Raw genomic sequence first — 69,434 nt, 5'->3', positions numbered from 1 at the left:
CCTCGTTCTGTTCCACCTTCTCCGTAGCCATATTTCCCGTAAACATACCCATCATATGTGCTTTCATGGTTCATTGTTTTGAGTCCCGAAAAATGCAGCCTTCGTCAATCAAAGGACTACTCACGGGTGTTCAATTTCACTTGCGCTGTGCGGACCCTTCAACCAACATCCTGCTGGGAAACTCTTCAGTCCAACTCCTGCTAAACGGATTCAAAAGATCAAGACCTCAAGGCAAAGATATTCGTCTCCCTTTCACTATTCCTCTTCTGCACAAATTGGTTTCTCATTTAAGGGAAGGGTATTTTGAGCCATATACCGATTTACTTTTCGAAACAGTCTTTCTCACTGCCTTTCTCACTGCCTCTCTGTACGCTACTTTGGCCACATTGTCTCCGCCGATGGTGTTGAAACTGATCCTGACAATATCCAAGCTTTGAAGACCTGGACAAGACCCCAAACTCTCAAAGAATTGAAATCATTTCTAGGGTTCTCTGGTTTGTTGCGTGTACGTGTCTTGTAAAAGTGATGGTGGGCTGAGTTGTCAGAGTGTGCTGTGTGTGAGTGGGTGTGTCCATGTGTCTGTGTGGAGTGTGCTGCGTGTGTGCTGTCTGTGCTGTGCCTAATTGCAGGATCAACATCACCTGGAGAGAGCTTGGAGTATAAAAGGAGGCAGGATCTGCAACTCACTCTCTGTCTCCAACAGTCTCCAACTCTGACTTTCTGTCAGCAACAGCCACAGCTTGATCAGCCAGCAGTGGTTTTTGCTTAGTGTGCTCTGTTTTGGTGTTTAGCATTTAGTTTGTCTTATGAATGCCCAGTGGTGAGCTGTTTAGTTTACTTTTGGACTTGTATTTGTTAATAGTAGTCGTCCTTGCAGGTGAAGGATTGTTTTGCTTTCATTCAGGTATTTACCTCGTTCTTGGTTTTTGCCAGAATAACCTTGTGTTGTTTTAGCCTTATTAAAAATCTACTTCATTTGTATATACCTGCCAAGCTCTATTATTTCTATAACCCGTTCTTAATTTACTAGGTCAGTCCTAGTTACCCCTAGTCAGTCCAGGACGTAACATGGGTTTTTATCAGAGATTTATTAAAAACTACTCTCAATTGGTCAAGCCCTGAATGATCTCACAGCAGGATATCCACCCTTCCAAAATCAGGGAAGAAGAACGCGTCAGAATTTCATATATCACAACCCCAAGGAGCCTTTTGGTTCAAGGTGGACAGAAGCTTGTCAAAAAGCTTTTGAAACTCTCATTGAAAAACTCTCTCCAGCCCCTGTTCTTGGATTTTCTGATCCTAAACTTCCCTACATTCTCCATATAGATGCTAGTACCACGGGGTTGGGAGCTGCATTATATCAGGAGCAAGAAGGTAAATTACGAGCCATTGTCTTTGCCAGTCGAGGATTAACTCAGAGCGAGTCCAAATATCCAGCTCATAAGTTGGAGTTTCTGGCTCTCAAATGGGCTGTCACAGAGAAATTTAGTTATTACTTTTATGGAGTCTCCTTCACAGTTGTCACAGACAGTAATCCACTCACTTACCTTTTGACAATACCTAAACTCGATGCCATAAGTTACAGATGGCTATCTGATCTGTCCACTTTTACTTTCAAGCGGCAGTATCGTGCAGGGAAACAGAATGTTGATGCAGATGCTCTGTCACGAAGCCCCCATGGTGATCTACTTGATTGCCTGATGTTCAGGCTATTTGTGACAAACACACTGTTTGTAATTAAATTTTTGCTGATGCAACAGATGACCATCACCCATTACCACTCATTGAATCGCTGGCACTTCATTCTACGGCAGTTCCTCAACGCTTTCCTTAGATGGTTCCTCTGTCCTTGTTCATTTTACAGAAAGTAATCTGAAAGAGAAACAAAGAGCTGACCCTTGTATCAGAGAAGTCATTCATCAAATGGAGTCAGGGGTGACCTCATCCCCTACAGTTCGAGCTGAACTAACAGAACTCCCACTTTTACTAAGAGAGTTGAATCACCTTGTGCTCAAAAATGGTGTCCTGTATAGAAAACGACAAGATGGTGCAAATACTATCCTTCAGTTGGTATTGCCAATGGAATTGAGAGCATTTGCATTACATAGTCTTCATCATGATATGGGACATATGGGGGTTGAACGTGTACTTGATCTTGTACGAGCTCGGTATTTTTGGCCCAAAATGGCAGCTTCATTTAAAAAAAAAAAAAACGAACATGTGACCGCTGTGTACGTCGTAAAGCTCTCCCAGGCAGAGCTTCTCCATTAGTTAATATCCTGACCAGCCGTCCCTTGGAGTTGGTCTGTATGGACTTTTTGTGGTTGGAGCCTGACCGTAGCAACACAAAGGATATATTGGTAATCACTGATAATTTCACCAAATACCCAGTCGCCATCCCTACTCCAAATCAAAAGGCCTGCACTGTTGCTAAAGCTCTCTGGGATAGTTTCATTGTCCATTATGGATTTCCTGAACGCTTACACAGTGATCAAGGACCAGATTTTGAGTCCAAAACCATCAAGGAACTTTGTGACATTTCTGGAATAAAGAAAGTTTGAACTCCCTATCATCCCAGAGGAAATCCTGTAGAACACTTTAACCGCAGACTTCTTCAGATGCTGGGTACCTTAAATCAAAAAGACAAATCTCTTTGGAAAGACTTTGTTAAACCCTTGGTACATTCCTACAATTGTACAAAGAATGAGACCACTGGTTTTAGTCCCTATGAGCTCATGTTTGGTCGACAACCTCGTCTACCAATAGACTTGGCTTTTGGTCTTCCCTTGAACAGTTCGCCACCATCACATTCGCAGTATGTACAAAAACTCAAAACAAATCTAGAGGAGAGTTACAGAATTGCAAATGTTCGGTTGCGAGGGAAACACAAGTTGGCAGATAAATGGGAGTCCAACATCTATGTGGTAGTAAAACGTTCTGGAGATCTTCCTGTGTACACCGTAAATCCTGAAAACAGAGATGGCCCTCTGCGTACCCTACATCGGGATTTACTCCTGCCTTGTAGATTTCTGCCCATCACTGAACCAGAGGCACCTGTCACTCCCAAACTACCTCGACGGCCCCAAACTCGTCACCATCCGGGCACTCGTAGTTCCAGCAGCCAAGAAGATTATATCAATTCTAATTGTGATTATGACACACCCATGCACCGAAATGTACAAGTTGAACACTCCAAGTTCACTAGAGTTTACAACAGAAACCAGTCAAAACAACCCCTACAAGAAACAAATGTGAAAGAGACCCACAAACCCATATGACATTATCTGAAAGAGACACTACCCCGAATGCGGAACATGTTTCTGTCAGAGAACACATCTGAACGAAACAGTGATTTGAACATTAGAAACTTACCTGAACGCGACACGATGCCTTAACATGACATACCTGAAAGAGAAACCCTACCTGAAATTAATATTCGTAACGAGGATATAATCCCTGATGCAGATGTATTGTTGAATCCAAGCAGCCGAGATGATATCGACCAAAATCTTAATCAAGAATTTAATCAAAAAAATTATCAGTTGGATTCTAACAATACAAATCAGCCTGACAGATGCCCTAAAAGACAGAGAAAGGAACCAGAGTGCTTACACTACACGGAATTGGGAAATCCACTTAGGACATATCTGTCCTGCAGTCATTGTTCCAAGGCTGTCACCAACTCGTTAGTGGGTCGTGATTCCCTTCTACCCCCTTCATCAGAGTTCATGCATAATATCTCTGAAAATCACGCAGCCAACAAAGGGTGCAGTGGGACGTGCACTACTTCAAGGGGGGGGGGATGTAGCACTCATAAACTCTTGGAGCACTTTTATAGTTCATGGCTGTCCAACATAATGTCACTTTAGGACCCGGCTCCGGTCACTTTTTCACCTGTCATCCTTCCTGTTTCCTGGGTGGTGGAGGAAGTGACACCACACACTGCTCCTTCATTACTCACCAAGCCATCCACCTGAGGAGGCCGAACCTTTCAACTTGGTTCTAAAAGAAGGTCTGTAAAATAGACCGGCTGGATAGCTTTGAGGAGAGACAAAAGACCACACAAGCAAGACTTTTGTCCTCTCTATATGATTCATTTCCTTTCCATGGAATTGTACTCCCGCTAAATATCCAGATGTGTTGCTTGACTGCTGTGGATCAACTCCTTTGGCTGGACACTGGACACATTTTTAAGAACGGAAAGAAACTTCGATTCTGGAGAAATAAAGAACTGGACCCCATATGGATGGCGAGCCACCCTTGAAAAAAAAAACTACAATTGAACTTGTGGTCCCAGCTTCATTGGCTGGTGTTTCGGTTCAACTCGCTACTGCGTTAACTGGCTACTTTTGTTTACTCGCATCTTTAGTTGTCCTGGCTACAGCAGATGTTAAAACTAGGAAGTGATTTCGCTTGCTGCCCTCACCACTGCCTGTTAGTAAATTATTTCTTTGAAGTCACATATTTTATCACCAGAAATGTCACATAACATAGTCATGCTTGGAACGTTGTGTGTTCCATTAATGGCAAGCCGATCACCAAACGACAGTAATAATAAAATTCACACGCGGAAGGAAAGCAAAGAACACACGGACGATAACAACAATAATAATAATAATAATAATAATAAAAATAATAATAATAAATCCAAACAAACAAAGCTGACGAACCAACAAAGGCGGGGCTCGGACTCGCGTCGCAATGAAGAAAACTAATAAATCCAGCATTTTAGTCTCCACTCTGGGAAAATGCATTGTATGATTTTCAAAGGATTTATTCATATCATGGTGCAGAAAATGGGTATTTCATCAATAACAAAAGTTCACCTCAATACATTGTAATGTAACACTGGTTGGCTGGTGCTCTACAAAAAAATAAGAAATAAAAAAAAATGACAATGGTTTCAAATCAAACCAGCAGGCTATAAAACCTCTGCAAAGTGCTATGCCCTGTTGCCTCACAGCAAGAAGGTTTATTCCTTGATAAGAATAAAGGGAAATCAATCACACCTGTGATGTATTGAGGGTTTAAAAAAAATCAAAGGAAACTAAAATTAAACACAAAGTGGGCACAAAAAAAATCAATCTACAAGTCAGGCCTGTTCACACATTCCCAGTGGAACCAAAATGTGCATGCAACACATTGGACCTGAAATAAAATAAAAAGCATGTTAGACATTTCTTGTGAATAATAATAAAAAAAATAATTACAAAATTCTTACCTATTGGATGACTGGCGAATCCATGTGCCCACATTCCTCATTGCCGCATATGCGGCAAAGCTCTCCTAAATTGTCTGTATAAGGTACAAAATGAATTACATCAGATTCCAAAAGCCATATTACAATTCATACACGGTCAACTTACGAGAGTTGTCCAAAAGGATTTGAGCTATTTCCTGGCGAATTTCTGTGATAGCTGGTGGATCCGTTGAAAACGCAAGTGGCTCTCCTTTCAGGAGCAATTCTGAAATCTTAGAGGAAACAAAGTGAGTGACGTCTTGTAAAATGTTCAATGTCAGTTTCCAAACACTTACTTTGCAAATTATAACCCCGCAAGATGTTCCATCCTTCTGGGTGGGGTGTGGACGTGTTTCGCAGTTCCAGCGAGAAAGATTTGGAATCTGATTTCTTAAAAACGCTCTAAAACAAACAAACAAACAAAAAAAACATATGCAAGTGTGTATCTTATCAATATATTCCTTAGCCATTTGTGTGAACAGATTGGCCTACCTTGTTGAGTCCCTGAACCAACACAGTTGTTCAGCCGTTGCGCCAAAGGGGTCGATCAAAATGGCTCGCGCCTCACTTGGGATACATGACCTTTTACAGGAAGCAGACTATAAATCATACTTCAATGCCATGTTGGAATTGTTCATATTAAAACATAGTACACTTACCACGAGCAGCCAGTGATTGTTCTCACAGACTGCCCCAACTAAACAATCCCACTCGGAGATGTTGAGCTGCAAGTAACCATAATTCTAGTGGTCAAGAAGCCAGACTTAAACGATCAACTTGTAAATTGTGAAGTTTACCTTTTTCATTTTTTTCACAGAGCCTTTCCATATTTCCGTCATGGCAAATGAATCGATAACATGCAACTTCTGCTGAACTTGGGTTGTTAGCCAGTGGAAAAAACTGTTTAAAATCTGGACACGAGGAAGAGGAAATGAACATTATTTATTTAACGTTCCACAACAAAAATCTCATCAAGATGTTGACGAACTCACCTCACTGACAAGCTCTTTGTCAGGGGCCAAGGTTTTAATGTCCTCTGTGAATAATTTGTAGGGGCCATATTTTACCCAAATGATCTCCGCTTTTGCAGCAAGAATTTCATTGACCGCTGAAAATTTACAACATTTTATGAGGTACAGATATACTTCAGAAATGCACTTCAATATGACAAACCATAGTGGGTAGCCTGAGATTTACCTCTGGTGGGACATGCAGTATTGCTAGCCTCAGTTGGAGCACTACATTGAACCTGAGGAGAACTTGCAATTCTTTTCAGTTTTTCGGGAATTCTCTCCTCTGCTTCAATGTAGTGCTCCAACTGATCACTGTTCGCTGTAGTTTTGGCCCTTCCTCTTTTTAGGGTGACCAATTTCTCTTCTATTGCAATCACAGTAAATGGCCCCTACATGTCTGGAGCCATTGTTCCTCCTTTGCGCTGTTCCCCTCTGATGTTCTTTTTTAAGACTTTGTCCCCAATGCTAAATTTCATATTTAGTCCTTTAAGTAAGTTTCTCTTTTTAATTCTTTCTTGGCTCTTCGCGACATTTTGCTTCACATCCTCAAACGTTTCAGGAAGGGCCTTCAGCCCCTCAAATGGGTCCTCTTTTTGGAGGAGGCTCTCCACCTTCTCATGTGTAACCTTGTGTAACAGACTTTACAGTATTTCCAATGTATCCAGTTCAGTCAGCCTAATTTTATGAAGTTAATTTTTTTCTTACCGCATATTCATCTGGCACCTCTGAGGGGTATTTGGCCTCTCTGCCGAACATTAAAAAATATGGACTGTATTTAGTAGTCGGTTGTCTTTTTGACCGGAGACCAAACATTGTCGCTGGAAGAAGTTTGTCCCAGGATCTAGGCTTCAATCTTGCAATCTTATTCAGAGACCTGAAAATGTTTCATTGAATCACTTGTTTCAACGTAGAAGATGTGGAAAAAAGCAACTTACCTCTGTATGGTGCCATTGAGTTTTTCCACCAAACTGTTTGTCTGGGGGTGGTAGGGTGAGCAAAAGCTCCGTTGAATGTTTAATTGAGCACACAGGTTCCGATTTACCTGTTAATCCATTGAACAGAAACAGGTGCATGATATAAAGCACAGGAAAACAGCAATGGACAGTTTGGGTCTTACCATATTTTTAAACTCTTGTCTCCTGATCTGTAAAGCAGTCTCTGAGGTACACCATATGTGTATATAAACTTCAGAATACAACTGGTGACCTCTTCTGCTGACTTACTCTTCAGAGGGTAGGCTTCTGCCCATTTGGTAAAATAATCAACCATTACACAAATGTATTGATTACCGTCCTCTGTCACAGTCAGGCGCATCAGGTCCATCCCGAGCAACTCAAATGGTTGTTGGACCTTAAAGAAATAAATTGTTAGACAAGGGTTGCTGTCGAGCTTGCAGTGATTGGTGTGTACTGGGCTCGTTCTTTAAGAGATGCTTGTTTGGCCTGGCAATCTGGGCACTGTGCTATCTAGAGAGCAAGCATTGATGCACATTGAATAGATGTATGAATTTACATAAATTGAACATTTGTTGTGATATAATTAATGAAATATTAAAAATGTTACATACCCATTGTCTGATATCGGCTTGCATGCCAGGTCAGTAATAACGGCAAATGATAACCATTTCATGTCATTTAGGGTACATGTTTATTCAATGGGGATATTTATGTTTTACTGACAAAAAAAAGTGAAAACAAATATTTCATCATAGAAACAATATATTTTTTTGTGTCTATACAAATGTTTATCCATTTATGTACAGACTTATTCAACTATTTCTTGACTCACTTACAAGCGATTGTCTTGGAATCGCCTAGCCTTTACTCCGTGCACCGTGACGAACGACTACTATGAAAGTGCTGCAAGGTAAGTGCGTCACCAAGTCATTACTGGATTTACAAACCATAAGGCAAATAACTACTTTCACAAAACATGTCACCGTGTGTTTAGTTGTAAACTAGGTCTTTTCGTGGGTGGAAATACTTTTTTCAAAGTGACTCAATACATATGAAACACTGTCTACAATGGAGTTAAGCTAATGAACATTTTCGCTCCAAACTATTTTTTCATCCAAAGCTTTGCTTAGCATTTTACGGACTAACTGTTACTACTCTTACCTATGTCATGCTTGTGTGGATGTTTTATACATACTGGGGAGCGCACTTCCTCCCCAGTTGTTAATGTATTACGTTATCGCTACTACGTTGCGCCGACCATACAGCGACAAGTGTCAGTTTTCATATGGTCAATGTATATACTAACTCCTACAGTTTCAAATCCCGCATACCTCCAGTCCCCATAACCTTTCGTAAAGGGGGGAGCGGGCGGGGTCCGTTGACGGGGGGAGGGTGAATCTACAGTTTGCTAAGAAGTGTCTCTGAATGTTCGTTGAGGGGGAAGGGAGGGCGGTATAATATATAAAATAAATTCTGACGTACAGTTTGTCAGTGCTGTGACCAATGATGAGTTTACTTTCTGTCCTCTTGGTGTTGATGTTTGTGTTGACCTTTGTCGCAATTTCAATATTTATTTGGAACGCAGTACTTTTCCCCTCTCTGATCGCAGTGGTTCCCTAGGTGCTCCCTGTACAAATGAGAGTGTAGTTGCTGATGGGAACTGCTTCTTCAGAGCCATCAGTCAGGCTGTGACTGGTTCACAGAAGCACCATCGCAAGATGCGTTTGGCTATCTGTAAAGAGTTGGAGGTAAATGCTGACAAATACAAAAGTATTTTGCGTAGTCCGTATTCCTCTGTCTCTGACTACATTGTGCAGTCCAAAATGAAGTATGTTCATAGTTGGGCCACAGAAGTGGAAATTCAAGTTGCAGCAGATTGTTTAGGGTTAGATGTGTACACTTTTATCGATGGTCATTGGTTGAAATACTTCTCTTGCAAAAAACAATTCTCACAATGTATTCATTTAGAGAATGTTGGCAGAAACCATTATGAAAATGTTGTTTGTGTTCAAGAACCTGGACAACACCGTTGTTATGGCTTTTGTAAGGTTAACAAGATAAACAGTGACAGGAGACAGACTTTGTGAAATACAAAGGCTTTTCATTCAGATGAAACTGTAGATGTTTCTAATGCTCTTGAGGTTGCAAAAAGAACCAACACCAACAAAGTTAAGGCAAGATTACTGCAATCAACATACCTAAAGAAGAAGAAGACAACACATGAAAAACAAGATGGCTCTCTTGCCAAAAAATGCAAAATGACATCTAAAACATCTTATTTGGTAGATGTGCAAATTAGTGCCAAAGTAAAATCCAGACAACGTGAACATTATCAGCACAATATCCAGTACAAGGCTAACCTCAAAACAGCCAGTGTCAGAAAATATAGGCAAGACAGTTTGCACAGGCAAAAACTTAGGGCAAGCAGTATTTCTAAATATAGGCAGGATGCTCTCCATAGGCAAAAACTTAAGGCAAGCAGTATTTCTAAATATAGGCAGGATGCTCTCCATAGGCAAAAACTTACACAAAGCAGTATTTCTAAATATAGGTAGGATGCTCTCCATAGGCAAAAACGTTAGGCAAAGCAGTATTTCTAAATATAGGCAGGATGCTCGCCATAGGCAAAACGTTAAGCAAAGCAGTATTTCTAAATATAGACAGGATGCTCTCCATAGGCAAAAACTTAGACAAAGCAGTATTTCTAAATATAGACAGGATGCTCTTCATAGGCAAAACGTTGGGCAAAGCAGTATTTCTAAATATAGACAGGATGCTCTCCATAGGCAAAAACTTAGACAAAGCAGTATTTCTAAATATAGGCAGGATGCTCTTCATAGGCAAAACGTTAGGCAAAGCAGTATTTCTAAATATAGGCAGGATGCTCTCCATAGGCAAAAACTTAGACAAAGCAGTATTTCTAAATATAGGCAGGATGCTCTTCATAGGCAAAACGTTAGGCAAAGCAGTATTTCTAAATATAGACAGGATGCTCTTCATAGGCAAAAAGTTAGACCGAGCATCATTTCTAAATATAGGGAAAACACTCTCTACAGGGAAAGGACAAAAGAGATCAGTTGTAAGAAGTATCGCAGCAGTTTAGACCACAAGCAGGGAGTTATCGCTAGGTTTCGAGTCGTACGCATTGTTCTATAGAGAGGGAATGGTGTTGTTTAGCGACAGATCCGTGCGCGACGTCAAGTTCGTCGTTGATGCGAACAGGGCCAAATTTGAGGTGGATGCTCCAGAGTTGGAGAAAGCCCAGAAACTTGCGCGCATCTTGGGTGACAACGACGCTTGGGGTGACCTGTGTCCTGAACAGCAGGTGGAACACTTTGAGAGCATAGCGGAGAGGAAGCAGCAACAGGAAGAGGAGATTGCTGAGGAGCAATTACAAGAAGGGCTAGAAAACATTCCAGATTTGGCTGGCGACAAACCTACTGCCAGATTTGAGAAGAACAGGGCCACAATAACTCGTGCTGAAGGTTTGGCATTGATCAGGTCTCTGAATGTGACTCAGCTGGCTGTTTTTTACAGGGTCAGAGATTGGTGCATGCAGAAGGTGATGGGCAAAAACCCTCCACCTATGCATGTGTTTGTGACTGGTCGTGCAGGGACAGGAAAGAGTCACTTGATCAGGGCCATTCAGTACGAAGCAGAGAGGCTGCTAGCAACACTGTGCGATCAACCAGACAACATTTCAGTTTTGTTAACTACGCCAACAGGAATCGCTGCGTACAATTTGAACGCAGCAACGATCCACCACACTTTCTCAATCAGCACAAGGGCTTCTTTGCCTTACACCCCTCTGGGTGAGGACAAAGTAAACACTCTCCGTGCCAAATTTAGGGACCTCCAAATTGTAGTCATTGATGAAATCAGCATGGTTGATCACACAGTGTTGGCTCTTGTTCATGGCAGGTTGAGGCAGATCAAGCAGACTGGTGACTTCTCACCATTTGGCAACGTGACCGTCATCGCCGTGGGGGACTTTTACCAGTTGCCTCCCGTTAAAGGGACGCCTCTGTACAAGTCTCAGCCTGGTGTTGATCTGTGGTGTGACTTTAGCATTGTTGAGCTGACAAAGATTGTCAGACAAACGGACCCTGTTTTTGCTGAACTGCTCAACTGTGTCAGAGTGCGTTCCCGAACGACCCCCATGTTGCCTAGCGACATACAGAATTTGAAGGCGCGTGAGACGGGTGAAGAGACATCAGCGTTGCACATTTTTCCAACCAACAAGCAAGTTCTTGAGCACAATCTGCAACAGCTGAAGGCCTCTTGCCCTGATTTTGTCATCATCCAAGCTCAAGATTATATCGCAACCCAGAAAGGACGCACGTTGCGTAGATTGGCTGGACATCACGCAAACGCAAAGGAAACAGGTTTGCCCGAGAGTTTGTCCTTGGCACCAGATGCACGCATTATGCTGGTGAAGAACCTGGATGTAGGAGACGGCCTGGTCAATGGAGCGTGTGGTACAGTGACGTTCTTGGAGTTTAGGGACAACCTAGCTTTCCCAGCTGCAGTCTATGTTCGTTTTGACGATGCCAGCGTGGGCTCAGAGAGGAGAAAGAAACGTACACACGCAGCAGTAGAGTGCAGAGATTCTACTGTCATTGATCCCGAGGAAGAAAAGGCAACCCTGCGAGGAGGAGTTCGACGACAGTTTCCACTCCGATTGGCTTGGGCCAGTACTGTACACAAGGTACAGGGGTTGATGGTGAACGAGGCAGTGGTTTCATTAAACAAGGTCTTTGCACCTGGGCAAGCGTATGTAGCCTTAAGTCGCGTTAGGGCATTGTCTGGACTGATCATCCAGGATTTCAAAGAGAAGGCTATTTACTGCAAGGACACCATTAAGGAGAACATCGCCAGCATGCCTGCGTTTCTGGAAGAGAAACCAAAGGCTGAAGAGGACAAGATCATTATGTCAGTGTTCATGATGAACATTCAAAACTTGAGCCGCCACCTTTTGGATTTGGTGCCTTGCACACAGCATTTGCAGCATACCTGTATTGCTGTCACAGAGACGTGGCTCACTGCACACTCTTCATCAGACCGTGTCCAAATCCAAGGCTACACTTTTCACAGCCGTCCTCGTGGTTCATGTTACACCAGCAATCATCCCAAATTGGTAGAGCTCCAGGGTCTAGAGCATGGTGGTGTTGGACTTTACACTTCACACCAATTGGATGTTGGAAGTTCTGCAGACACCAAATCTGAATCTGGAATGTGTGGTGTGTCTGTGCCAAAAATATAGCGCCGTCATGGCAGTAATTTATCGCCCACCATGCTATCCAATTTCCCTCTTTAGGCAAAACCTGGAGACCTTACTGCAGTGGCTACATCCACTTGGCAGCACAACAATCGTCATGGGCGATTTCAATGAAAACATCCTCAAAGGATCAACAATTGGCAAATTCATGGAGGCAAATGGATTTCAACAAAACGTAACCCAGGAAACCACAGAGAGTGGGACACTAATTGACCACGTCTATGTTAAGACAAAACAGTTTGATGTCGAATGTGCAGTGATTCCCACATACTTCAGTGATCATGAAGGAATTCTGTGTACTTTGAAACTTGGAAGTGACCGGTGTGACATCACTGATACAGAGATGATGTTGGTTGACGACATTGTGGACTTAGAAAGCTACTTTGAAGATGACTTTGATTAGGTGCGTTTGGCAAAGGAGTCAAACAAGAAGTCCTTGTCTGAAAAGCCAAATAGAGCTACACGCCTGTCTGCCCAGTGCAAACTGCTGTTGTTGTTAATATTAGTCATGAATTTTGGAGGTGTTTGTTGTGTCTTGTCTTTCAAATGGAAACTAAATTACGCATCATGAATTCAATAGCGTGATATGAGTTGTATTTTCACAGTGCCATGAGTTTTTTTCCCCATATGAAAAAGTGTATCTTGTCACGCATAAATTGTAGATTATCATGCTTGGCTTGTACCATTTCCTGTTTAGATTGTACACTTTTTTGTGTCGCTTGTACAACGTCTTGTGGCTACTAACCTTTAGACTTGATATTTTATAGCAATTATGTACAGTTTATGTATGCTTTCTTTTCAAGGGACCTGGTGAAAGACACTGTCCAGAAGAATGAAAAAACTGCACAGCTACCAGGAAATGTCGTCTCAGCCAGCAACATTGAAAAACACCACTTTTTCCCTCCAACAAAAATGGACTGCTTTAAGACACAAATGCCGTTTCTACCACGACATCCAGGAGGCTCACCTCTTGTCCACCTAAATGGACTGCTCATGGACAAGGATGTCGTGTCAGCCAGCAATATCCTGGAGGGTCACGTCTGGTGTATAAATGGACCTTTGGAGGACATGGATGTTTCAACCAGGAACATCATGTCCTTCAAGAAATAAAAATGAACTGCTTTTGTATATAGACTATACATCCTGATTATAAAAGTGTGTGTGTGTGTGTGTGTGTGTGTGCTGTAACCCCATTTCAAAGGCTACCCGTCCTACAGAGAAGGATCCCTCCTCTGTTTTTCTTTGTAACAGTTTTTTTTAAAGTGTTTTAAGGGTAGAGAGGGGCTGCACTTACATGTAACTAGTTCATTGACGTGTATATAATTCTTTTCATGTCAACATTTAGATTAGACATTCTTTGTTGTTCAAAATTTCAGTGATTTCACACGTTTCTTTAAGTTCTATTAAAATGATATGTGTTCTGCTAATCAATGTCTCAATTCGTCATTTAAAATTTTGACAAATTACTACAATGCAAATACAATATTATTCAATATTCATATTTAAACGTTCTTTTACTTACACTAGTATACTGGTTTATATATCTCTTGTGAAAATGCTAAGAGTGTCTCAATCACAAGTCCAAACGCCATCCAAGTAGAAACAAACATGCTGGTCAAATTTACCAAAACTATTTCATTAAATGTTTCTAAATGTGATTGCAATCAAGTCGCACTTCACGTGTTGTTAGCAGGCGTCGTCATCAGTCGTTGGGGCATGAGCAAGTTTAAGGCAAAATAGCCAGTCCTTGGGAAGCATCGATAGGTGTCAGGGGCTAGGTGGCGGACGTCGCAGCAGGCGGTGGCCATGTAGGCTCAGTCCCTTAAATGCTGCTTGCAGCTTTAATTATTATTATTATTGTTATCGTCCATGTGTTCTTTGCTTTTCTTACGCATGTGAAGTTTATTATTACTGTCGTTTGGTGATCGGCTTGCCATTAAATGGAACACGCATATTGTATTTTATTATTAATATTTTTATTATCAGAACAAACGTGGGTACCTGGTAGTGACGCTATCGGAATGAGTCTACACAACGTTCCAAGCACGACTATGTTATGTGACATTTCTGGTGATAAAATACGCAACTTCAAAGATATAATTTACTAGGCAGTGGCGAGGGCAGCAAGCAAAATCACTTCCTGGTTTTAACATCTGCTGTAGCTAGGACAACTACAGATGTGAGTAAACAAAAGTAGCCAGTTAACATAGTAGCAAGTTGAACCAAAACACCTGCCTCAAGCCTGTCATCTGCTTCAAGTGCCTTCCCCAGGGGTGTGGTAGGACTTAACTGGCCTCACTGATAATTAATGAGAGCAATTACGACAATGACATTCTGATTGTTTTACTTTGATGGTGCCTTTTGATTTCCTTTTATTCAGTTAATTCTTTCAAGTGATTGAATGTCTTTGATTTCCATTGTGTGTGTGTGTGTGTGTGTGTGTGTGTGTGTGTGTGTGATAAGTTAAAGGGTGCCTTGAAAAGAATTGCAAAGAAAATTTAATTGATTGAAATACTACTATTAGGACTTTATTAATTGATTTATTGTTTTGTTTTGCTATATAATTATTATTATTATCAGTATTATTTTTTTTTTATTTTTTTTTTACCTATGACTGTTATCTTGATGAATTTCAAGCATCCTTTGTTAAATACACTTTAAATATACTAACGGTACATTCAATTTTGTGTTTGAGTTTCATTAATCCTCACACAGCTCCTCAAATCGAACCTAGCATTAATTATAATTCTACACTTAACTGTAGCCAAACATATAAGTAGTGTTACACATACTAAAGCGCCCCATGGCGGGTGAAGTAAAATCCACAGAAAAGCAGCACCTTTGCATAAGCCGCATGGTTCAAAGCGTGGGAAAAAAGTAGCGGCTTATAGTCCGGAAAATGCGGTATATTGCAGGAAGGCATCAGGCGTAACAAGGGCTGATATTTCTTTGGCGTGTTCAGTCCGTGGTACCTGCCAGTATCCTTTGAAAAGCTCTAGCTTTTACGCGTAAGTAGCACCGCCGACATGGTCAACACAGTCATCAAGGTGAGAAAGAGGAAAACAATCTGGCTTAGTGACGCTGTTGACTTGACGAAAATCTGTGCAAAAACAATGCGAACCATCTTACCCGTGGAGAGCTCCACGCACTAGAGCTGGGCTCCGCAAATTCCGTTCTCCAACATGTAATCCACTTGTTGCTGTAAACGAGCATGTTTGTCGAGATTTACCCAAGTTTTGTTTCACCAACTGGCAAGCACGGTTGAACCAAAAGTTACTCATGTAATCACACAGGTTCTGCTCTTTATCACTTGGCCACTTATTGTGCAGTAAAGACAGAGGACCCTGCATTGTGTGCGCGAACACCATGTCCGCTGGACTGAAACCCAGGGATTCTTGAACCACCTCACGGGATGCAAAAAGAAGGAGATGGACACCCTCATCCCAGTCATTGCCAGTTTCAAAACAATATGCACGAAGCCTCAGTTTCAAAGTGGCATGCGCCCCCTGACTTTCAGAATGGTACAGACTCAAGTAATAGTGGGAAACGTTAAGTTGCTTCATCACTTGTGCAAAAATCTGTGACATAAAATTGGTGGCCTGATCGGTTTGGATCGCTTTTGGTAAACCGAAAACAGAAAAATCTTTAACAAGGCTTTCAAGACTGCAGAAGTCTCTTTTGTCTTTTGCGCAGTGGGATCTCCTCAGGGAAACGTGTTGCCGCACACAAGATGGTCGAGAGGAACTTGTTACCGGCTTTTGTGCGAGGTAAGGGACCAACACAGTCTACAATGACCCGTTCAAATGGCTCACCAATCACTGGAATTGGGTACAGCAGATATTGTGAGATGGTTTCATTTGGCTTGCCACAGACTTGACAGACATGACATGTTTTACAGTGTGTCTAACATCACGCTTCAGTCCTATATTTTCATTATAATTTATTTATCTGTGTTGACTATCTTTCATTTAAATGTTCAGATGCCAAAAACAAAGGCATTCCATCGCTCCATCGCCAACAAACGCCAATGGGCGCAAACCCTGGAGTGGACAGCATTGCCGCCTATCAAGGACTTTGAGCTTGTGAGTATTTCAGTATTTCTAATTTTTCTTTTTTTTGTTCCTGCCGGTGTTCTGTATAAAGTAGTATAAAGTATGGAAAAATCATTTTCATTTTTACCTTTTTTCTGTCAATCTACACAGGGCACGGTACTGGTTACCAACATCGGGTGCGAAGATGGCCTACTTTGCGCGTGACCGACAAGCAGTTCAAGCTTGTCCTTCAAGTCCAGCAGCCAGACAAGAAGGTATGGGATTGTGGTTTTGTCAATTTACAGGAAGCTATTTGATTTGTGTCTGTTGAATTGTACGAGCATGGTCTCTTTTCCTGCGGAGTCTTCTGGTGGTGGGAGACTCACATCTCCATCCACTGGTAGTTGGTTTTGTGTCAATGCCTGAGGGCCCTGTTGTGTACAGCTACCTCTCTGTGCCTGGTGCTCCCCAAAAAAGGACTGAGGTGCTTCATGTTGTATGGCCGTTCACACCTGACAGAGTTGCCACGAGCAACAACCTCAAAGAGGGAACTGCTACAGACTCAGGCCAGGATTATGCACCACTCTTGGCAACTGTGTTCGACCACTGGCAAGGTGTGTTTGTCTGCCACTGACATCATCAAATTTGATGACATGACTTTCATCATTACATCCTTTTGTCAAGAATATATTCTTAAAGTGAGTAATCTATCAATAAAGTTATTAATAACGCATGATTAATTATATAATAATAATAAACTTTTATTTGTACAGCGCTAAATCACAACCAAAGGCGTCTCAAAGCGCTCTATACAATCAGAGAGAACCAACCGGGCCCCCGGAGCAAGCAAGATGCGACAGTGGCTGGGAAAAACTCCCCTGTGGGAAGAAACCTAGGGCAGAACCAGACTCCAGAGGGCCATCATCTGCCTATGAGTAGTTGGGGTGAAGTAGAAAGATAGAGGAGAGACAGAGAAAGAGAGAAAGGAGCAGAGTGAGCCAGGGTGGCAGACAGGACAGAGTGAAAAACAGATACACCAACCAGGCAAAACAAATTATTTCCTATTCTTTGTGTTTATATCCAAGGCTGCTGTCCATGTGGAGTGTAAGTGTCCATGCTTTGGAAGGCAAGAGCCTAGCTTGATGGACAATCTGCCAATAGGACAAGTCCAGGTCTTAAGCGTGGTGGTGGGATGAAGCGATGACAGCAAGACCCCCAGGACAGCACAATCCAGCTCCTGGCGCAGTGGTCATCACCTGCCGGGGACACAGAGACTGCGGAGGTATCATGCATATCGAGCATACTGTACAAAGCATAATGAGAGCTTGGACAGAGTGGATAGAGTAAAAGATTGATTGGGTGTGGAGAGTGATAGAGGCTCCGCCTGCACAGAGCAACGATCCCTGTAACGGGAGCGAAAGATCTCCCTCCACGGCGTAAGCCTACAGCAGCTTAACTGACAGTGGATGGAGTCTAACTATAAGCTTTAAGAAAAAGGAAAGTCTTAAGTCTACTCCTAAATAAACTAACTGTGTCTGCCCCCCTCACCGAGGCTGGAAGATGGTTCCAAAATAAAGGTGCCAGAAAACTGAAACACCTACCTCCTGACCTAACTCTAGAAATTTTGGGGATAACTAAAAGACCTGAATCCTCAGAGCGAAGGGCTCTTGGAGGATGATAAAGTTCAATTAGTTCCCTAATATAAGAAGGAGCCTGAAAATGAAGAGCTTTGTAAGTTAAAACTAGAATCTTAAATTCAATTCTAAATTTGACAGGCAGTCAATGCAAGGAAGCTAAAATTGGAGTAATATGCTGCCTCCTTCTAGTTCCGGTTAACAATCGTGCCGCAGAGTTTTGGATTAACTGTAATGTCCTAAGGGATGAATTTGGGCATCCTGCTAGTACCGAGTTACAGTAATCTAACCTAGACGTAACAAAAGCATGGATTATTTTTTCCGCATCTTTGAAGGACAAAAAACTTCGAATTTTGGCAATGTTTCTTAAGTGGAAGAAAGCTGACCTCCCTACATTCTGTATATGAGAATTAAAGGTCAGGTCCTGATCAAAAGTGATTCCAAGGTTCCGCACAGTAGAACTGGGTGTAGTACCAAATAGACCACTTTGTCCATCAAAGACTCTGTCCCTACTCTCTCGCGATCCAAATATAATGACCTCAGTTTTGTCGGTATTAAGCAACAAGAAATTCTGTGTCATCCAAGTTCTGACATCACGAAGACAAGATTCCAATTTGGCCAACTGATGAGCCTCGTTTGCCTTAAAAGAAAAGTACAACTGTGTGTCATCTGCGTAAGAATGGAAACTGATGCTATGCTTTCTGATGATGTCACCAAGAGGTGACATGTAGATGTTGAAGAGGAGTGGCCCAAGTACAGATCCTTGCGGGACACCATGACTAACCCTCCTACGTTCTGACGAATGATTATGAACATGAACAAACTGAAAACGGTCAGACAAGTAAGATCCAAACCAGTCCAAGGCGCGATCCTTGATGCCGATAGTATCTTCTAATCTCCTAAGAAGAATGCTGTGGTCAACTGTATCAAATGCTGCACTGAGATCTAGGAGGACCAGAACAGAGAGAAGACCTTTGTCAGATGCACACAAGAGATCATTACTTACCTTAAGCAATGCAGTTTCAGTGCTGTGACCAACTCTGAAGCCAGACTGAAAAGCCTCAAGTAGATTGTTGTCGTTCAAGAAGTCCACAAGCTGCCTAGCAACAACTTTTTCTAAGATCTTGGAGAGGTTCGAGATTGGCCTATAATTTGAAAGCACACTCGAGTCCAAATTGGGTTTTTTGATCAGAAGCTTGATTACAGCCACTTTGAAAGCATAATTAATAATACATACAATAAATTAATGACACATTTGATTAATTATTTCACTATTCATTTATATAATTGATCAATTTTTGCACTTTTGATTATCCGTAGCGTTCATCATTCAACAATACAGGTTAAGCCTGATCGCACAGCATTGCAGTGTGCATGGAAAGAGAACGGGCACAATGATACATACACGCTGTGCAGTATAAATGATTAACGTCCAAAAGCACGACAAAATATTCACAAAAGACCACGCTGTGACAAGATGTGATACGTAGTCACACACTCACTGCGCCTGTTACCATTGCCCTAGGCTCCACAGGCAAGCTTATCCTTATTTTCCACAAAGAGAGACAGAGCCTCACAGCACTAAACTCTTTATGGCATGGCAAGCTTTTGTTTACCCAGCCCAATCTTAGACGGTGCAACTTGTAAAATGTCTGTCTATCAACTGTTTATATTTCACTCAAAATGTGTTTGTATGTTTATTTACATTTTGCTGTTGTAGTTTTTATGTGCAAATTCTGTTTCTTTGTTATTTTGGGAAGCTTTTATTTTGTTAAATTAATTTGTTTTGTTGACCCTTACACTGTAGCGATGTCACTTCCCGTTGTTTCTGCGGTATTTTCTTCCCTTGTCTTGGAGAGGTAAAGTGCTACAGTGCTCCTGTTGAGTTTATAAAAATGTGGGGGGGGGGGGGGGGGAGTAATGAAATGTAGTGAAACGTAATGAAAAAAACATAGCACTTTCTTTTATCTTTACTCATATTTTATTTTTATTTTTATTTAATTTTAAGCACCTTGAGTTGCATGTCATTGTATGAAAGGTGCTATACAAATAAAAGTTGATTGATTGATTTGTATGGGTAACATGATTTTGTTTGTTTGTTTATATACCGCTCATTGTACTTTTATGTTCCCTGGAAGGGTCACGGTCACAGCACTAAGACCGTTTCTGACCCTTTTTGCTTCATGTACCTTTCCTTTAACCCTCCTGTCATGTTTGTTTGTCAGGAACAGCAATGATATTCCCGGGTCAATTTGACCTGGTGCATGTTTAATTAGATGTCCGAAACCAAAAAAATCCAAACAAGCATTGTTAATATTTCATTATTAACTCCATTGCTAACTATTCTATCAATATTTAGTGCAATGGTGTTCCTTACCTCTAACAGGTAATGGTCCAATTAGGATAATTCACTTGTTTTTCATTTAAAAAAATTACATGTTCAAACTTTTTTTCAATGTTTCACCACTTTAATACATTTCAAAGACCAACATATAGAACACAATAGTTTTACATAACATTGAACCATAACATTTACATTTTCTTTTATATACATGCACTGTTGTGTACTGTGAACCAGAAATGAACAAAATAACAAGCAATCGCAATATAAACTGTGTGTGTGTGTGTGTGTGTGTGTGTGTGTGTGTGTGTGCGCGCTTGTCTGTATCTACACAGCACACGTGTGACAAGTCATCATACTGTGCGTTGTGCAGTTGAATTTTGCACATTTCGCACAGGTCAGGCTTTGTCTTGCCATCGTCAGATGGCCTGCAGACCTGGCACCTCTTCCTCTTTCTTTTCCCCTCAGCAGCAACTGCCTTCGTTGGATGTGCGGTGTCACAAGCGTCTTCCCCAGCTCCTCGAGAAAGATGCCCCTCTTGTACAGCTTTGACACATTCCAGTCAGTAAAGATTGCCGTCCAGATGACGAATGCATTTTAGGCCGGTACATCGATCATGTTATAAAAGATGACCAATGGCCAGCGTGCAGTCGTGGTGGTGCTGTAGGACCCTGTTACTTTGTCCAAGTTGTCTACCCCCCCTTTGGTGGCATTGTAATGCAGGATCATGCTTGGTTTCTGGTCCTCTCTTGTAATGCTTTCAGCGGGTTTTTTTTTGCAGAGTGCTCATGAGCACAACATTGTTTCCCTTTTTGGGGCATTAAGACACTACTAGGGCTGTGGTGTCTGTGAAGGTAAACATGGAAGATTGAGGGGCCCTGTTCTTGATTGCCAGCAGCTCAGCAGGGAGTTCAGCCCTGTTCTTTCAGACAGTTCCAACCATTGTGAGCTTTCTCTTTAGAAGCTCCTGACCCAAGTTGTAGTTTGTGGAAAAAATTGTCACAGGTTATGTTGTGCCCCTTGAAACCCTGTACCAGGTCGAGCACGACCCTTGTGCCCTGATTCTTCTCTGGGGCCCCTCCAACCAGCTTCCCAGTGCAAACCTGCAATCTCAATGACTGAACACAATCATTGTTGTCCAGGGGTTCTCTATAACCTTTACAGTCGAAGATCTCCCCTTGACTCTGTTATGTTTTAATGTAAAATAAAATGTGAATAATAATAAATACAGAATTTAACTTTGTTAAAATTTAGCTTATTTTTATCACATTTATGCAGTCACAAGAAAAGGAAAGGTGCCATGGATGCCTATGTACAAAAGAAGCCGACAAGTACTCCACAACCAGCCACTGCCTTCACCCAGTCAATACTCAACATGATGGTGAAAGATAGGAGGCCACTCAGCATGGTTGACAGTGAAGGGTTTCAAGAAATTATTCAAACGTTCAGCCCTGAATACATCCTGCCATCAAGAACGCACTTCACCAAGTTGATGGAGGACAAATATAAGAAAACTTTTCTGAAGGTAAATTTATAACACACACACACACACACACAAATACTTAATTTGAGGAATAATGAATTTCGAAGAGTGAGATTAGAAGATTAAGAAGTAATCTTAAAATTGCTGATTAATACAATAATTTGATAAGTTAAGAAACAAAAATAAAATGTCTGCAATAATATAAGCAAATCTAAAACTGATATTTATTTCTGTGTAATAATTAAAATCACCCCTCTCCTCTAAGGTGAAGATGTTAGAAGATATCAGCTGCATCACACTGACTGCTGATGCGTGGAGTCATACCTTGGAGTTTCTTGCCATTTCATAACCAAGGATTGGCAATTGAAGTCGCTGAACCTGACCACCATGCCTCTGGAGGAGAGGCATACTGCTGAGAACATAGTGACTTGGATGTTGGAGGTGGTACACAAATTCAACATCTTGCCGAAAATCAAAGCAGTGGTTCACGATTACGGTTCCAACATAGTTGCAGCAATGCACCTGCTGGAAAAAGAAGCATGTATGGGCCTCTGTCCGCTGTGCTGGGCACATACTCCAGCTTATAGTGAACAGTGCCCTCAAAGATACTAACATCAGCAGAGCCTTGGGTGGCTCAAGAGGCATTGTGGAATATTTTCACAGAAGTGAGCTGGCCTCTACAAAACTGAAAGAATAACCGCAACAGATGAACACAAAAGATCACAAGCTGATCCAGAATGTTTGTATCATGTCGTATGTGCTGTTCCATCTTGTACTGAGACTCCTGGAACAGCGCTGGCCAGTCACATCAACTCTATCTGATCCTGAAATACCAAAGGGGAAACAACACTTGGATTTGAAGACAGCTGCTTGAAGAGTTAGTGCGAGGGTTGGAGCCTTTTGAAAGTGCCACTGTTTACCTTGGTGGGCAGGAGTACACAACTGCTTCATGTCTCCCACAGGTGGTCATAGGGCATCAACGGTCCATGCAGAAAAGATGCTTTGAGACCAGCTCAGGAAAAGCCTTTCTGTCCACTGCAATTAGGGATAACTGAAAGATGGGGGACTCTGAACAACACCATTTCAAAGAAAGACCTAGAGAAAGATCCAATTCTTCTTGCAGCTTCTCTTGACCCAAGATATCGAAAGATGACATTTATGACAACTTAAGACGGTGCAAGGGGCAGTTCAAGTCCTTTCTATAAAAGAGGCAAAGGAGAGCAGCAGCGCTGGGGACTCACCACAACAGCAGAGAACCACCAATGTTCAAGCACAAAAGTCTGCACTGGATGACCTCCTTCATTCAGACACAGACAGTCAGACTGAGGACTCGGATAATGAAATGGAGGAAAGCGAGGAGGATGAAAATATTAAATATCGTCCAGGGTGATAAGGAGGAGGTAGCGCCGTTCACTTTACCGCAGTTTATTCCACACTCTGCCGAGACCTCTCTTGGTTCAAGGCTGGAGGCTAGGTTAAAGGTCCGTTTGGCCCATCTCTAGTTGCAGAAGGACGAGAGGAAGCTTGAGTTTCAGCTTTGCAGGGAGGTAGCGCTGAAGAAATTAGAGGCAGACAAAGCTGTAAGAATGCACAGTTGGAGCTGGATGCTAATGTTCGTCTCCCTGCTAGTTTGCCAGTAACGTTGTCCACCAGTTCTGATGTTGTGTTTGATGTCAGTAAACATATTTCCTTGCTTCCTGTTTTTCATGAGTCTGAGGTTGAGGTTGGGGTAAAAACACACTGGACCTAGTATACAGTAACATCAAGCAGGCCTTTAAAACAGCACCTCGTCCCCACCTGGGCTCCTCAGACCACCTCTCTGTGATGCTGATTCCTGCTTACAAGCCCCTGTTGATCAGGAAAAATCCAACAGTAAAGCAGATCAGAGTTTGGCCAGAGGGGTCTATGGAAGCGCTACAGGACTGCTTTGAGCGCACGGAATGGGGCATTTTCAGCGCTGCGGCCACAGACAACCACCTCACACGGGTGGAGGAGTATGCAGAGTCTGTGTCCGGATACATCCTGAAGTGCGTGGAGGACGTCACCAGGTTAAAGAGCATCTGCACGCGGGGCAACGAGAAGCCCTGGATGACCCGGGAAGTACGAGCAGCCCTAAAGGCACGTAACGCCGCTTTCAGATCTGGTGACATGGGGGCTCTGAGAACAGCAAGAGCCTTCCTGAATCGTGCCATAAGGATCGTGCTCATGGACGAAAAGTCCAGGAATTCCAGGAACCCGGGAACACCAGGAGAATGTGGCAAGGAATACAGACCATCACCGACTATAAAGCTGCTCCACTCCCATGTGACGATGACACCGGCTTCCTCAACCTCCTCAACAACCATTTCGGGAGGTTTGAAATGACCAACTCCAGCCCGGCGATGAAATCAACCCCCATCCCAGCGAACTGCCCCTCAGTCTGGCCACAGCAGATGTCAAGAGGACCCTGACGAGTGTAAATGCACGGAAGGCGGCAGGCCCCGACAATATACCAGGTCGGGTGCTCAAGGAGTGTGCTGACCAGCTGGCCGGGGTTCTCACTGACATCTTCAACACCTCGCTGGACCAGGCTATGGTACCATCGTGCTACAAGTCAGCCACGATCATCCCGGTCCCTAAAAAACACACCATCACCTGCCTTAACGACTACCGCCCCGTGGCACTCACCCCCATCATAATGAAGTGCTTCGAGAGGCTGGTAAAGGAACACATCACCTCCTCTTCACCATGATGACCCATGACTGCTACGCGAGGTCCCCCAAGAATCACATTGTGAAGTTCGCGGACGACACAACGGTGGTGGGCCTCATCCAGAACAACGACGAGCAGTCATACAGAGAGGAGGTGTACCATCTGGTGGACTGGTGTCAAAGGAACAACCTGGTCCTGAATGTTGACAAAACCAAGGAGGTCATTGTCGACTTCAGGAAGCACCAGCCTTCCCAAACACCCCTCTTAATCAGTGGCTCAGCGGTGGAGATTGTCACCAGCACCAAGTTCCTGGGGGTGCACATAAACAGTTCATTGTCCTGGTCACTCCACACTGGCACACTGGTGAAGAAAGCCCAGCAGCGCATGCACTTCCTGCGCCGTATGAGGAGAGCCCACCTCCCCCCTCCCATCCTCACCACCTTCTACAGGGGGACCATAGAGAGCATCCTGACCAACTGCACTCCTGACCCCGCTCCCTTCCATTCAGGTGACGGCCAGGGAGCGTTGCCTTTCAAAGGGCCTCAGTATCAGCAATGACTCCTCCCACCCTCACCATGGACTGTTTTCACTGCTGGCCTCTGGAAAGAGGTTCCGCAGTCTACGGACCAGGACTACGTGGTTCTACAACAGCTTCTTCCCTCACACAATAAGACTACTGAACACAAAATAACCCTCCAACTCATGCAATACATTGAACATACACATTTGCACTTTATGCATCGCACCTTATTACTTGACTGTGTTGTTTCTCCTTTGTGTTGTCATTGTTGGTTTTTATCGGTAGTTGGTGCATCGGAATTTCGTTTTTAAATGGACACTGAGAAGTGAATGTTTTTAAATGACAAATAAAAAGTCTAAGTCTTATTTTCGGTGCATTTGAGCGCAAAAAGATGCGTTGGCCATTTGATGCAGTGCAGACTGATAGGCAAAAGCTCATACACATGAAAAATAGCGTTTTTCACCTTTTTATAGACAAGGTCATCTTCCAAGGAAAGAGAGGAACAGGCCTCCTGAGCTTTGCCTGAGGCGTACCGGCAACATTTTAGGAATCTTAAAAAGAACAGTTCAAGCTAAGCACCAACGGTCGAAAATAACTTCCTTTTCCCTGGCAAAATCAACCTGAGTGATCAAAGCTGACAGCCTGAGTTCAGTGCGTGACCTCATGCTAGTGGAGGAGTTCAAGAATTGTGTTCCTGAGCGTACCGTGGTTTATTTAAAAGAACAAAAACTCACCACTTTGCAGCATACAGCCACTCTGGCCGATGAGTTCATCTTAACCCACAGGAATGTGTTTCCAAGGTGTGATTCCCTCCACCGTGACAGTAACTGGAAAGTTGGTGACACGCAGCCTGTGGTTGGGAACGTTTCCCAACCACACGTTTTGCCGTAAGCCTGGTCATTTGATTGCTGACTGCTCTGTGTGGAAGCGCAAACAGCAGGGCTCAGTTTCAGTTCCCAAACCGCCAAAAGGAGTGGGGTTAATCAAAACTGTGACCGCAACAATGAGTCTTTGGCTCTAAAAGCCCCAGATGAAATCTTTTATCTTTGATGGCTTTGTCTCTCAGACAGAGAGGGCGGAGGACCAGCGCCCTATTAAGGTCCTGCGTGACACAGGTGGCTCTTAGGGCGTTTACCCACTAGCCCTGTGCGGCTAGTGCCAGCCCTTCACGGTACGGGACAGCTCGGTTGAAAGGTATTTCCATAAGCCCGACTAGTACCTGAGCGTGGGCGGAGTCACGGTTGCAAGACAAACCGAAGGTTTTTTTTGTGCCTCCCGTGTCCCGGAAACCATAGGATTCACTTTTTGTATTAACCATGGTTTTGTTTTGTTTTGTGCGAGACATTTTCATAGGGCTTAGAATTATTTTGTTTCATACTGTTGACTTGTATCAAAACACTGTCCTAGAAGAGAAAATGTAGACGCTGAAACGATCACCTTGAGTCTCACAGTCGTTTATTATTAGACAGAATATCCGCACAACTTAAGTCCACACAAAGCACAAAACAGCAACAACTCTATTCGACTGGCGTTAACAAGCGAGCAGCGTTTAAAAATCGCTATAGGAAGTGAAACTTACGAAACTTACGAGCCAAAATCGCCGCCAAAAGTTTCGCTGCCAGCGAACACAACACAAGCCGAGCACGGAGTTAGCGGTGGTGGCTAGCGGTTTATCGACACGATTTAACGGCTCTACTTTGCAAATAGCCTTCAAACTAAAGTTGCTTGATGTTACAAAACACATTGACAGTCCTCAAGCATGTTTTCAAATATCGTCGTGGCCGACTATTCTCTCGTCGTCCACCGGCCGAGTCGAGCCCGTCTCACTCCCGTTGGCCACCGCGTCGGTGTTCCATCGCATCCGAATTACACTGAACAAACCTCCAACATTTTCTCTGTTCGTTCCACTCCAACTGTTGTAGTCCTTGGTGCTTCGGTAGTCGCTCGGCATTTTTATTTTTTTATTTCTCCGGACACTGTTTCGCTGTACAGCGACGGCCACCGGCTGCGAAACCAGGAAGGCTTTTCATTGCGTGTCGCTCTGTCCGTCCAGCTCTCTGTGAGCTTTTTTTTCGGCCACAGAGAACAGAAACGTCTGTAGCTCTACGTTCGCCCATGGTACAGTTTCATAATCTTTTCAGTTTTTAATACGTGAAACTGTAAAAATCCACACGCTGGGCATTTAAAAAATGGCGGTTTTGGTCTTTCGTGAGAGACTGCCTTTGGCTTTCGTCAAAACTTTTACCCAATCAGTGCCCTGCACGTTGCTACGTCACCCATACGGTGTCAGCTACGCTCGCTTTGAACTCCAAGGAGGCAGGTACCAAAATCGTAACCCCTGGGACTGTGCTGGGGCCCGTGGAAATGCGTCAATACCGACCCGTACCGTACCGAGATGTTACCGAGGGCGCCTGTGGGTAAACGGCCTTAGTCCTTCGTTCTTGCTGGTGTCCTGCCTTTCGGTCCCAAGTCTGCCTGTGAGGCGAATACAGTGGTGAGCGGTATTGAAATGGGTTGTGTACATGCACCTCTTCACTGTGGCCATGTGAAATCGAAACAGATTTCCGGCTTCTCTCCATTGATGGAATTTTACCATGGGGAATAATATCACAGGAGGTATCATTGCCCAGGAGGTCAACCAGCTGTGAGCATGATGAGTTAACAGAGAAACATCCTGAGGTTTTTGCTGTGAGTGTTCTTACCTGGAGCTCAAGCTCAAAGATGCACAAACATGATGTTAACTTGTCTGAAACACTGCTTCCCTCTGCTCTGACTGATGGTTGTTTGTCCCCTGTTGACAGACCTGTGAGCTGCCCTGCAGTTGAACTGGAACACATAGGGCGCGGCCCCACAGCACCGCCTCGCCTCGCCTCGCCACGGTACGGTTGTAGAGCGGCCCCACTGGCCACTACACGGTTGTAGGGGGCGCCGTTTTGGTACCTCAAGCGCCCAGGGTCCAAGCGAGACAAGGCGAGTTGAGTGGTGACGTCGCGACAAGCAGGGCACTGGATTGGCCCAGTGTTTTCGTCGATTTTCCCTTTCGGAGCGGACACCGAGGCAAACTCTTTCGACACGGAACTTCCGTGTTCGCGAGTGTGTTCAACCATATTCGCGAAAACGCTGAGCGGCAAACGGCGAAGTGCTCGGAACAAACCGAGTTGCTCCTGCGTGAGGCACATTAAGTTCGGGAATCCGAGGAGTCTTGAGACGAGAGGAAATACGGATTGGTCGAGAGGACGTGGCTCTTCGCCACGAGGAAGCCTCGAACACCGCAGCATAAAGTGGTCCTTGGCTCGCTAGGGCAGCTATTTCAAATAAGGAGGCGTGTTTACTGTCTGTTTGTTTTTAAATAAATGCTATTTCCCGTGGGCTCACCACCAACAGAGGAAACCGTAGGGGTCGGGTGCAGTGTGGTTCGGGCGGCGGTCGAGGCGGAGGGCCTCCACAGCCCGGGTCTCGGAAACAGCCTCTGGCTGTAGGGACATGGAATGTCACCTCGCTGGGGGGGAAGGAGCTCGAGCTGGCGTAGGAGGTCGAGAGGTACCGGCTAGATATAGTCGGGCTCACCTCCACGCACAGCATGGGCTCTAGAACCCAGCTCCTCGAGAGGGGCTGGACTCTCCATTTTTCTGGCGTTGCCCGCGGTGAGCGGCGGCGGGCTGGGGTGGGCGTGGTTATTGCCCCACAGCTTAGCCGTCACGTGTTGGAGTTTACCCCGGTGAACGAGAGGGTCGCGTCCCTGCGCCTTCGGGTTGGGGACAGGTCTCTCACTGTCATTTCGGCCTATGGCCCGAATGGCAGTGTTGAGTACCCGGCCTTCTTGGAGTCCTTGGGAGGGGTGCTGGATGGTGCTCCGACTGGGGACTCCGTTGTTCTGCTGGGGGACTTCAACACACATGTGGGCAGCGACAGTGTGACCTGGAGAGGCGTGATTGGGAGGAACGGCCTCCCCGATCTGAACCCGAACGGTGTTTTGTTGCTGGACTTCTGTGCTAGTCACAGTTTGTCCGTGACGAACACCATGTTCGAACACAGGGGTGTCCACCGGTGCACTTGGCATCAGGATGCCCTGGGGCGGAGGTCGATGATCGACTTTGTTGTCGTGTCGTCTGACCTCCGTCCCTGTGTCTTGGACACTCGGGTGAAGAGAGGGGCTGAGCTGTCAACTGATCACTACCTGGTGGTGAGCAGGATCCGCTGGCGGGGGAGGAGACCGGAAAGACCTGGCAGGCCCAAACGTATTGTGAGGGTCTGCTGGGAACGTCTGGTTGAGCCCTCTGTCAGTACGGTCTTCAACTCCCACCTCCGGGAGAGCTTCTCCCAGATCCGGGGGGAGGTCGGAGACATCGAGTCCGAATGGACCATGTTCTCCACCTCTATTGTTAAGGCGGCTGCTCGTAGTTGTGGTCGTAAGGTCTCCGGTGCCTGTCGTGGCGGTAACCCCCGAATCCGGTGGTCGACACCGGAAGTAAGGGATGCCGTCAAGCTGAAGAAGGAGTCCTATCGAGCCATGTTGGCTCGTGGGACCCCGGAAGCAGCTGACACGTACCGGCAGGCCAAGCGTGCTGCAGCTCGGGCGGTAGTGGAGGCAAAAACTCGGGCTTGGGAGGAGTTCGGGGAGGCCATGGAGGAGGACTTTCGGTCGGCCTCGAAGAAGTTCTGGCAAACCGTTCGGCGCCTCAGGAGGGGGAAGCAGTTCGCCACCGACACTGTTTATGGTGCAGGCGGGGAGCTGTTGACTTCGACTGGGGATGTTGTCCGGCGGTGGAAGGAATACTTCGAGGATCTCCTCAATCCTGCCATCACGTCTTCCGCGGAGGAAGCAGAGGCGGGGGACCCGGGGGAGGACTTGTCCATTACCCGAGCCGAAGTCACCGAGGCAGTCAGGAAACTCCTTGGTGGCAAGGCTCCGGGGGTGGATGAGATCCGCCCCGAGTACCTCAAGGCTCTGGATATGCAGGGACTGTCGTGGCTGACACGTCTCTGTAACATCACGTGGTGGTCAGGGACAGTGCCTGTGGACTGGCAGACCGGGGTGGTGGTTCCTCTTTTTAAAAAGGGGGACCGGAGGGTGTGCTCTAATTACAGAGGGATCACACTCCTCAGCCTCCCCGGTAAAGTCTATTCCAGGGTGCTGGAGAGGAGGATACGGCCGATAGTCGAACCTCGGATCCAGGAGGAACAGTGCGGGTTCCGTCCGGGTCGTGGAACACTGGATCAGCTCCATACTCTCCGCCGGGTGCTCGAGGGTTCATGGGAGTTCGCCCAACCGGTCTACATGTGCTTTGTGGATCTGGAGAAGGCGTTCGACCGTGTCCCTCGACGCATCCTGTGGGGGGTGCTCCAGGAGTATGGGGTCCGGGGCCCTCTGTTAAGGGCTGTGCTGTCCCTGTATGATCGGAGCAGAAGTCTAGACTTGTTCCCAGTGCGTGTTGGACTCCGGCAGGGCTGCCCTTTGTCACCGGTTCTGTTCATTGTTTTTATGGACAGAATTTCTAGGCGCAGCCAGGGGCCGGAGGGAGTCTGGTTCGGGAACCACATGATTGCGTCTCTGCTGTTTGCAGATGATGTGGTCATGTTGGCTTCATCGAGCCAGGACCTCCAATGTGCGCTGGGGCGGTTTGCAGCCGAGTGTGAAGCGGCTGGGATGAGAATCAGCACCTCCAAGTCCGAGGCCATGGTTCTCGACCGGAAAAAGGTGGTTTGTCCTCTCCGGGTCAGTGGGGGGATCCTGCCTCAGGTGGAGGAGTTCAAGTATCTCGGGGTCTTGTTCACGAGTGAGGGGAGGATGGAGCGTGAGATCGACAGGCGGATCGGTGCAGCGGCTGCAGTGATGCGGTCGCTGTACCGGTCCGTCGTAGTGAAGAAGGAGCTAAGCCGAAAGGCGAAGCTCTCGATTTACCGGTCGATCTACGTTCCCACCCTCACCTATGGTCACGAGCTTTGGGTAGTGACCGAAAGAACAAGATCGCGAATACAAGCGGCCGAAATGAGTTTCCTCCGCAGGGTGGCCGGGCGTACCCTGAGGGATAGGGTGAGAAGCTCGGCCACCCGGGAGGAGCTCGGAGTAGAGCCGCTGCTCCTCCGCATCGAGAGGGGCCAGCTGAGGTGGCTCGGGCATCTGTTCCGGATGCCTCCTGGACGCCTCCCTGGGCAGGTGTTCCGGGCATGTCCCACCGGGAGGAGGCCTCGGGGAAGACCCAGGACACGCTGGAGGGACTATGTCTCCCGGCTGGCCTGGGAACGCCTTGGGGTCCCACCGGACGAGCTGGAGGAGGTGACTGGGGCCAGGGAGGTCTGGGCATCTCTGCTAAGGCTGCTGCCCCCGCGACCCGACCTACGGATGAAGCGGTAGAAGAAGAAGAAGAAGCTATTTCCCGTTGTATCTGTCTCGTGTTTACTTTTGGTGAAGATATAAAGGTTGAACTACACCTTTACTCTCCCAGAAAACGAAACCATAAATTATAAATGTTGCCTGCATAAATGATCAACTGTGACTTCAGTGAGGGAAACTGTTCTTTCTTTAACAGAAAAGAAACCACAGACCGAGTAGCAGGTATGAAACAACTTCTACTTTGTCCATCGCTGCGCTGTCGTGTATCGCACAGAAATAATGCCGTCAAACATTGTCCCGCTTTACCACGTCGACTCCGCCCACGGTCTCGTGGACCTGGTGCTGTGGGGACACAATCGAACCGTGGCGAGGCGAGGCCCGGCGTGGCGAGGCGGTGCTATGGGGACGCGCCCATAGAAGCTGATGCTCTCACAGTGTCCCTCCCATTTGTCAAGTGATGCATTCATCAATGCCCAAAAATGTGATCGGTCCTTAAATGAATGCTTTATGGCAGTGGCTGATGGACCAAAGTGTGGTCAAAAACAGGGTTTGTTGATGCGCAGGTAGGTTGCACATCCTGATCTAACAGCCAATAGTACAGGTGAGGATTGGAGTACAATATATCAGATCCCTGTCAAGTGTCGACAGCACATATTAAAGTTGGCACATGAACATTCATGGTCTGGTCATCTGGGTGTAAAATTACGGAAAATTACAGCACCAGCCATTACCAAAGCATTAATTATGTTTTTTACAACGTTTGGTCTACCAAAAGTGGTACAGACCAACCAAGGAACTAACTTTGTCTCTAAAACATTGAAACACACACTACAACCTTTCAGCATCACACATTCTGTCTCCAGTGCGTACCACCACAAGGTGCTCTGGAAGACTGTGAAGTCTATGCCTAAAAAGTATTGCTATGACACTGGAAAAGAGTGGGATAAGAGTACCGTTCATTCTGTTTGCCATACGTGATGTGATACAAGAGTCCCTCCGGTTCAACCCAACTGAACTTGTGTTTCGGTCGCCATGTCTGTGGTCCGCTAAAAGTGTTAAAGTCAAGTCATTCAAGTCAAGTTATTTTTATTTTTATTTATATAGCACATTTACAAACGACAGAGCGCAGTGTAGTGGATCCCGTGGAGTACTTTAAATTGTATTAATTGTAGGTTAAGGTGGTTTATCATTGAAAAAGTGTTCAGGCAAGTTATCCTCCAGAAAGAGAGACAGGTCTCTTTCCCACTTATCGATAGATAGATATAGTGCGATCTGTATTCGCAAGGACTGAACAGGCAGGGGATCGTTGAAGTTTAAGTTTGAATCTTCCCTTAATTATGGACTTAATTTGCATGTATTCTAAGTAACAACATTGATTCCAAAATGTGTCACGAGATCTTGAAATGGTCTAAAATTATTATTTTCTCTTATGTGCTTTAAGTGAGTTATACCTTTATCTGCCCAATGTGTGAAGATTAGTACTTTTTATTATATTTTATTTTTGATGTTCACTGTTGCGACTTTTTCTAAAAGAGATATGGGTAGGTTTCTCCATTGAATTAGATCATTCTCTATTGTCTTTAAGCGGGAGGAAATTGAGTTGTGGTAAACTGACAACTTGGGAGAGAAATCGATGCCCAAATATCGGATGTCACCAGTTTGCAGTGGTTCATTTGAATTTACAGTTGAGCAGTAGAAGAATCGATTTTGCCCAGTTTATTGAATAGCTCGAAATACAAGAAAAAATGTCTGTAAGGGTGATAACTTCAGAGAGTGAGGATTGTGTATTTCGAAGAAATAATAACACATCATCAGCATAGAGGCGTATTTTATGATTGGCTGTTGACTCCTGTGATGTTATCATTTTGCCGAATTGCAGCTGCCAGAGGTTCAATGAAGATTGCAAATAGTGAAGGGCAGAGTGGGCAGCCCTGTCTGGTGCCTTGCTGCAGATTAAACCTTTGAGAGATCTGGCTATTAGTTCTAACTGAGGCGCACGGAGAGCTATATAGTGTTTGTATCCAGGATATAAACAAATTTCTAAAACCAAATTTTTGTAGCGTTGCAAATAGGAAACTCCAATTGACCCTGTCAAATGCTTTTTCTGCATCTAGCGAGACAATTGTTGTTTGTAGATTGTTGGCATCAGAGATTCAACTTCCAATGTACTTAGATTTATCAATCTGATAGATTACACTGCCTTTAATAAACCCTGTTTGGTCAGGATGGATTATATATAGAGTAATTTTTTTCTGGTAATCTAGCTATTGCTTTACGAATAATTTTAAGATCAGTATTGATTAACAATATTGGTCGGTAGCTAGACAGGAGCGACAGGTCTTTGACAGGCTTGAGCACAAGGCTAATGCTAACAGAATTCATGTTTGAAGAGAGAAGTCCATTATACTGGATCTCTCTAGCCATTCTGTAATAGGTAGGACCAATAGTTGGCCAAAGAGCCTTACAAAATTCTACTGGGAAGCCATCAGGTCCTGGGGCCTTATTCACTGGCTTCTTCAAGCTTTGCCTTAGTGAGATCTGCGTCCATTGTAGTAGCCTGTTCCTGATTTAATTTTGGTAGCACAATATTATAAAGAAAACTATCTATAGAGGCTTGTCAGGGGTTATTCTCGGAGGACCATCATTTTTTGTAGAAATCTCTGAAGCATTGGTTAATTTCTTCTGGAGTATGGGTTAGTTTGTCATCCAGTTTTTTGATGGAGGAGATTTTTGCTCTTTCTCTGTTTGACTTTAGTTGGTTCGCGAAAAATTTACTGGCGCTATTATTGCATTCGAAATTCTCTAGGCGTAATCTTTGCATTTGGAATTAGATTTTTTTTTATCTGTGAGTTTAGCTGATTCTGTTTTTAGTTTACATAATTCTGCTCACACGTCTTCTTCCTGTTGAATGGCATATGAAGATTCTAATGATTTAGTTTTATTGACTAATTCAGACTCCAAAGCTAGTTCCTTTTTTTGTGTGTGGCATGAATAAGATATTATTTTGCCCCACATTACTGCTTTAGCTGTTTCCCAGAGAACACATACAGGAATTTCAGGCAAGGCATTAATCTGTAAAAATATTGTCCACTCCCTGTTAAAATATTTAATAATATCTGAGTCTATGAGTAATGACGTATTAAGCCTCCTACTGTGAGTGTTGTGTTTACATGTGCAGAGACTGACAAGAAGAAGGCACGATAGAAGGAGGGATCGTCCGCATTTGGGCCATAAATACTAGCAATACAGTAATCTTTCAATTCAATTCAATAAACTTTATTTTTCCTTTAGGAACTTTGTTTACGGATAAAAGTGCATACGTGTAACACATTTAGACACACTCATTCAACAAGAAGGGTAAAAGTACGATAGATAAGAGCAGGTTAAAAAAAAAAGAAGAAGTCAACCATTAAAAACCATTTAGAAGGCGGATGGAGGTGGGGAGGAAGCTGGAGGCGGCTCTCTTAGTTCCCAGTGGGAGTGCCCTGTATCTGCAGCCCGAAGGGAGCAGAGTGTAGTGGGAGTTCAGGGTGTGTGATGGGTCAGTAGCAATCTGGTGGCCTTTTTTTTTTACGTGCACTGGTGTTAAAGATGGTGGAGAGGGACTGTTGTTCCTGGCCAATGATTTTGCTGATGATTCTGTTGAGTGCATTGCGATGAGTGAGAGAGAGGGGGCCAAACCATGTTGTGATGTTGAATGTGAGAATGGATTCAACAAAACATTTGTAGAAAACAGCCAAGATGGATTGGTGAACCTGAAGTTTGCGGAGTTTGCGAAGGAAAAAGAGGTGTTGTTGGCATTTTGAAAAGATGTGTTCAGTGTTCAGTTGAAATGTGAGTTTATGGTCGATGATGGAGCCAAGGTATTTGTAAGAGGGGACCTTTTCGATTATTTGGTTGTTAACTATGAGGCGGAGGTGGGGGTGCAGTGGGATGGCTGTGGTGGAAGTGAATGACAATTTCTTTAGTTTTGGATGCATTGAGGTCCAAACAGTTTCTCCTGCGCCAGAGGGAGAATGAGTCCAGTTCAGTTTGTAGCAGTCCAGCTGTGTTTGTGGTGTCCATGATAACTGTGTAAATCTTTATTGTCAATGGTAGTGTTAATTATTATATATCTTCCATTAGGGTCAGATATTGTACTATTTAGATTGAAATTTAGACCCTTATTGATCAAGATAGCGACACCTCTCTGCCTCAAGTTATAACTCGATGAGTAGATGTTTAGAAAATAGGCCGATTTCAGATTTTGTTCTGTTGTTTTTGTTAAGTGAGTTTCCTGTAGTAGGGCAATGTCGGCTCCAAGAAAATTCAATTGGTAAAGAAATTTAAATTTTTTTATCCCTGGTGCCTATACCCCGCACATTCCAAATGACAAACTTTAAGTGAGGACATGTTTTTTTTCTATATATACCTAAAGTGGTGTGTGTGTGTGTGTGTGTGTGTGTGTGTGTGTGTGTGTGTTTGTGCACGCATGACTGCATGTGTGAGACAAACATCTGCACTCTAACATGGTGATCACTGTTACCAGAGAGAAAAGAAGAGAAGAAAAGACATAAGTGTCGCTAGAGGGGAGGGATATAAAGGAGGGAGAATCAGTTTGATGCAGGAAAAACATAACTAAACTGAAATGGCGCTTGCGTGTTTATGATTGACAGCTATATAGGTATAAACTACGTTAACACGATATAACCTGTTGTAGTGTGAGCATGTGGAGAGGATGGTTAGTACAGCCACGGAGTTGACTCGCGATCGCGATGTAGCTGACCGTTGACAAAGAGTTTGTCCACTGCAACAACAGCTCTAGAGCCTTCATTGAGGAACCTTTTCCGGATCGGGAAGAGGACTCTTCGTTGATCCAGAATCTCCTTTGGGAATTGATCCTTCACTCCAAAATTTGTTCCTCGAAGTTCCCGTCCTCGGCTCTTTACCAGCACTTTCTGCTTGAAATGTACGAATTTCACCACGATGGGGCTCGGCCGGCGGCTGTCAGGTTTCTTTCCCTCCTGGATGATGTACTCGTGGAAGGTGATGGTCTTGACGGTCTCCGTAGGAAGCTTCAGGTTCTTCGTTAAGAAGTCGTTACCGTCTTCTCCGGGTCTTCCTCCACCTGTTTGGGGATCCCTTTTAGATATGTATTGTCTCTAGAGAGTTGGCTCATTCCCTCCAGTGAGAGATTTTACCCACTCTCGTAGCTCTTTGTTTTCTGCGGCGAGGGAGACAACCTGCTGCTGGCCGAATTCAAACGACTCGGGCATCGCCTGGAATTCCTTGTGGAGTATTTCCTTGAGATTCAATCTTGCGTCAAAACTGGAGCGTCTTTGTTCAGTCGACACTAATATGTCGATCGAGGAGTTACCGGGCCGTGAAATTGATCCGGGAGAGTCTTCAGGGCAGCTTCGCTTGGAGGACGGCGTTGGCGTCTTGCTCGTCTTCTCCATGACTCGTCGCTCGAAGATGTGGTATAAGCATTTTTCAAGAAGCAAAGCTCTCCTAGGCCTCCAGGCTTCTTAGTAGGTATAGTTATCGAAATATATGTAATTCGGAAAGTAGTAATCCAAAAAGTTTTATTTACTATTGACTGGGTGTCGCCATCTTGGATTGCGCCGACAGTCAGAGAATCTCACAGCATCACACGAGATCTCCTGGCAGGTGTTTTTTTTTTTTTTTGACACGTCGTTCACTCTCCGATTTAAAAATGTTACTAAAATGACGTTTCGTGTTCTGACCTGTTTGAGAATCAACCATTGCTTTAGCGGCGCTTCGGAGTATTTATTTGTACGTTTACACCAGTTTTTGCACTTGATTTCTGAAACTGAGCGTGTTAATTATTTATCAATTTTCTCTTTATTTAAATAAATTTGTCTTGTGAATGCTGTTTGTCAGTTCATAAAAGTCCAGCTGTAAAGGACTGTCATATACTGCATCTTGTGTTGCTTTTAATTGAATGGGAAAGTTTAGTTTTTAAAGGGAAAAACTTAAATAAATGAACAAAAAAATAAATAAAATAAAGGCAAAATGGCTCAGTTGACCAGTTTCCCCGCGTCCACGCCAGGCTGTCGTCTCCAAACTTTCAATCTGATGATGATGATGATGTGAAAAGTGCAAATGTTTTTGGGGTGTTTACGCCACGTGCTCCGTCTGGCCATCTGTGTGTGTGTGTGCGTCTCACTGTCTAACAGTGTGCATGTACACTGGTCAGATGGTCTGTCTAGACGTGTTCAGGCTCACACAGGGGGAGGAGGAGGTGGAGGAGGAAGAAGAGGTGCAGGTGGGGGAAGAGAAAAAGAGGAGGAGGAGGAGAAAATGAGGCAGAGGAGGTGTGGAAGGGGGAGGAGGAAGAGGAGAGGGAGCAGGAGGAGAAGAGGAGGAGGAGCAATAAACCACAGATCTGCTTTAAAGTTCAGTTCTCCAGAGAGAACACACTCTCACACACACATACTGGTTTTCCCGCCAGCTCAAGTCTTCTCACCGACACGCTGTGATGTGGGGCCGCCCACACACACCACATCATCACAGACAGCGAGACAAACAGTATGACCTGGGAACACACACTAACTAACACACACACATACACACACGTGTGAGCCATGAGTCATTATCTGATTCACGCTGTGAGATTTCTATGATGTTTGTAAAAATCCAACTTCAGGTTTTTAAGTGTCAAACTTTCAGCATTAAAACTCAGAGCCTGGAGGGACACTCATGCATGCACGCACGCTGCTGTCATCATGTTAACCCAGCTATTGAGGTCTGTAGCCAGTTTGGAGGTGGAGTTTCATCTACTCCCCAAGCAGACATCACCAATCGATCAGCGATCAAAGATCCAGCTGATCTGACGTGTCTCACACAAAGGATCCAACATCTGTTAGTCACTGTGTGCATATGTGTGTGTGTGTGTGTTGCTTAGCACCTTCTATTAGCTTAGCATTAAAGCTAAGGGACGCTATGCATATTAAATGCTTTAATGCTAAACTAAAAAGGGTCATGGAAGCTGCTCAAAAACTACGCTAAAATGTGTGTGTGTGTGTGTGTGTGTGTGTGTGTGTGTGTGTGTGTGTGTGTGTGTTCCAGGCCTGGGAAACACATCGGAACTGACAGACAAATGGCCCAACACACACACACCAGATGTGGGGGAATAAGGGACACTTGATGAGTGACGTACATCCGAAATTTCTCTCTCTCTCGCCGAGTTCAAGAGAGAGGCAGCCAGCTGGGGCGAGCGAGCATGACCTGACAAGGCGAGAGAGAGAGAGAGTGAGAAAGAATGTGTGTGTGTGTGTTGAAAATATTCAAACATTGGCATTCAGGTTGTTGCTGCTGAGCTGCTTCCTGCTTCCCTCTACTTCTTCTCTTGTCTTTGAAGCAGCAGCTTCCTGGTTCACCTGACCTCACCACTGGCCCCACCCACTGACACCAACACACTGAGACAGAGGCAATAGGAGGCACTTTATTGTGGAGTGCAGCGGGACTGACTGAAATCACACTTTTGTTTCAATCAATCAACCAATGAATGAATGAATGATCAATTAATTAATTGATTAGTCAATCAATGAATGAATTAATAAATCAATCAATTGATCCATCAATCAATCACCCAATGAATCAATCACTAACTGTGTAGCTCCCAGCATTTCAGGTTCATCCTTGTTAGCCGTGTGCACATTAGCACCATTAGCCTAACCAAGCCTAGCCTAGCGTGGTTCAGTCTTGTATCATCTCTGTGTGATTCCCTCTCGGTCAATCAGGAGAAGTCGTTCTGGGCCGCCGCCCCCGAGTCCAGCAATGCCTTGATGACATCATCAGGGTAGGACAGGGTGTCCCGCAGCACCTGCACCGTGTGCTGGCCAATCAGGGGAGGGGGTGTGGCCTGGGCAGGGACAAAGCTGCTGTAGCGCACGGCTGGGCCTGTAGGGCCACAAGGGAGAAAGGAGGGATGGGAGGAAGGATGGAAAAAAGGAGGGGGGAAAGAAGGGAAGGAAGAAGGAAAGGACAAAGGGAAGGAAGAGAGTAAGGAAGGATATGAAATAAATGATCATCTGTTTAGGAACTAATCAGCTGAACTGTCACTGTGTGTGTGTGTGCACTCTGACCAGGAACTCTGACGCCCCCTGCTGTCGGATGCTTCATCTCCAGCACCAGCTCGTTGTGTTTCACCTGCCAACACACACACACACACACACACACACACACACACACACACACACATCATCATCTAACTTTTCAGAGAGTCGGAGAGTCAAAGAGTCGCAGAGTCCGAGAGTCAAAGAGTCGGAGAGTCAAACAGTTGAAGAGTCAGATTCTGAGAGGCAAAGAGTCGGAGAGTCAAACAGTCAAACAGTCAAAGACTCAGAGAGTCAAACAGTCAAAAAGTCTGAGTTGGGGAGCCGGAGAATCAGAGAGTCAAAGAGTCGGACAGTGCATGTGTGTGTGTTCGTGTGTGTGCATGTGTGTTTCAGACCTGAGGGTCAGAGAAGACTTCTTTGATGCTGTTGATTGGTCCGACCGGGACTCCCGAGCCCTCGAAGCTCCTCAGCCAATCAGCTGTCGTCTTCTGCAGGAACCTGGAGCAGCATCAGACACGTTGACCCACCTGTGTGTGTGTGTGTGTGTGTGTGTGTGTGTGTGTGTGTGTGTGTGTGTGTGTGTGTCTGTGTGTGTCTGACCTGTGTGTCAGAAAAGAAGAAAGAAAGGAAGGTGGGTGGGAAGGAAGGAAGCTAAGACGTTTAGCTGGAAGGAAGAAAGGAATGAAGGGAAGAAGGTTGGCTGGAAGGAAGAAAGAGGGTTTGAAGGAAGGAGGGAAAGAAGGAAGGAAGGTAGGGGTAGGATGAAAGGAATGAATGAAGAAAAAAGTTAGGATGGTAGGAAGAAGGTAGGATGGAAGGACGGAAAGAAAGAAGGAAGAAAGGAAGGAAGAAAAGAGACTAGGACACATTGTGTGTGTGTGTGTGTGTGTGTGTGTGTGTGTTTGTGTGTGTTTGTGTGTGTGTGTGTACACCTCTGGGACAGTGTGTGCAGCAGCTGCTTGCGGTTCTGGACTCTCAGCTGGTTGGTCTTGTACTCTGATTGGTCCAGGAGCTCCGGCAGCTGCAGGACCTGAACCACAACCAGAACCAGAATCAGAGCCTGAAGCCTGGAGCAGTAGCAGCAGCAGCAGCAGCAGTAGCAAATAAAGGAATGAAAGAAGGAAGGTAGGATGGAAGAAAGGCGGGGAGGACGGAAGAAAGAGGAAGAAGGAAGAAAGGCACGATGAAGGAAAGAAGGAAGGAGATAAGGGAAGAAGGGGGGAAGGAAGGGAGAATGGAAGGGAGGAAGGAAGGAAGGAAACAAGGGAGTGTGTCCACTCACCTGACACACTCTGACAAACTGCTTGTCGTTTCCAGCTGCCACCACTATGTGTCCGTCGCTGGTCCTGAAGCCCTGAAGACATAGAAGCAGGTGGGGGAGTGGTTACTGGATAAAGCCTGGAGAGACCTGGCTGGGACCTGGCTACATCCTGGACCCGCCGAGGGTGGGCGTTCTGGGGGTTTTGGTGGTCCTGCAAGAGGCACTGGAGCTACACCTTCAAAGAGGGAGAGAGGAGAATGGAAGGGAGGGAGGAAGAAAAGAAGGAAGGATGAAGGAAGGAAGGGAAGGAGGAAGGAATGGAGGTAGGGAAGGAAGGAAAGAGAGGAAAGGAGGCATGATGGAAGGGAAGTGAGGTGGAGTAAAGGATGGAAGAGAGGGAGGAAAGAAGGATGGGATAAAGGAAAGAAGGGAATGAGGTATGATGGAAGAAAAGGAACGAAGGAAGGTAGGTAGGTTGGAAGGAAGGAAGGAGGGAAGGTAGGGAGAAAATAAAGAGGGAAGATAGGGAGGGAGGACAGAAGGAAGGAAAGAATGAGGCAAAGAAAGAGGGAAGGAAGGAAGGGTGGAAGGAAAAAATAAAGAAAAGAATGAATGAAGGAATGAAGGAGAGAGAGAAGAAGGGTCCTCAGGAGATGGAGATGAAGCAGCAGCTTGACCAAAACATGGTCCCAGGAGGTGGAGATGTAGTTGGCGGCGTTGGAAAAGAATGTGTTGTGTGTGTGTGTGTGTGTGTGTGTGTGTGTGTGTGTGTGTGACTGTGTGTGAGTCTGGGTCACCCAGCAGGCACTCCTACATCAACTGTCCTCAATGGGTGGATAAACGACAGTGCGAGAGAGAGTGTGTGTGTGTGTGTGTGTGGGTGGTCCCCAACAGGCACCTTCTTTCCCACTGTCTTTCCTGGGTTGATAAACGGGAATGTGTGTGTGTGTGTGTGTGTGTGTGTGTGAGGGGCTCCTCTCACCTGATAGGGCACGATGCTCTGGTGGGCGGTGCCCCAGCGCCGAGCCTCCTGGCCGCTGTTCAGGTAGTTGGAGGCGATGTGACTCAGACAGGACACCTGGTGGAGGGGTCAGGGGGGGCAGGAAGTCACTGCTTCCAGCCACATTGTGAGGCACGCAGTGGCACTGAGGTGAACTTCCAGTGGCCTCCAGTAGGAGGGGGGAGGAAGAGGTGGAGGAGAAGGGGATTGGGGTTCCCGGACTGAGCAGGTCTATTCTCTGGACTCCCTGGACGGGTCTAAATCCTGCCGTCTCTGAACTGCCTCTAAATCCTGGCCTCCCTCCCTGTGAGGAGCTTACCTGCGAGGACAGCAGATTGCAGTCGATGTGGGAGCCGCGCCCACTGCGCTGCCGCTGCAGCAGGGCGGCCATGATGGCTCCGTGGGCGTACAGCCCCGTGGCCAGGTCCGTCATGGCCACGCCTGGCCGCACGGGCTCGCCGCCCTGCTGGCAGAGAAGAGGAACACTCGGCAAAGACGGTCGGAAAACTGGCAGCGTAACCTGCTCGGCCCGTGGGCCGGTCTAAATCCTAGAATCTCTTAACTGGGCTGGTCTAATCCCTGGAGTTTAGACCAGTCTAGGGAGTCCAGGGATTAGGCCAGTTCAGAGACTCCAAGGATCAGACTTTTCCAGGGATTCCATGATTTGGACCCGCCCATGAACTCCACACATTAGACCGGCTCAGAGACTCCAGGGATTAGACCAGTCCAGGGAGTCCAGGATAGACTAGTCTGTAATCTCTGGATTCCCTGGACTAGTCTAAACCCTGGAATCTTTCAAATGGTTTTATGTTCGTGGACAGGTCTAAATCATGGAATCCCTCGACTGGATTGGTCCAAATCCTGCAGTGCCTGGACTGGGGATTAGACCAGTCCAGTCCAAGCACTCCAGGATTTAGACTAGTTTCGCAAGTCCAGGCATTAGACCAGTACAAAGATTCCAGTGATTAGATGAGTCCAAGTCAAGGAGTCCCTGGACAGGATAGAATAGCACCACCAACAGGTGGAGGACACAAAGAGGCCTTTGGTTTGGGGCCAGACTGGGCTCTGACCTCCGGCCCGGTGATGTGCATCATCCCGGAGACGGCGGAGGCGATGGAGTCGTAGCCTGGACTCTGGGACTGGGGACCCGTCTGCCCGTAGCCTGGACACACACACACACACACACACACACACACACACACACACACACACACACACACACCATGTGACATGAGCAGGAGGACGGGACGAGGAGGTCTGCTGAGTCACAGTGAGTCAGTAACTAATCTAAACTTCATTGAATGAATGACAAGAAGAATGTCCAGGACAAGGTCGTTGACTTGGCAACCATCTCATTAATTAAAGGGCAATTTATGCCTGCGTGTACTACGGTCTAAACCCTGGAGTCCCCGGGGTGGACAGGACGGGGATGGCGCCACCAGCAGGTTCTCTGGAAGGTTCCTCTGCTGCGGTTGAGTCACAGTGACTCAGGAGGTTCAGAGTTGACTGCAGCTGGGGGGGGGGGGGGGGGGGGGGGGGGGCACCAAGTGGAAGGAGGAAACCACGCCATCTGATTCAGCTCCTTGTTCCTACATGTTGAGTCCTGCTGACATCTGGTGGCGCTATCAGGAACTGCAGCGGTGACACCTGGACCGGTCTAAACCCTGGACTTGACTGGTCTGGTCTAAATGCTGGACTCTTGGGACAGCAACGATTATTGAAGGTTGTATGCAATGTTTATCACTGTTAAATACCTTCAACAGATCAATCAATCAATGTTCCCTGAATAGCACAACTGATGAGTGAAAGAGCTTTGCAGAGTTTGCACCCAACGTGTTTCACTGCTTCGTTTTCTATCAAAGGTTCCGAAACTTTGGAAACTTCTGCAAGCCAATGTTTTCAAGCCGTTCTTCTTTGTTTTTTTGCAGGATGTAAACGACGAGCAACACCACTGTCAGCACTCAGCACAGCGCTGCGGGTACAAATGAGGTGTGTTGTGGCGGCTGGTGTGTGAGTTCATCATTTAGCAATTTACAATAACAACAACACGACGCGTCAACGCTTACATTTTCATGTCAGCAAATTTATGTTGTCAATGTCATCGATTACGTTGAGTGATGGTCTAAACCCCAGACTCCCTGAACCTAGTCTAAACCCTGGAGTCCCTGGACTGAACCTGGTCTAAACCACGGACTCCCTGAACTGGTCTAAACCCTGGAGTCCCTGGACTAGACTAGTGTAAACCCTGGAGTCCCTGGACTCGTGTAAATGGTGATTCAGCACCTCGTTCCTACGCATGGAAGTCTGCTGACATCTAGTGGCGCCCGCAGCAGCAGCAGCAGCAGCAGCAGCAGCAGCAGCAGCAGCAGCCAGCAGCGCTAGTACCTGTAATGGAGCAGTACACCAGCCCGGGGTTGATCCCACTCAGAGTGGGGTAGCCCAGACCCAGCGAGGCCAGTTTCTCTGGCAGGAAGTTCTCCACCAGCACGTCACACACTGCTGCCAGCTGAGAGAGAGACACACAAACAAACAAACAAACAAACACAAACAGAAACACAGACACAGGACGAGTGAGTTCAGCTCCGGTGGCTGCAGTACTGAGTGGAGCCTGAAGGGGGCACCAGCACCTCCTGGATGATGCTTCGTCCTGAAGGATGTTTCATGTCCACGCAAATGCTCTGGAAGCAGACGAGCACACTGTTAGCTATTTCACTGTTAGTACCTTCTATTAAATTAGCTTTAATGCTAAGAACAGTTATGGAAGCAGCTAGCAAGCGAGTGTGTGTGTCGTTTTAGTTTTCCTGTTAGCTTCGGTTAGCTTAGCACATTCAGCTGGCCAGCTATTTCCATAGCCTCCCTTAGCTTTGATGATAATAAAGGTGATGGAAGCATCTAGCAAGCGACGCTGAAACTCTCAGTGTGTGTTACCTTTGCACCTTCTGTTAGCTTAGATCCAATGCTAGGAAAGGTTATAGAAGCAGCTAGCAAGCTATGCGAGGTGTGTGTGTGTGTGTGTGTGTGTGTGTGTGTGTGTGTGTGTGTGTGTGTGTGTGTGTGTGTGTGTGTGTGTGTGTGTGTGTGTTCTGTTAGCTTAGCAAGGGGAGGTTATGGAAACAGCTGGCCAGCTACTTCCATAACCTTTATTAGCTTTGATGCTGAGAAAGGTGATGGAAAAAAGCAAGCAACGCTAAAACTCACTGTACAGTATGTGTGTGTGTTGTTAGCTTAGCACCTTCTTGTTGCGGTTGACGCTCAGGAAGTAAGCGCTCTCGGAGCCCACGAACGGCGGCCCCCAGGCCCGTGTGTCGTCTCCTCCACCTGTTAATCACAGCTCAGTACCACCAACCTGTGTGTGTGTGTTGTTGTGGTGTGCGTGTGCGTGTGCGTGTCTAACCTGGCCGCTCCACCTTGATGACCTCGGCCCCCAGGTCCGCCAGAATCATGGTGGCGAAGGGTCCAGCCAGAACTCTGCGCACACACAAGGGCTGTGTCTCAATTCAAGGTCTACATCCTTCGAAGCCTGCATTTTAAGGCCAGTGACATCACAGCACTGCGCGAAGGCTTGTCCCAATCCACTAAGATTCGAAGGACACTCCAAATGCGCCCTTCAAATGCACTGCTACTGTCCTTCGTGGACTCCTGTATCCCAGGATGCTTTTGCGTGCTGCTGCAAAGCATCCTGGGATCCTGAGAAGTCAGCTGAAATGGCGGCAGCCTACTGGCAAAGACACGGCATATAAATGTAAAAAAATATTCAGTTTTTACCGTAGGGTTTTAACTTATTTGAACATCCAACGTCATGGTTGGATGGCGAACCAATGGTTAGCTTGATGCTATAAAAACGTGACTTATGGGTTTGGCCAGCAATAGGGGACGGCGGTGATGCAACCAAGAAGTACGCCGAAGGCTAGACCGGCCCATTTGGGTTTGTCCTACGTCGGCCGGCGGGTCCAATGAAGGATACAGACCCTGAATTGAGAAACAGCCATACACACACACACACACACACACACACACACACACACACACACACAAACAAAGCTCGGCCAATCAGAGCGGGTTGGGGTGGAGGGCGGGTCACAGCAGGGGGCAGGGCCATGGCAGCCTTACCTGGTCAGGTCCAGCACTCTGACGCCCTCCAGTGGAGAGACGCTACTTCCTGAAAGAACACTAATAATTAATAATGATAGTAATAATAATTCATCCCTCAATATTAGTAAAACATATTTATGATGATGATAAAAATAACTGAATAATAATTATATTATTATTATTATTATTATTACTATTATTAATAATAATAATAATAATAATAATAATAATAATAATAATAAAAATAATAATAATAAATCAATCAATCAATAGTTAAAATATAAAAGTAATAGTGCTAATAATGATAATATTTATAAAAATCCATCAATAATTATAATAAAAATAAAAATAATAACTTATTATTGTTATAATTATCATTAAAATTAATGCATCAACAATTATGTTAATAATGATGTATTCATAAATAAACGCTAATAACATTATAATTTATTATAAATAAATCATTCAACGTTATTATTATTATTATTATTAGTAGTAGTAGTAGTATAGACTTCACATTGTTTCCTAATCAGGAGCCACGTGTGGGGGAGAAGCTTATAAAACGACGCAGGATCAAGGTTCCGATAACTGACGTTAACTTCACAGACTGGAAGTGATTGGCTGCTGATCAAAGTTCAGCGGGCTAAAGTTGAACTTTGTGGGGGGAAACACTGTCTGCTTGTTTGCCGCTGCAAAGCAATAAAACTCTGTTTAAAAAAAAAAAAGAAAAAAAGAAAAGAAACGTCACTGTCCCAGGTTGAACTCCTGCTAGTTAGCGCCAGTCTTAATTGTGTATAACGGCCACCCGGCTGCTGGCTCTACATGTGCCGGCGGCCCTGGGGCTATAAGTCACAGCCAGTAGCCGTCTAGCGTGGCGGCTCGATTGGTTCATGCGAGGATTGTAAGATAGGCAGTTTCGCGTGTATTTTAAAGAAAACAACAGTGAAACAAAACTCTTTTGCCCGTCCCAACTTTGTCTCAAGTATCGTGTGGGAAAAAAATTGTCTGTATTGTGTGTAAAAAAGAAAAAGAAAAGATAAACCAAACTACTGGTATCATACAAAATGCATACATACAAAGTATACCTGCATTTTGTTCATTCTAATTTCAGATTTATCTGCTTTGTTGTTTGACAGCCGAACTGAAAAGTGCTGAAGTGATACATAAATATTGTATATTATGATGAAAATAAACCGGATCCACTATATGTTCCATCATTGACTTCCTGCCTGAACGAGTCTCGCTGCGATTGACGCGGACTCGCGACGTGAAGCGTAAAACGGCCACCGGCTGCGCCGGCTCCTCTACCTGTGCCGGCGTCCGTGCTCTGCCGCCGGCGTTGTCGCCCGACCGGAAGTAGCGCCGGGTGGTTCCGCTGCAGCGCAGCGGCGAGCCCGGAGATCCCGGAGGGGACGAGCAGCAGTCGGCCGGTCAGCGCGCGGCTGGCTGCAGACATTCTTTCAACTGGCTGATCGCTCACAACAGTCAAGCTGGAATAAGAATAAAAAATAAAAGATTCACTTCCGGGATGACCTATCAACATAGAGGTCATTCCCTCGCGCCCGCCCACCGGTTCGCGTCATTGGCTCAATATTAATTGAGTAAATAAGTTAGTAAGTAGGTGAATGAGAACACAATCACATATTTTTACTTATATGCTGTTGTGTTGAATGGGCTGAGTGCATTAGTCTGCTCAGTATTGATGGCCAATTTCCCCACGGTTTTTTGTTGTTGCAGGACACACACGCCAATTAAATGGTAAGAAAGCAGACACACACACACGCACAGTGGAATCCTGGGAAAGTGAGAAACCTGGAAAGAAACTTGCGAGGAGAAAACAACGGGGGAAGAGACTGCCGCAGGCTGCCACTGTTGCTCTCTGTTGCCCCCCGGGGGCCAAAGCTCAGAACTACAACTCACTTTTTTTGTTTGTTTTGTGTGTTGTTGTTTTTTGACTCACAATAGTTTTTTTTTTTTTTAATTTATTTATTTCTGCACAGACACTTCAAGGTGGAAAGCAGCAGCCAATCAGATGGAGCGGAGTAGGTCTCACACACACACACACAAAAAAAAAAATCACATTGAAACTTTTTTTTTTCTTTTTTTTCTTTTTTACTTTATTTCTATAAATATAAAACATCATCTGTTGCAAGCGAACGCGCGCGTGGGTGTGTGTGTGCGCGCGGGTGTGCGTGGTGTGTGTGACGCGATGAAGTGGTGGGAGGTAGCGCCCCCAGTAGCCCGCCCCCTGGTAGCCCCGCCCCTCCAGTGGCTCCTCCCCCTGGTGGCTGATCCCAGAAGGTCACTTCGACTCCCTCTTGATTGCGTTGAATTACGACGAGTGGAAAAACAGAAAGGGGCGGCGACTCGGCCACTCCAGTGGCCCCGCCCCCCGTCAACTTGACAGACGGCACCCTTCGTCCAATCAGGAGTCCTGAGACGAGAGCTCGGCCGGAATGTTTGCCCTGATCGCAGTTCCCTGCCTGTCCGGTGGCAGTCTGGGTCGGGTGGTCCCCCGTCCTTCAAATAGTAGTTTATCCACACACAAAAAAAAAAACACTGAAACATTCAGTCTGTCGCTGCTCCTTCACTCAGGTGGCACCTCCTCCTCCTCCCCTTTCCATTCCTCCTCCTCCTGCTGCTGCACCTCCGCCTCCGCCCACTAGATGGGGCTGAGTGTCTGCCGCTGCTGCTCCGTCAGCTCCGGGTGCCAAACGTCCACGATGAAGATGAGGCGGAAGGAGTCGGCCTGCTGCCAGACCTCGTGCTCGAAGGAGTCGTCGAAGATCAGCACCCGGCCCTCCTCCCACTGCCTGCAGAGGAGGAGCAGAGGAGGAGGTGGTGGTGAGGAGGAGGAGGAGGAGATGGGGGGAAATAGAGAGGCAGTCAAGGAGGAGTAGAGAGAGTGGAGGAGCAGCAGAGGAAGAGGGGGAACAGAAGAAGCAGGAGGAGTGGAGGAAGAGGAGGAGTAGAGGAGAAGTAGCAGAGGAGGAGTAAAGGTGGAAGAGGAAAGGAGCAGAGGAGGAGTAGGAGCAGTACAAGAGTGGAGGAAGGAGTAGAGGAGAAGCAGGAGCAGTAGAGGAGGAAAAAGGTGGAAGAGGAAAGAAGCAGAGGAGGAGGTGCAGAAGGAGCCAGAGGAGCAGAGCAGGAGTAGAGGAAGAGGGGGAGTAGAAAGGATAAAGGTGGAAGAGGAAAGGAGCAGAGGAGGAGCTGCAGGAGGTGCAGGGTACCTGGTCTGCTCGGTGCAGCGGATGCTGCAGCCCTGCTGGGGGACCACGAGGCCCAGGTGCAGCCTGAGCCTGCAGTTGGTGGGACCAGTGTGAGGCCACACGTGAGTCCCTGGCTGCATGACCGAGAACTTGACCTGCACGCACACGCACACACACACACACACAAACAGTGAGTTTTAGGGTAACTTGCTGGCTACTTCCTTAGCCTTTCTTAGCATCAAGGCTAAGGTGAGGCCGCTTAGCTTTGACAATAAGCTAACAGAAGGTGCATAAGCATCTTTCCTTCCAACCTGTGGTGCAAGGCTGTGTGTGTGTGTGTGTGTGTGTGTGTGTGTGTGTGTGTGTGTGTGTTTGGGGGAGGCGGGGGGGGGCACTACCTGTCCTCTCTTGCAGCCGGTGGCCTCGGGGAAGCCCTCCAGCAGGGCGCAGGTCTTGGGGACCCCCTGACACGCTTTCCCGGCCCTCTTCCCTGGAGGAGATGTACACACACACATAGCCATGAGACCCACACTGTGTGTGTGTGTGTGTGTGTGTGTGTTAGGGTTTGTGTGTGTGCACGGTACCCTGCTGCCATAGCGTGTACTGGCCCCACTCGCCGCGTTCCCTCAGGTTCTCATCCTCTGGGACAAACAGCCCCGTGTTCTGGTCCATCACGGCCAGAGCCTCGTCCCGGATCGTCCTCCAGTTCCTCTCCAGCGCCTGGAGACACACACACACACACACACACACACACACACACACACACACACACCCAGTGTGAGTTGTAGCGTAGCTTGCTAGCTGCTTCCATAATCTTTCTTAGCAATAAAGCTGAAGGGAGGCTATGGAAACACCTGCTTTTGATTTCATGCTAAGCTAATAGAAGGCTGCTAAGCTAACAGAACACACACACGCACACACACACACACTGTGAGTTTTAGCGTAACTCGCTAGCTGCTTCTGTAATCTTTCTTAGCAATAAAGCTAAAGGGAGGCTATGGAAACAGCTCCCTCAGTGTTAATGCTAAGCTAACAGAAAGTGCTAGGCTAACAGAACACACACACACAAATACACACACACACAGAGGCTGACCTTGACCAGCTGGGTGTAGCCCGTCTCAGCGGCCGTCCACCAGGGCCGCGCCGTCAGGCCGGCCACATTGTAGAGCGAGCGCTGCCACACGGAGGCAAAGTGTCCGCGCTGGTGGCCCACCTCGTACCAGTGAAGCGCCTGCAAGGAGAGCAAATCCAGCAGAACTTCCATCAGTCACAGGCTGCCACTGCAGGGGCACGGAAATTATTACCAGCATTATTAGCTTTTATCAATGTTCTTAACATGAATTTATGAAATGTGAGTGGCAGAGAAAATGTTTTAATTGAGTGTAGTTATATGGTAGGTACTAGTTCCAGTACTAGTACGGCACTAGTAAATAGAAAAATAGAACCTTAAACGCTAAGAAAGGTGATGAAGGCAGCTAGCAGGCTACGCTAAAACTCACACTGTGTGTGTGTGTGTGTGTGTGCACCCACCCTGCTGCGCTCCCCCATCCTCTGCAGGGCGTCGCCAAGGTGGAAGTAGAAGCGGCCGTCGTCGGTCCCCGGTGCTCCAGACTCCAGGCCCTCCTGGAACACAGGGGGGAGGGGCCGCCGAGGTTTAATTGGCTGAGGTCACCGGAAGGACACACACACACACACACCCACACACACACACACCTGCAGGTAGCTGATGCTCTCGGCAATCTGGTTCTCCGACTTGAGGATGAAGCCGTAGTGAACCTGAGCGAAGCCATCAGCTGGGGAGGAGGAGAGGACCTGAGGAGGAGCAGGAGGAGGAGTTAGCGAGGAGGAGGAGGAGAGCTCCTGAGGAGGAGCAGGAGGAGGAGGAGTCAGGAACAATCAGAGAGGAGAAGGAGGTGGAGGAGGAGGAGGAGCAGGAGGAGGAGTTAGAGAAGAGGAGGAGAGGACCTGAGGAGGAGGGGGAGGAGTCAGGAACAATCAGAGAGGAGAAGGAGGTGGAGGTGGAGAGGAGGAGAGGAAGAGGAGGAGCAGCAGGAGGTGTTCGAGAAGAAGAGGAGAGGACCTGAGGAGGAGGGGGAGGAGTCAGGAACAATCAGAGAGGAGTAGGAGGTGGAGGCGGAGAGGAGGAGGAAGAGGAGGTGGAGGAGGAAGAGAAGAACGAAAAGCGGCAGGGGCAGCAGCAGGAGCAGAAGGAGGTGCCCCCCCCCCGCCCCCCGCGTCACCCACCTCCTCGTAGACCCTCTTGGCTGCCTTGTTGTCCCCCAGCAGCAGGTGGGCGACGCCCAGCTGGTTCTTGGCCCCAGAGTCTTCTGGGAAATGCAGTGTCAGTCTCTCCAGGGTGGCCAGGGAACCTCGCACCCGGCCTGAGGAGGAGCAGAGAGGAGGAGCGGTGAGCAGGAGGGGCAAAGAGGAGGAACAAGGAGGACTAGCAGAGAGGAGGAGCAGTGAGCAGGAGACTGGAGGACGAGAAAAGAGAAGGAGCAGAGAGGAGGTCAGCCGGGGGGGGGGGGGGTGCAGGGACCCACCCAGAAACTGCTGCCTCTCGGCCCTCCGGGTCAGCGCCGCCCTCAGGAGGTCGGAGGTCACGTCGGGGAGGTCGGCGGCGGCGCCGTAGCTGGCGATGGCGAGCTGGAGGAGCTGGTTGCTGCGCCGCTGCTCCGCTATCTCGTCCTCGCACTGCACACACACGCGCACGCACGCACACACACACACACACACACACACACACACACTTAGCTGGCTACTTCCACAACCTTTCTCAGTGCTTAGCGCAGCACATTCTGTTAGATTTGATGCTCAGCTAACAGAATGTGCTAAGCTAAACAGAACACACACACACACACACACACACACACACACACACACACACACACACACACACACACACACACACAGACAGTTGTTAGCCTGCAGTACCTGGGCCTTCCCATAGCGAGCGCGGGGGCTGAGAGGATGCTGCTGCACCAGCAGGTCGAAGGCCTGCAGCGCCTCCTGCAGTTTGCCCTGCAACACACACACGCACACATTCTCGTTTTTCTGGCCAGTGAGGACAGTGGATGTGGACGTGCCTACTTGGGGACCACACGCACACACACGCACACATTCTCGTTTTTCTGGCCAGTGAGGACAGTGGATGTGGACGTGCCTACTTGGGGACCACACGCACACACACACACACATTCTTGTTTTTCTGGCCAGTGAGGACAGTGGATGTGGACGTGCCTGCTTGGGAACCACACACACACACACACACACACACACACACACACACCTTCTTGCGGAGTTTCTCTGCAGCGTCGATCTCAGCCTTGATGCTCTTGTCCAGCTTGTTGAACAGCTTCGGTTTCTTCTTCTTGGCTTCTTTTTATTGGAGATGAAATAGAAGAAGAACAACAACAACAACAACTTCTTTGACATTTTTTGAAGGAAATGATACATACACACAAGACATATTTATGGGGGAAAAATAACAAGAATTTGTCATCATTTGTGGCGCCAGATTTCCTAGAAGCTCTCAAGGAAGGAGGAGGAAGAGAAAGATGAAGAAAAATAGGAGGAGGAAGAGGAGAAGAAGGAGAAAGAGGGGGAGGAGGAGAAAAAGGAGTAGGAGGAGGTGAAGGAAGTTTAGGAGGCAGCGGTGGTAAAGGAGGAGGAGGAGGAGAAGGAAAAGAAAGAGGAGGAAGGAGAAGGTGTAGGAGGTGATGAAGGAGGAGGAGGAGATGAGAGTGGAGAATGGAGGGAGGAGGGGGGAATTGCCCTGTACTGGTTGGAGCTCCTCCCCCTGCTGCTGCTGCTCTCACCTTTGACCTTGGGCTTGTCCTCCAGCTGGGGTCCTGGATCCTCAGTGGGTCCTGGAAGGCAACACAACACGTTCACTGACTGACTCCCCGAGTCTCCATGGAGACCCTGAGGACCGCATGCAAACACCACACCTGCTGGTCCCGGTTCTGCTGCTTGTCCTGGTTCTGTCGGTCCTGCTTCTGCTGCCGGTCCTGCCTCTGCTGCTGGTCCTGCCTCTGCTGGTCTGAGTGGTTCTGTTTGTGTGTGTGTATCCATTGTAGATACAGCAGTTGAAAAGGTTCATTAATATATAATAATAAATACTGTAATTATTCTCTAGAGAAAACGATAACAATGAGGGATTCACCTGTGCTGATGCTGATCGGTTCCAGTGCTGCTATCAGGAACTGCTAACGGTCTACTGGTACTGATACTGGTACCAGTAGACCGATACTGGTATCAGTACCAAGTATAGCAGTGTCAGCTCTCGTGACTATACTGAGGCCTAATGCTGGTATCGGTACCGATACTGGTTCTGGTAACAATACCATTATCAGTACTGATACCTGATACCAGTATCAGGTATCAGTCCAGCCTCCCCTTAGCTTAGATGCTAAGAGAGTTTATAGACGCCAGCTAGCGGGCTACGCTAACACTCATCTCACTCTTCCTCTTCCCCGTCCATCTCCTCCTGCACCTCCAACTCCTCTCCTTCACCACTTCCTCCTCTTCTCCTCCTACTCTTCTTCCTCCTCCTCCTCCTCCAGTTCCCCCCTCCTCCTCTTCCTCCCCCTCTTCCTCTTCCTGCACCTTCTCCTATTTCTACTCTTCCTCCTCCTGCACCTTCCACTTCCCCCTCCACCTGCTCCTCCTCTCCTCCACTCCACCTCCTCCTCACCAAACTAGACCTGCTAACACTGGTCCTACTTGCCACCTGGACCTCCTCCTGTGACAGCAGCTCCTCCTCCACCTACTCCTCGGAGGAGGAGGAGGTGGCGCTACAGTGGTGGTGCATGAAACCCTGAACAACTACACAACAAAAAGAGTGAGAGAGAAACAGTGCGAGACCATCTGGAAGGAGGCGAGGCCAGGACAGCGAGGCTCCGCCCCCTCAAACCCGAGACCCTCTATTATTAGAGCCGACAAGCCCACCGTGTGTGTGTTCTGTTAGCTTAGCACCTTCCATTAGCTTAGCATTAGAGCTAAGGGAGCTGTTTCCATAGCCTTCCCTTCCCTTTAATGCTCAGAAAGTTGACGGAAGCAGCTAGCAAGCTATGCTAAGACTCTGTGTGTGTGTGTGTGTGTGTGTGTGTGTGTGCGTGCTCACTTTTCTCCTCCTCAGCTATGACTTCCTGGTGGACCTCCCTCTGTTTGAGGCCTGTTCAGCAGGATAGAATAATAATAATAATAGTAATAATAATACGACAAAAATAATTTCACAATAATAAAATAACATTATTATTAATACTAATTGTATATTAAGAATAAGCATAATAATAATAATAATAATAATAATAATAATAATATTTAATCATTTTAAGAATGTTGCAGGTGCTTTACAGTGATGTGCCTTCAATCTGCTGGAGGAGTTTGGTTCACACAGGAAGTGACCTCATCGCTGGGACTGTTTTCATTGGTCTTTTTTTTTTTTATTGATACCAGAAAAAAAATACCAAAAGACATTTACACACATCAATCAATAATCAATAATCATCATGTTTCCTCATTTTAATGCAACAGAGAACCAACAAGTCTGGAGCAGGAAGTGGGACAGGAAGTGGTCCCGTCACTACTTCCTGTCGCCACTACGTATGGCCAGTTAAACAAAACCAGCCAATCAGAGCCCTCGCAATCTGTCCTGGGGTGGGGGTGTGGCCAGGACATGGTGATGTCACTTCCCCTGCTGTCCAAGCCCCCTCCCTTCCTCACCCCTCCCTTCCTGGCCTGTTCCTTCTCCTCCCACAGCCTCTCTCACTGAGCTGAGTGCAGCTTCTCCTTTTTTATAGCCATCCTCTCCTCCTCCTTTTCTCTGGAGACTCCTCCTTCTCATCAGTTCTCTCTTTCTTTTGCAACACCTTGTCTCTCCATCCTCTCCTCCCCCTCTGCAACTCCTTTTAATATCTGCTATTTTGGCCTCCTTCTCCTCTCTCCTTCAGGAGGCGGTGCTTCACCTTCAGGAGGTGCTGCTTCTCCTTCAGGAGGTGCTGCTTCTCCTTCTCCACTCTCTACTGCAGGAGTTGGTGCTGTTTCTCTTTCACCTGCAGGAGGCGCTGTTTCTCCTTCTCTAGCAGGAGACGCTGCTTCTCCTTCTCAGCTCTCTCCTGCAGGAGTCGCGCCTTCTCCTTCTCCTGCAGGAGGCGCTGCTTCTCCTTCTCCACTCTCTCTTGCAGGAGGCGCTGCTTCTCCTTTTCTGCTCTCTCCTTCAGGAGTCGCTCCTTCTCCTTCTCCTGCAGGAGGCGCTGCTTCTCCTTCTCCACTCTCTCCTTCAGGAATCGCTCCTTCTCCTTCTCCTGCAGGAGGTGCTGGTTCTCCTTCTCTCTCTCCAGCAGGAGGCGCTGCTTCTCCTCTCGCTCCTGCAGGAGCCGCTGCTTCTCCTTCTCTGCTCTCTCCAGCAGGAGGCGCTGCTTCTCCTTCTCTACTCTCTCCTGCAGGAGGCGCTGTTTCTCCTTCTCTCTCTCCAGCAGGAGGCGCTGTTTCTCCTTCTCTGCTCTTTCCTGCAGGAGGCGCTGCTTCTCCTTCTCCGCTCTCTCCAGCAGGAGGCGCTGTTTCTCCTTCTCTCTCTCCAGCAGGAGGCGCTGCTTCTCCTTCTCTCTCTCCTGCAGGAGGCGCTGCTTCTCCTTCTCTACTCTCTCCTGCAGGAGGCGCTGTTTCTCCTTCTCTCTCTCCAGCAGGAGGCGCTGCTTCTCCTTCTCTACTCTCTCCTGCAGGAGGCGCTGCTTCTCCTTCCCTCTCTCCAGCAGGAGGCGCTGCTTCTCCTCCTCTCTCTCCTGCAGGAGGCGCTGTTTCTCCTTCTCTGCTCTCTCCAGCAGGAGGCGCTGCTTCTCCTCCTCCTCTCTCTCCTGCAGGAGGCGCTGCTTCTCCTCCTTCTCTCTCTCCAGCAGGAGGTGCTGCTTCTCCTCTCTCTCCTGCAGGAGGCGCTGTTTCTCCTTCTCTACTCTCTCCTGCAGGAGGCGCTGTTTCTCCTTCTCTACTCTCTCCTGCAGGAGGCGCTGATTCTCCTTCTCCTCTTTCTCCAGCAGGAGGCGCTGCTTCTCCTTCTCTGCTCTCTCCAGCAGGAGGCGGTGCTCCTCCTCTCTCTCCTGCAGGAGGCGCTGCTTCTCCTTCTCTGCTCTCTCCAGCAGGAGACGCTGCTTCTCCTCCTTCTCTCTCTCCTGCAGGAGATGCTGTTTCTCCTTCTCTGCTCTCTCCTGCAGGAGGTGCTGCTTCTCCCTTTCCTGCAACAGGCGCTCCTTCTCTCTCTCCTGCAGGAGGCGCTGCTTCTCCTTCTCTACTCTCTCCTGCAGGAGGCGCTGTTTCTCCTTCTCTGCTCTCTCCTGCAGGAGGTGCTGCTTCTCCCTTTCCTGCAACAGGCGCTGCTTCTCCTTCTCTACTCTCTCCTGCAGCAGGCGCTGTTTCTCCTCCTCCTCTCTCTCCTCCAGGAGGTGCTGCTTCTCCCTTTCCTGCAAAAGGCGCTCCTTCTCTCTCACCTGCAGGAGGTGCTGTTTCTCCTTCTCTGCTCTCTCCAGCAGGAGACGCTGCTTCTCCTTCTCTGCTATCTCCAGCAGGAGGCGCTGTTTCTCCTTATCCGCTCTCTCCTTCAGGAGGCGCTGCTTCTCCTTCTCCTCTAGAAGGCGGTGCTCCTCCTTCTCTCTCTCATGTAGGAGGCGCTGTTTATCCTTCTCTGCTCTCTCCTGCAGGAGGCGCTGCTCCTCCTTCTCCTGCAGGATGCGCTGCTCCTCCTTCTCTCTCTCCTGCAGGAGGCGCTGTTTCTCCTTCTCTGCTCTCTCCAGCAGGAGGCGCTGCTTCTCCTCCTCTCTCTCCTTCAAGAGGCGCTCCTTCTCCTCCAGAAGGCGGTGCTCCTCTTTCTCCTTCTCCTGCAGAAGGCGCTGCTTCTCCTTCTCCAGCAGGAGGTGCTGCTTCTCCCTTTCCTGCAGGAGGCGCTCCTTCTCACTTTCCTGCAGGAGCCGCTCCTTCTCTTTCTCCTGCAGGAGCCGCTCTTTCTCAACCCTCTCTGTCTCCATCCTTTCCACCTCCTCCCTTTTCCTCTTCTCCTCCTCCTGCTGCTGCTTCTCCCTCTCCTCTCTCCTCCTCTTCTGCTCCTCCTCCTCCTCCTCCTCCTCCTCCTCTTTCTCCCTCCTCCTCTTCTCCCTATCTTCCCTCCTCTTCTCCTCCTCCTGCCTTTCCTCCATCCTCCTATTCTCTTCCTCTTTCTCCCTCTTCTCCCTCCTTCTGTTCTCCTCTTCCTTCCTCTGCCTCTTCTCCTCTGCCTCCTTCCTCCTTTTCTCCTCTCTCTCCTCCTCCCTCTCCTCCATCCTCATTTTCTCCTCCTCCTTACTCTGCCTCTCCTCCTCCTCCTCTTTCTTCCTCCTCTCCTCCTCCCTCTTCCTCTTCTCATCCTCTTCTTTCTCCCTGTCCTCCTCCTCCCCCCTCCTCCTTTTCTCCTCCTCCTCCTCCTCCTTCCTCTGCCTCTCCTCCTCCTCCTTCTTCCTCCTCTCCTCCTCCCTCTTCCTTTTCTCATCCTCTTCTTTCTCCCTCTCCTCCCTCCTCTTCTCATCCATCCTCCTTTTCTCCTCCTCCTCCCTTTTTCTCCTCCTCTCCTTCTCCTCTTCAATCTGCACCTCCTCCTGGCGGAGGAGTTCCCTGATCTCCTGGAGGGCCATGTGGCTAATCCTCTGCAACTCCTCTCTCCGCTGGAAGCTCCTCAGCTCCTCCTTCAGGGCAGAGCGCAGCACTGCGCCTCCTACAGGGTGGCCTGAGGCCAGCAGGCAGAAACAGGAAGTGATGTCACTGGTTAGGGGGCGGGGCTTTGTCATTAGGTTGGGGGCAGGGCTTCATCACAGGGTTAGGAGAAATTGCGGTGCTGCCTTCGCTGACATCACAGTGCTGCCTTCACTGACACCATGCTTTCAATGACATCACGGTGTTGCATTCAGAGACATCCCACTCCTGCCTTCACTGACACCACGGTGCTGCGTTCACTGACCTCACGGCATTTCCTTCACTGACATCACGCTGCTGTGTTCCCCGACATCACAGTTAGGGTTAATTTTGCTCCAGTAGCTGCTAAACCACAGCAGTAGCCGCTAGCGGCTAGCTGCTAGCAGCTAGGGAAGTTAAAGTCAGTCCAGATCAAATCCAGAACAAAGCAAGAGTTTGCTCTTCATTCACAGGAGCACACGCGCCACTGATGGGAACCTGAACATGCTGCTAGTTCCTGAGCCTGAAGGTCCTTGAAGGTCCCTAAAGGTCTCGAACCCTAAAAGTCTCAGTCCTTGAAGGTCTCAGACCCTGAAGGTCTCTGAAGGACCTTGAAGATCCTTCAAGGTCTCTGAAGAACCCTAAAGGTCCTCAAAGGTCTGAGGTTAGAAGCACAATGCAACCAGCCCATGCAGGCAACTGTACCTTGAGTTCTCTTCCTCACGTCTCTCTTGTCCTCTGAAGACAGACAGACAGACAGACAGGCGGACAGTCATCAGAAACAGGAAGTGACATCACCACCACCCCCATCCCACCACCCGATGGGCAGAGAGAGGTGTGTGCACGACCTCACATCACCACCTAGCGGCTCAGAGCGACGACCTGACCAGTGAGGCCGCTAGCTAGCTAGCATAGCTGGATGACTGACTCGCTGCTGGGACCAAGCAGGAAGTGGGGGGGATGAAACAGGAAGTAAACTGCTGCTGCCGCTGCCACTGATTGGTGGGAAATGTATTTTATTTTGTCAAAGTTTGATGCTTGCGGTGAAGAAGAAGAAGAAGAAGAAGGAGAAGAAGAAGGAGGAGAAGGAAAAGGGGAAGAAGAAGAAGAATTAATGATGATGATGATGATGTCAGTCTCTCCCAGAGCCAAGCCCCCCCCAAGTCCTGATTGGCCAGCAGCCCGACCAGCAGGCTCCTTCTTCATCTTCCTCCAAGTCCTTTTCCTCCTCCTCTTCATTTTGTTCATCCTCTTTTTTTCTCTTGCTCCTCTCGCTCCTCCTTATTCTTCCTCTTCCTACTCCTCTTCCTCCTCCTCTTCCACTTCCCCCTCCTCCTCCTCATTCTCTTCCGCCTTCTCCTTTCTCTTTCATTTTCCTCCTCCTCTTTTTTTCTCTTCCTCCTCCACATCATCCTCTTCCTCCTTCTTCTCCTCTTTCTCCTCCTCCTCCCGCTCTAGCGACGGCAGTGGCACGGTGTCAAACAGGAAGGTGAAGAATCCAAACAGCCAATCAGAGCCCTCCTCTGCCAAAACATCTAGCACCTCCTCCAGCGACTCGGCGTTCGCACTAGCGGTGCCGTCTGTGGGGGAGGAGAGGGGTGTAGGGAGGGGTGGGGGGTGTGCAAAAAGAGGGGGGGGGGGAGCCAGACTGATGCACCAGGAAATGGGAGAAGGAAGGAAGGAGAGAGAGGGGGGAAGGAAAGAGGAAGGAGGGAAGGAAGGAAGGAAAGAGGAAGGAGGCAAGGAAGGAAGGAGGAAGGAAGGAGGGAAGGAAGGAGGAAGGAAGGAAGGAAGGAGGGGAGCGAGGGAAGGAAGGAAGGAAAGAGGAAGGAGGCAAGGAAGGAGGGAAAGAGGAGGGAAGGGAGGAAGGAAAGAGGAAGGGAGGGTGGGAAAGAGGAGAGAGGGAAGGAAGGAGGGGATGAAGGAAAGAGGAAGGAAGGGTGGGAAAGAGGAGAGAGGGAAGGAAGGAGGGGATGAAGGAAAGAGGAAGGAAGGGTGGGAAAGAGGAGAGAGGGAAGGAAGGAGGGGAGGAAGGAAAGAGGAAGGGAGGGTGGGAAAGAGGAGGGAGGGAAGGAAGGAGGGAAAGAGGGGGGAAGGGAGGGAAGGAGGTACGGAAGGAAAGAAGGAAGGAGGGAGGGAGGGTGGGAAAGAGGAGGGAGGGAAGGAAGGAGGGAAGGAAGGGACCGTAACAAAAAAAAAAAGATGGATGGATGACGAGGCACAAAAAGAGAGAGCGAGTGAGTTGAGGAAGTGACACAGGAAGCAGCAATCACAGGTGAGCCTTCACTTCCTGTCTTGGTCCCTCTTACTTCCTATCTGTCTGCAGCTTCTCCCATGTGTGTGCGTGTGTGTGTGTGTGACAAGAGCTCCGCCCACCACAGGGCCAGCTGACTTGGAGGCACATGACTGTAAACAACAGGTTAATAAAGAAAAAGAAAAAAAGCAAGGAAGGAAGGAGAGAGACAGAAGAAGGTGGAGGAGGAGGAGGAGATGAAGGTTGGACTTGCCGAGTAGAACTTTGGCGTCCTCCATGTCAAAGTCTCCGTCCCCATCGGCGTCGTAGGACCTCAGTCTCCCTGTGGGAGGAGCCAGAAGGGGGGTGTCAGCCAATCACACGCAGGGCTGCCGTGACATCAGCAGCAGCTGGTTCGCAGCAAAGACACACGATTGGCTGATTTACCTTGAAGGACCTGAGAGAAGTTGAGAGGAAACTGCTTCACCCTGGCTGTAGGAGGTGGAGGCGGAGGAGGAGGAGGAGGAGGATCGAGGAGGAGGGGAGAAGGAGGAGGGGGAGGAAGAAAGAAGGGGGAGGGGGAGGAGGAAAGGGAAGAGGAAGCGGAGGGGAGGAGGAGGGCGTAGATTGGAGAAGAGGAGAAAGTGGAGGAAGAAGAGGAGGAGCAGAAGGAGGAGGAGGAGGTGGTTAGGCTCCACCAACACTTGAAAGCTCTCACAGACGTTTCAACGTGTTCAGCTCTCTGCTGCCCCCCGCTGGCCTTATGACACAAAAGGCAGCTGGAGCTGCTGCTCCTTCTCCCCACTGCTAGCCTGCTTAGCATGTAGCTCCACCTCCCACCCCACCCCCCCGCCCACTCACCAATGAGGCTGTGGTAGTCCACCAGGTCCAGGTGGACCAGGGCCACAGAGCTCCACACTCCCAGGAGACCCAGGACAACCAGCCAGATGAGCAGGGAGTTCCCTCCTCCTCCTCCTCCTCTTCCTCCTCCTCCTCCACCTGCTGCTGCTGCTGCTGCTCCTCCTCTCTCTGTGTTCTTCCCATTCTCGCTCTCCAGCACTGGACTCTTCCCCTCTGCAGGAAGAAAGAAACAGGAAAGAGAAGCAGGTGAGGCGTTGCCCCACTGGGCGACGTGGCTAACAGTGCTAACGTGGCTAACTGGTCCGGCCTCCCTCCTCCCTCCCTCTTCTGTGACAGGAGCTCCTTCCTTCCTGACCAGCAGCTTATCCTCCTCCCCCTTTTCCTCCTCGCCCTCTTCCTCTCCCCCACCTCCTCCTCCTCCTGCTGCTCCTCCTGCTGCTCCTCCTACTTTTCTTCTTCCTCCTCCTCCTCCTCTCCCCCCACCCCCTCCTGCACCTCCTCCTCCTCTCCTTAGCCTTCTCCTCCTCCTATTCCTGCTCTTCCTCCTCCTCCTGCACCTCCACCTGTTCCTTCTTCTTCTCCTCCTCCTCTCTCCCACCACTTCCTCCCCATGATGCTCCTACTTTTCTTCCCCCTCTTCCTCTTCCTGCACCTCCTCCTCCTATTCCTACTCTTCCTCCTCCTCCTGCACCTCCACCTGCTCCTCTTCCTCCTCCTCCTCCTCACCAAACTAGACATTGATCCTACCTGCCACCTGGACCTCCTCCTGTGACATCAGCTCCTCCTCCACCTCCTCCTCCTCCTCCTCTGAGGAGTAGGTGGCGCTATAGTGGTGGTGCATGACACCCTCAACAACTACACCACTGCACAACAACCCAACAACCCAAGTGAGAGCGAAACAGTGTGAGACCATCTGAAAGGACAGAGGACAGCGAGGCTCCACCCCCTTAAACCTGAGACCCTCTATTATTAGAGCCGACAAACCCACCGTGTGTGTGTGTGTGTGTGTGTGTGTGTGTGTGTGTGTGTGTGTGTGTGTGTGTGTGAGCGTGTCTTTGTGTTTGTGTGTGTTTTCTGTTAGCTTAGCACCTTCTATTAGCTTAGCATTAGAGCTAAGGGAGCTGTTTCCACAGCCTCCCCTTTGCTTTAATGCTCAGAAAGGTTACGGAAGCAGCTAGCAAGCTATGCTAAGACATTCTGTGTGTGTGTGTGTGTGTGTGTGTGTGTGTGTGTTGTGTGTCTGTGTGCATGTGACCTTGGACACAAGTTTGGTCTATTTGTTGTCAGCTGACTGACACACACACACACACACACACACACACACACACACACACACACACACACACACACACACACACACACACACACACACACACGTCCAGCTGCAGCGCTTCCTCAACTTCACTAGTGATGTCATAGGACCGTTCTCGTCGTTTCCAAAAAACAGGAACTTTAAAAATAAATACATAGATAGATAGATAGATAGATAGATAGATAGATAGATAGATAAATAAATAAATAAGCAGGAACTTTTTAAATCACTGACACAACGTGATTTGGCATAAAACATGTTGCTAGCTGCTGAATTAGCCCAACAGACATTCTTCAAGGTGTGAAATAATCGAGCCAAACTGATTTGTGAACTGTCCGCCGGAAGCTCACAGATGTCGTCATCAGCCGCCCGTCCAAACTCAATCGCTGCGGGACTGGCTAGCTTCGGGTTAGCTGTCTAGCTCCTCGGGCTGGCTGGAAGAGTGCGCCCGCATGTAAACAAATCAGCCGTTTTGAATCACAACTTGTGCAGACTTTATTGGTATTAGCAATAAAGTCAATTTTGACTCACATTCAAATTCAAATTCAAATTCAAAGAACAATAATAATTGTTCATATTATTATTACAATAAATAGAATCAGTTTCCTTGCATCGGTGGTGCGTTCATAAACGGAACCCCATAAGCATTTCATGCATTTTTATCACATTTTTGCGCAACGGCGACGCAAAGGTGACAACCGATAGGGTTCAGCTGGTCCTGCCGACTGGCGGAGATGGACTCTTCGGTTCGGGGTACCCCCGCAAACCGGGGGGGTGCGCGGGGGTACCCCGAACCGAAGAAGGGCACTTTCTCCGAAGAGTCAATCATTTACTTGACTGATGTTTAAGTGCTGGTTGAGCACGAATTCTGTCGCTGGTGCAGCAGTTAGCGGCTAGCTAATTATGATGATGCTGAGGAGTCCGGGGCGTTCGGACCGCAACTTTGGAGCGGTGAACCGCGGTTCTGGTTTCGTTTTGAGAGCCCTCAACGATGCCGAATTATAGGGTTAAATGCGACGACCTATGGCGCTCCTCTCCGGAGCTGCTAGCACCGACACAGCTCCGACGGCAAGCAATGCTGGCTTAAAATGTCAGAAAATCAAACGCAGTATGGAACACGGAGCACCGCTTGGAAACAGAGGGGGGGCGGGGGGGGGCGAGAAGAGGGAAACCCACCTTTCTTGGCGTGATGTTTGGCGCTTCTCCGCTGAGGCATGGTTTCGCTGATGGTCCGCCGGTCCGCAGTGGAGCTCGTCGGTCTCAAACTGTGACCCGGAAACGCAGAAAAGGTTCGGTGCGGCCCAGAAAAGAAATCCCACCCAGCTTGGCTTCAGCTTCGCGTCGACCCACCGTGGTTACCAGCGAAGCCCCATAGCCGTAGTAACCACCGTGAGTGGCTGCCGACCAATCAGAGTGCGGATCGACTTCCGAGTTGCAGCCCCTTTCGGTTTGAAAAGGAGGAGCAAAAACGTGGCAGAAGAGGAAGAGCTGCTGGAGGGAGGACGAGCAGTGACCCCCCCCCCCCCCCTGATTTAAGAGTCACATCGATAAAGAGCGAAGTACAGTGGGGCTTCAAATATACGGATTTTGTTGGAACTTTGCGGTGGTTCTTGTTGGTTCTGGATTGCTCTGTGCTGTTGTGGTACGAGGTGGTTCTGGGTGGTTCTAGGTGGCTCTTGGTAGTTCTAGGTGGCTCTTGGGTGATTCTAGGTCAGGCATGGGCAAACTATGGCCCACAAAGCTTTTTAAATTTGTCACGAACAGACCAAAAATAAAATCAGTTCATCACACAGGACAGCGACTGAGAACTGAGAGACGAAGATGTAACCGGCGACTTAACGTTACATCCATTAGCACTGGATGAGAGCAACGATCTAAAAGACACTGCTCAGCTCCTAATTTTTTTACCCGAGGGATGAATGACACTTTTTTCAAAAAAAAATTAGGCACCAGGATCTCGTAATTACGAGAAATTATGAGATTAAAAATTAAAAGGAAACTTCTAAATCAGTAATCTGTGGGCAATGATGCCGCTATCGCAATTGTGACGCTGTCGCAGTTAAATAGGTACGTCTTAACTTTTTTTGAGGAAATTCATTTTGAATGAAGAATGGACCGACAACAAAGAATGTTCCAAAAATATAAATCTGAAACCAAGCACAGAGAAAAGCGAGTCTACCTAGTTTCCCTCTTGTGCTCAGTGATTACCGTAATACCTGGTATGCACAGAGCAAGCAAAAAGAAAAAAAAAATTCAATATAATAAAAAATAAAAATAAATACAATATAAAAATGTAGTTAGTGTTGTCCAGACAACACAGTATGAGTATGTACAGGATTTAAGAAAAATTAAAAGAGGTAGGATGTGTGTTATTGCACAGGTAAGGGGTGATCAGTGGTGTGGCGTGCTGAGTGAGTCATTGGCCCTGTTTGCACTCGGTCACTTGTAACTGTTTTGGGGGATGGTATCACAAGTACGCATCTTGAAGCACTCTGTTCGCACATGGCATTAACATGCGTCTCGAGCGTGCCACTTGTGATCGTGTTAGTGCATTTTTAACCACTAGGGGGCAGTAAAGCGCAAAACTACGGCTAGTTTAACCTGAAAACTAATAAGAATCAACTTCCTGTTTACGGAGTATGTCAAGTCACTGGTTTTAATTCTACTGCAGCTCGTATGGATCCGAACGAGGAGTAACGACTGGTGGGACAGAGTGGTGATAACTTCATTTTCGGCACATTCTGTTCACACGTCCGTGAGGAATGCTATGCTATGCTATGCGAAGCATCAAAACCACCTCCCCGAGGTGGTTTGAGTGATCGGAGGACAATATGGATTTGGAGTGTTTCCACTTGGTTACTTCGTGTGATTTTTGCCGATCGGAATACGAAATATAGCATAGCATAGCATTCCTCACGGACGTGTGAACAGAATGTGATCTCAGTCCACATTAACGACCGCCTACTCCACTCACCTCTCCCATGTACGTACTTGGTCGGCTCCCCACCTCCCGGCGTCGTCATTAAAAAGTTACAAACAAGAAGCGAAAACAAATCATTTTTGTTGGACTCTTTTATTAGGATGCTAATAAATTTCATTCCGCATTAGCGTATTTTGTCAGTGGAGCAACGGTCACAGTTTCCCACATATGAGATTAAATGTGCGACGTTGCATCCGAAAATTTGCCAGCCACTGAAAGTGGCCGAAAATGAAGTCATCACCACTCTGTCCCACCAGTCGTTACTCCTCGTTCGGATCCATACGAGCTGCAGTAGAATTAAAACCAGTGACTTGATATAGTCCGCAAACAGGAAGTTGATTCTTATTCGTTTTCAGGTTAAACTAGCTGTAGTTTTGCGCTTTACTGCCCCCTAGTGGTTAAAAATGCACTAATGCGATCACAAGTGGCACGCTCGAGACGCATGTTAATGCCATGTGCGAACAGATGCTTCAAGATGCGTACTTGTGATACGATCCCCCAAAACAGTTACAAGTGACCAAGTGCAAACGGGGCCAAAGTTGCAGGATTCCTTCTCGGGAAGGAGGATCACATGGAGGTATATTGTGGAGAGAGCTGCTTGGCAGGGCAGGGATGTGGGAACATCTGATGAGGTCAGCGAAGGTCTGTCTGCGAAAAGTGATGGGGAGAGCGTCACTGTCCTTTGAAGAGCTCCAGGAAGTGGAAGCTGTCGTCAACTCCAGACCACTGACTTATCTCCACGCAGACTGTAGTGAGCCGTCCATCACTCTACCTCCACAGCCTACCCAGTCTACTCCAGTCGGTAAACCAGTCACCGCTGATGCTGCCCAGATGACGAAGAGGTGTCGATATCAGCAGAAACTCATCAACGGCTACTGGAATAGCTGTAAAAAACAATACCTTATGGAGCTGAGATCAGCTCATCGCGGCTGCTCAAACAAGCCGACTGACTTCAAAGGGCGTGTTCTCATAGCCTCGCCTCGCCTCGCCACGGTTCGATTGTGTTCTCATTGGCCGCCGGATCACGAGACCGTGGGCGGAGTCGACGCGGTAAAGAGGGACAATGTTTGCGACGGCATCATTTCTGTGCAATACACAACAGCGCAGCGATGGACAAAGTAGAAGTTGTTTCATACCTGCTGCTTGGTTTGTGGTTGCTTTTCTGTTAAAGAAAGAACAGTTTTCCTCACTGAAGTCACAGTTGATCATTTATGCAGGCAACATTTATAATTTATGGTTTAGTTTTCTGGGAGAGTAAAGGTGTAGTTCAACCTTTATATTTTCACCAAAAGTAAACACGAGACAGATACAACGGGAAATAGCATTTATTTTAAAACAAACAAACAGAAAAACAGACAGTGAACACGACTCCTTATTTGAAACAGCTGCCCTTGTGAGCCAAGGACGACTTTGTTAAATGCTGCAGTGTTCGAGGCTTCCTCGTGGCGAAGAGCAACGTCCTCTCGACGAATCCGTATTTCCTCTCGTCTCAAGACTCCTCGGATTCCCTAGCGTGCCGCGCCTCACGCAGGAGCAACTCGATTTGTTCCAAGCGCTTTGCCATTTGCCGCTCGTCGTTCTCGCGAGTATGGTTGAACACACTCACAACGTCGAGGGCATTCCCGGTTCGCCTGCCCCTCCCCAAAAGACAAAAATAAACATGTATTGAAAAAGCTGTTTTCAAAAAATGTATACACATATAAATATATTTGTACACCATCAATAGCAGCTACTTGTATTCACGGTAAAATGTACCTGACACGGGAGTTCCGTGTGGAAGGAGTTGGCGACGATGTCCGCTCCGACAGGGAACATCGACGAGGACACTGAGCCAATCAGTGCCCTGCTCGTCGCTACGTCACCACTAAACTTGCTTCGTCTCGCTTGGACCCTGGGGGATTGAGGTACCAAAAGAGCGCCCCCTACAACCGTGTAGCGGCCAGTGCGAACGCTCTACAATCGCACCGTGGCGAGGCGAGGCTATGAGAATGCCCCCAAAGTGGGCGACTTAGCATTATTGTACAAAGAAAAAACGCCTAAACCCATGTGGTGTTCCGTTAAGGTGAAATAACAAAAGAAGTCTTTAAGTTTAAAATTGTTGAATATATAAGTTAGTTAAAATGTACAAGGGCAGTTGATGTAAATATTAAAATGATTTCATGCATTTGTTGTACTAAGAGAAACATTTATAGAGTGTCGTTGTCACCTACTGGCGTCTTTCAGTAATGTTTTAGATGTAATTTTGAAGTGAAACGTTATACCAGAAGTAAAACACAGGGAAACACACTGCTAGCGCTTTCAGATGTGTAAACCACCTTTTCCTGCATACATTGTGTTTCTTGATTGCATCGTCTGTACGTGTTGATGCTATTGGTTATTAATAACTTGTTTGGGTCTGGGTGCTGTGCCATGGGTCCGGTAGGAGTATGTTTGGTGTTTGGATTTTCCCCGTGTTTTTGTGTCGGCTTATTGTCATGCGACTAGCCACTTGATGGCACTATATCCTTTGGAGATTAATGATGAACATTTATGAAGTTCATTGGGGCTAGGTGGGTGGGTGGGTGGGGGGGTTTGTTGAGACTAATTTAGTAAAACTTTATTTATTTATTTATTTATGTTATTTATTTCTTTGGCAATTACAGACAGTTACATTTAAGTAAAATTATTGAGGATTGGAATATGTTTTTTTTTGGCAGTGAATAAATTTGGATATAGTTTAAGTTTAATTGAAATAATGCCCTCACACCTGTGATGAACAGCGTTTGATTGTGGGGTTGGAGCTGGGGTGTGGTTATCTTTCAGTCCGATTTCAGGTTCGTTAAAGAAAATTCACAAATAAACCGTCAGTTAATTGAGAGAAAGGGTTTCTCCTTTTATTTATTTCTAACCATCTTATTTGTTAGCTGACTGATGTTCATTATTATTATCATTATTCATATATATATACATATATATAGCTATATGCTCTTCTGGGAAAAACCCCTTAAACAAAGTTTGCATTTCTATTAATAACTTGTTTTCCCACAAGTTTCACAAGCTAAAACAGAAGGTCGACTCTATGAAACGGAACAACTTGTATGCTATCCTGTGTGTTTTCAGACACATTTCAATAAAGAGCTGAAACCACAGATTTTGTTGGAACTTTTGTTGTCACCAAAACACTCCATCCATCTGCTCCTGCTCCAGCCCCTCTGTCACATTTCAGTCTCCATTGTGGCCCACCAGTCATAAAATATGCCTCACACCTGATTTAGATGATCCAGGGGTGGTTGTAGGTGGTTCTAGATGGTTCTGGTACGGTTCTCCGTCCTTATCTGTTCATGCTTCAGAACCCCTCTGCCACATTTTACAACCCATTGTAACCTCACCAGTCTAAAAGTCTGTAAAGCTCAGGACCAACACATTCTATTGAGGCCACACAGAGAGAGAGAGAGAGAGAGAGAGAGAGAGAGAGAGAGAGAGAGAGAGAGAGGGAGAGAGAGAGAGCAGCCAGCAGCAGCATCAGCAGGATGGAGGAGAAGCTGCTGAGGCAGCAGGAGCTACTGAAGCCCCCCCGCCCGCCCCTTCTCTATATATATATGTGTGTGTGAGTGTGTGTGTGAGAGAGCGAGCTTCTGGTGGTTTGGACCTGCAGAACCATGTCGCAGTACTCTGGGAAGGTGAGAGAACCCAGAGAGAGAGAGCACCCTTTACTGCAATTTACTTTACTTCACTTCATTTTACTTCACTTAGCTTCACTTTCTTTTCCTTTTAAAAGAAAAGAAAACAGGCAGAATTTTTTTGAAAAGAACGATATGAATCCCTTCTGGATCCATGTTCAAATTTATTTATAAACTCTAATTAATTAATTAATTACATGTAGCCCGTCTACCTTCAGTGTGGTGTGGTGAATTTTAATGAATTCGTTTTAAGCCTTTTTAAATTCTTAAAATCCTAAATTAAAAAAAAAATAATAATAATGCAGAAATATTATTTTAAATATGTATATTTATATTTGTATGTATGTATGTATATATATATATATATATATATATATATATATATATATATACATATATATATATATATATATATATATATATATATATGTACATATATGTGTGTGTGTGTGTGTGTGTGTGTGTGTGTGTGTGTGTGTGTATATATGAAATCCTAAACTTTTTAAATGAGTTAAATCAAATTTTAATGTGTTGTTGTTTTTTTTTAGCA

At 47.1% G+C, this 69,434-nt stretch overlaps 4 protein-coding genes, 2 long non-coding RNA genes and 2 pseudogenes across 9 annotated transcripts in view; 1 reads left to right on the top strand and 7 right to left on the bottom strand.

Moving 5' to 3' along the window:
* Positions 1-5,868: 5,868 nt before the first annotated feature.
* On the bottom strand, positions 5,869-6,469 carry LOC142899477 (uncharacterized). Its single transcript, XR_012928775.1, has 3 exons — positions 6,232-6,469; positions 6,037-6,150; positions 5,869-5,964 (listed from the first exon to the last, which is right to left on the bottom strand). It is a non-coding gene; the product is annotated as an uncharacterized LOC142899477 (long non-coding RNA).
* A 116-nt stretch (positions 6,470-6,585) lies between these two features.
* LOC142899469 (uncharacterized) lies at positions 6,586-7,283 on the bottom strand. Its single transcript, XR_012928773.1, has 3 exons — positions 7,188-7,283; positions 6,958-7,126; positions 6,586-6,878 (listed from the first exon to the last, which is right to left on the bottom strand). It is a non-coding gene; the product is annotated as an uncharacterized LOC142899469 (long non-coding RNA).
* Positions 7,284-17,928: 10,645 nt separating this feature from the next.
* On the bottom strand, positions 17,929-19,243 carry LOC142899485 (uncharacterized; annotated as a pseudogene).
* Positions 19,244-20,262: 1,019 nt separating this feature from the next.
* Positions 20,263-22,926, bottom strand: LOC142899505 (uncharacterized; annotated as a pseudogene).
* A 16,026-nt stretch (positions 22,927-38,952) lies between these two features.
* Positions 38,953-47,439, bottom strand: sugct (succinyl-CoA:glutarate-CoA transferase). Its single transcript, XM_076043110.1, has 14 exons — positions 47,245-47,439; positions 45,955-46,003; positions 45,239-45,312; positions 45,077-45,162; positions 44,472-44,522; positions 44,230-44,350; positions 42,915-43,006; positions 42,164-42,307; positions 41,827-41,922; positions 40,866-40,937; positions 40,516-40,613; positions 39,979-40,081; positions 39,611-39,674; positions 38,953-39,425 (listed from the first exon to the last, which is right to left on the bottom strand). The coding sequence occupies exons 1-14, from the start codon at positions 47,390-47,392 to the stop codon at positions 39,262-39,264; spliced, it is 1,362 nt and encodes a 453-aa protein (XP_075899225.1). The 5' UTR covers positions 47,393-47,439; the 3' UTR covers positions 38,953-39,261.
* Positions 47,440-48,204: 765 nt separating this feature from the next.
* LOC142899479 (aspartyl/asparaginyl beta-hydroxylase-like) lies at positions 48,205-63,660 on the bottom strand. Of its 4 annotated transcripts, none has more exons than XM_076043077.1 (18): positions 63,422-63,660; positions 60,934-61,146; positions 60,520-60,564; positions 60,347-60,415; positions 54,271-54,321; positions 53,117-53,197; positions 52,964-53,017; positions 52,435-52,523; positions 52,080-52,166; positions 51,689-51,839; positions 51,390-51,526; positions 50,859-50,957; positions 50,676-50,768; positions 50,239-50,376; positions 49,730-49,865; positions 49,544-49,635; positions 49,167-49,300; positions 48,205-48,749 (listed from the first exon to the last, which is right to left on the bottom strand). In XM_076043077.1, the coding sequence occupies exons 1-18, from the start codon at positions 63,459-63,461 to the stop codon at positions 48,599-48,601; spliced, it is 1,860 nt and encodes a 619-aa protein (XP_075899192.1). In that variant the 5' UTR covers positions 63,462-63,660; the 3' UTR covers positions 48,205-48,598. The 4 variants fall into 4 exon arrangements, with proteins under 4 accessions (XP_075899192.1, XP_075899190.1, XP_075899191.1 ...); XM_076043075.1 differs by lacking the exon at positions 63,422-63,660 and adding an exon at positions 61,681-61,939 and having other exon boundaries at positions 52,435-52,520; XM_076043076.1 differs by lacking the exon at positions 63,422-63,660 and adding an exon at positions 61,681-61,937 and having other exon boundaries at positions 53,117-53,179.
* Positions 54,346-57,357, bottom strand: LOC142899478 (uncharacterized). Its single transcript, XM_076043073.1, has one exon. The coding sequence runs from the start codon at positions 57,329-57,331 to the stop codon at positions 55,169-55,171; it is 2,163 nt and encodes a 720-aa protein (XP_075899188.1). The 5' UTR covers positions 57,332-57,357; the 3' UTR covers positions 54,346-55,168.
* A 5,162-nt stretch (positions 63,661-68,822) lies between the features above and the next one.
* Positions 68,823-69,434, top strand: part of crygn2 (crystallin, gamma N2) — a 3,336-nt gene continuing 2,724 nt past the window's right edge. The window contains exon 1 of the mRNA XM_076043101.1: positions 68,823-68,884. Coding sequence (XP_075899216.1) covers positions 68,864-68,884 — 21 coding nt within the window. The 5' untranslated portion in view covers positions 68,823-68,863. The remainder of the gene's footprint in view (positions 68,885-69,434) is intronic.

This window comes from Nelusetta ayraudi, unplaced genomic scaffold, assembly GCF_046127955.1.
Source record: "Nelusetta ayraudi isolate G7.1 ecotype Tasmania unplaced genomic scaffold, CSIRO-AGI_Nayr_v1 ptg000073l, whole genome shotgun sequence".
Classification (NCBI taxonomy): Eukaryota; Metazoa; Chordata; class Actinopteri; order Tetraodontiformes; family Monacanthidae; genus Nelusetta; species Nelusetta ayraudi.
The sequence above is the reverse complement of the archived record's forward strand: the minus strand, read 5'-3'. Positions and strand labels throughout refer to the sequence as shown.

What these genes read in the sequence shown, in the direction of transcription:
- LOC142899478 (XM_076043073.1), bottom strand. Translation starts at nt 57,331, where the DNA reads ATGGAGGAAAGGCAGGAGGAGGAGAAGAGGAGGGAAGATAGGGAGAAG.
- LOC142899479 (XM_076043074.1), bottom strand. Translation starts at nt 61,846, where the DNA reads ATGGTCTCACACTGTTTCGCTCTCACTTGGGTTGTTGGGTTGTTGTGC. An exon ending in CATAGCTGAGGAGGAGAAAA is followed by an intron (nt 53,198 to 54,270) that starts GTGAGCACGCAC and finishes ACACACAAACAG; the next exon opens with AACCACTCAGACCAGCAGAG. An exon ending in AGAGCATCAGCTACCTGCAG is followed by an intron (nt 50,769 to 50,858) that starts GTGTGTGTGTGT and finishes CCTGTGTTCCAG; the next exon opens with GAGGGCCTGGAGTCTGGAGC.
- sugct (XM_076043110.1), bottom strand. Translation starts at nt 47,392, where the DNA reads ATGTCTGCAGCCAGCCGCGCGCTGACCGGCCGACTGCTGCTCGTCCCC. An exon ending in CATCAAGGTGGAGCGGCCAG is followed by an intron (nt 45,163 to 45,238) that starts GTTAGACACGCA and finishes TGTGATTAACAG; the next exon opens with GTGGAGGAGACGACACACGG. An exon ending in AGAGCATCGTGCCCTATCAG is followed by an intron (nt 40,938 to 41,826) that starts GTGAGAGGAGCC and finishes CTATGTCTTCAG; the next exon opens with GGCTTCAGGACCAGCGACGG.